Source organism: Triticum aestivum, chromosome 1A (assembly GCF_018294505.1).
Source record: "Triticum aestivum cultivar Chinese Spring chromosome 1A, IWGSC CS RefSeq v2.1, whole genome shotgun sequence".
NCBI lineage: Eukaryota > Viridiplantae > Streptophyta > Magnoliopsida > Poales > Poaceae > Triticum > Triticum aestivum.
Window position 1 is genome coordinate 307842871 of NC_057794.1, and position 72089 is coordinate 307914959.

The window sequence follows — 72089 nt, forward strand, 5'->3', positions numbered from 1 at the left end:
GCTGCAGGATGCAGCGGGGCGGCCGACAGAGGCCGCGGATCGCGCGCGACGGTGCGACATTGTTCGCGCACGGGCGGAGCCGGGCGCTGGCTCGCGCGCGCTGGGCGCCAGTGAGCACCACGGACGCAACGGGGGGGGGGTGCGGCTGCGCGGGCCGACGAGGCCATGGCATCGCTGCGAGGCAGGGCAGCACGCGGGCGAGTGACGAGTAGCCAGAGGGGGAGCGGTTGCAGCTGCGGGTGAATGGGCGCGGCGGTGCGGCCGACGGAGCAGGCAACAGTGACTTGAAGGGCAGTAGCAGTGGAACAAGGGCGCGGGCGCGGCCGTCGTGGGCGACGCGGGGAGGCGGCGCACGGCGAGGACGACTTGGTCGTGAGGAGCACGGCGCAGAGGCGCGCTGGCGCGATGAGCGCGCGCGTGGGTGGTCTAGCGTGCGGTGACCGCGAGCGAGGCGTGAGGCAGAGGAAGGGAGAGGCCCCGGGCCTCAGCAGCGTTAATGGGGAGAGGGGGCGCCGAGGCTTGCTGGCGGCCGGCGGGGAAGAGGACGAGGACGCGAGGTCCGACGATAAGGAGGTCGAGGTTGCGTCCGGCGCGGGGCGGGGCTTGGCGACGCCGGCGAAGACGGTGGGGCGGCTCCGGCGAGGTGGCGTCGCGAAGGAGGACGGAGGCGCGGTGGGGCGGCGACCGGTGACAGAGCCCAGCGGCGGTGGTCGGCGACAAGCGACGGGGCATCGCGAGGGGCACAGGGGCGAGGCGCTCGATCCGATCTGGATCGGGAGGGTGGGTGAGAGAGAGAGATCGGGGGTGGGGGTGGGGGGGAGGGGTTTGTGCGGTCGTGGGCTAGGGTTTCGGTGGGTGTGAGGGTTAAGGGAGTGAGGGGGCCGGCAGGACTAGTGGGCTAGCCGGCTGGGCTGTTTGGCCCAGATGGCCAAGTGAGTTTTCTTCTTTTCATTGTTTTATTTATGTTTGTTTTTTTCTTTTTTATTTATTTTTACTCTACTGGTTTATTTTAGTTTTCTAAATTGCATTAGTTTTGTAAAACATTCAACTACACCTAAAATAGTAACATTAATTATATCACCGCCGTAATAACTTTGGCACCTAGCTAAAATAGTTTAGTATTTTATAAAATACAACAGGAGTATAATTAATTGTTTTTGCTATTGTTTTAATCACTTTAGGGTATTTAGTTATTTTATAAAGATGTTATTTCTTCACCAATATTATCCATGATTTATTTGTCATATTAAGAACATTATAGTTTTGACTTTTGAAAACTTTGTTGTTTGCCTTTAACTTAAATTTGAATTTGAAACGTGTTGAACTAACACGGGATTAACAATAGTAATCACGGTGACGTGGCATAATTAATAGGTAATTACTGTAACTTAAATATCCGGGCGTCACATAGGCCTAGCTAGAAAAAGAAAGGAGAGAGAGATTAAAGGCTGGCAGTGGGCCTTTCCCAGCCAAAAAGTAATGCTGGCGCTCTCATCTGCTCCCCGATTCCCCGAGTTTCACTTGCGTGCGCCAGCCGTAGTTTTTGTTAAATCCGACGAAAAAAAAGACTGTGGAAGTGCGACTGGAATGCTTTTTTAACACCGGTGTTAAAAATAGGCTCTTGGGGCCGTCCCGGGGGCGCGGCTGGAGATGCCCGGGAGGTTGTTACCGCCGAACGCCGCCGCCGCAATGGGCTTTTCCTTCGCCGCCGCCGCTGCCCGACCTGCCATGGCATCCACCCTCCCTGGTTGGTCGATGCTTGACTGCTTCGTGTTCTGGAGCGAGAACTTCGCCTTCCCCAAGGACGCCGCCTCAACCCTGGCCTCCGGCACCAACTCCATGGACCAAAAGTTCCGGATCTGCTTCAAACTCGTCGACCCGCCGGAGGTGTCCCGCCTTTATCTGCAAATGGAGGAAGGCCTGTGGCAGTCCCATAGCTTCGAAATCGTCGCGGCCCACCGCGCCGCGGTGCTCCTCCAGATGAGCTACCCCATCCAGGTGCCAGGCTACGACACCATCATCCCGATGGTCGACCACTTCCTCTACCGCGCCGCCAGCTGGCTCCCCGCCGTCTCTGGAGCGGCTCCCCGCTCTTGACGGGACCATCGCCGAGATCCAGGACAGAATCAAGGCCAGGGCCAGTGACGACGCCACCACGAATCAGCTTTTGCGCAGGCTGCATTGCCTGGACCTAGGCGTCCTGTGCCGCGGAGGGGGCGAGGTCGCCGTCGCAGAGCTCGAGATCACCGGGTCCATGGCGCCGCCCAAGCTCCACGTCCTGTGCCCGTCCACCTCTAGCGGTTGGGAGGTCAAGCATCCGCCCATCATTCCCTGCGACGATGCCAGGGAATTTGATCTGGAGGAGTTCTTGCGGTGCTTTGATGCTCACGCCGTCGTCCCCTTCAGGAGCTACCTGTGCTGGGTGGATTACTCCCTTGGCATCCTGTTCTGCGATGTGTTCGACGAGAGCCCCAAGCTCCTATACCTGGAACTCCCAGCTCAATTGCCCCGATTGCATCGCGAAGTCATGGGCCGAGCATGGGCGGATGCGTACCACGCCGTCGGCGTCACAGAGGGCGAGGTCATGAAATTTGTCAAACTTGTCCATGACAAGGACAGGTTCTCTGAAACCATCGGACCTGCCACTGATGCTTTCACCATCACCTCCTGGGCACTTAGAATAACAGAAAGCGACGGCATGATGAAGTGGGAGCAGGATGCATTTCTTAGATCCAGCGAGATCGGGTTTGATGGATTCACGCATCTTCCTCGTGTTGAGTCCTCTGGATTGGTTAGGGTTAAGGATTCACGGTGGTCTCACGGTGGTCTTTACCTTTTCCTTGAATCGATGAGCCCGAGCTGGTGGCCATGGTGGTGCTATGTCGCACGGGGGTGATGGCAGAGATGGTGAGGTGGTGGCGGAGCTTCTCGTCAGCACTGCACTAACCCAAGATCGGTAGGGGATTAGGTGTGGTGTACGGCGGTGCGACGAACCTCGTGATGCGAGCCGCGACCCCCACATCTTTATATAGTGCAGGTGACAGGGACCCGTCAACCATAGTGGGTTGAGCGCCCCCGATCAGAGCGCAGATCTAAGGGCCCGGTGAGCCGTTGGGCCCACACGGTGGAGATCATCCTAACATTCTCCTTTTTGATCTCAACTTTTACTTTTGACCGTATACTTTTACTTTACTCGTTTCATAACAGATCAATACATAGAACATGTTTCATTGTCACAGCTCAATTGCCTATAGAATCAGACAGCCACAATGTACCTCTCTGTTTTGAAACAAATTCTTTAACCTTAGGCCCTTTATTGTCCGGAAATCTTAGACTATATCATAAAACCCATGTCGACTGTGTGTTCTCCGAACACACTGGGCGGCAAGCCTTTAATAAGCAGATCTGCAAACACTTGTATGTTGCTTTTATGCTTCAAGCATTCCTACATAATTTCGGACTTTCTCCTTTACAACGCATAACTCTGTGTCAGTGTGTTTGGCATCAACACTTGACTCATTGTCATAGGAGAGAAAGACTTAAAATAGTTATTGCTATTGTCAACCATCATCAACTCCGGGTACAGGTCTCCTTAACCATTTTGCCTGTCCCTCAGCCTCATATCAAGCTATAACATATCTTTTGCATCACATTGATGATAAGTGTTTCATTCATTGGAGCTTTTCCACACCAAAACTCCAAGTGCGAAAGTTAGCAACAATTATGAATTTCGCTATGCATTTCACAAGTCCTGTCTTTGTACTCACAATCTTTTGAGAGCACTTATTTCTTTCAGCTTGAGGCCGATATCTTTGACTCCATTCCAGTGATCTATATATGGACTGGACATTGCCAAAACAATTCGGATATGTGAACTGTGTCAGGGTAATGTATTGAGCTTCCAACAACTGAAGCATATGGTGCCATATCCTTTTTCAATCTTTTCTCATCAACTCTTGGAACACCATAGTTTCCAGTTCCATTACCCTTGACTATAAGAACAGGCGTAGGTTTTCTCGCATGCATACTTTAGAGACCTTTCTTAGCATGTCCATTCGACATCCCTAATACCCCCTTTTATCCTTTTCTTCGTGAATCTCGCTACTTATAACGAGAGACACTCTACCGAGAACATTCTTTTAACTTTGAGGACAAGAACTTCTTTTCTCCTGCTGCAGTAGGTTGACATCACCACTAGCAAGTAGGATGTCATCCACATGCACAGGATTAGGAAATGAATTTCCCATTCTATAACTTTGCACGAATACAATTGTCCTCTCATTTTTTTTAACCCAAAACAACATTTGATTGCTTTAGTCCATAAAGGACTTCTTCAGGTAGTATCCCTTGTGTTCTTTACTTTCATCTTATGTAACTCAGATCATAATATCTTTCATCTGATGTAACTCATATCATGATGTGCTACCAACACTCATTGTAATCTATTCAGTGCAAAACGCACAAAAACCTTTCGATTTAAGTTGTGTTTTACACCTTTACATATTTCCTTTGGAGTCACATTGTCCTTGTAGACTCTTTACAACCTACTGTTTTGGCTCCATTGGAAATTACTCATCAGTCCCAAACATCGTCGGGATGCACAATTTCATTTCATCTCACATAGTCTCTTATCATTTAGATAAGCAGACACTTCACAAAGCTCGAATGAGCGCTTTAAATGAGGTGGGATCAACCTCCATTTGAATTTCACTAACATAGACTTTATAGTAATTAGAAGTATCTGATTTTCTCATTCCTTTATAGAGCTAACAACATGTGTTGTATAGGTCATACAACATGCTCTCCCAGATTACTCCATCTTCACTAAAAATGACGTATCTTTAAACTTTATAATTTGGGTTTATTCTGTTAAAACTTTCTTCTTTATGACACTTTAAGCACCGTCTTAGTATTCCTTACTCTGCTTTCGGAACTGTAAAAGATCCAGAAATACAACTATTTCTTTTCTTTAGGGGTATTAATATGACCGTCATACTCCCCTAGATGATCACATTCTTCATCACATTATCTAAAGTATAGGGGAGTTTCATCATTCTTAATTTATCTCATATATCTTTCTCCCCCTTGAAATGTGACAAGAACTTTTCTGCCACAATTTCGAAAACCATCGATAACTCTTGTGAATTGAGGAAACTTTGATTATCTACTTCATTCATCAGATTACTTCATACGAAATGAAGTTATCTCTTCATACAAAATGAAGTTATCTTTTAACTAGTATAGGAGTACTTTTTCCTTATTTCATTTTAGAAACTCAACAGAGTTCTTTATCATTAGTACTTTTGCAAGTCACACTTGCATATCATTCTTATCTTTAGTTTCGTCTGTAACTTTTAATCTCTTTGGATTTATTGAATGCTTAATGACCATTACACATAAGGTGTACGGTTGATACTAGGAAAGCATAATAGCTACTCCATACTTTTCTCCTAGAGTGAGACACATTAAGCACATGAGTCATCATATCTTTCTCCTGTCATACATGATAAGTCCTTTGCCAGTATTTCTCCTGACATATAGGATTTTTGACATAATACTATGTCAACTTTACCCAGTTACGCAGGTATTTTCCCAGACTTTCCCCGCCATGCGGGTTTTATCATAATCCTCTTTCCCGCTATGCAGGTAATTCTCTGTAAGGAACATGAATGCCAGAATTGGCTATTTTGACTGCATATTCAATCATCAAATTTATAAATAAATTCGAATGCTCTTTGACACACATGCTTGATCCGACATTGGTCAAATTAAACACACATGTTGCTTGTTTTTATCTCAAATCATAGAGAGTACATGAAAGACATTCGTCAACCAAGACTCTCAATGATCTATCTCTTTTCTTTTGAAACCATTCTTCAGAGAGAACATACTATCTCACGTTATGACCTTTCTTGGTCATCTTTCGGGTCACAAGTACCCAACCATTCACTTTCATGAATGAAAGCACGGAAAACTTTTAGTCTGAGAAAACTTAGCCAATAATCAACAATAATGAGCATAAAAATAACCCTACGTTGGTCTGGTTAAAAAATATGCACAATAAACTTTTGCAAAACTTCCTTTTTATACTCTAAATCATCGTTTTGGTAGAATTAGAATAAAACTCATTCTTCTACATTAATTCCATATCACCGTTGGGCAAAATGAAAATAATGCATATAACTCATAAACAACGTGATGATAGTATTTCTATTAAATAACTTTGCTCAGAAATAATAATCATCCTCAACTTTATTTCAGCGGAAAACTAGCAATATACATTTCTCAGTCTTTATCAAATTCTCTGAAAAAAGGTCACTTTGATACAAAATTAATCAGAGATTTGAACTTTTAACTATAAGACTCATTGAGTTATAATATTGTCATAATCAACGTTGGTCAGAAAATAACAATACCATAATTAAAATTTAATCAAATATCTTTGTACTGTCATAGCATAAGCTATCTGAATCTGATTTCACCCATAAGTGAAAAAACTTCTCTCAAAAAACTGTTCATCCAATTAAATTTTCCCGTTGGTTCCAATTTAATTGAAGGATAATACTTTTTCTTTCTTTGTAAAAGAGTACTATTAATTATTTATGCAGCGGAAAAACATGAATAAAAAATTCATGAACTTTTTACTGTTTACAGAAACTTTTCTTTGACTAAATAAAAATTTATGAACTTTATTATTTTCTTTATAAATTCATGAACATGTCTTTTTCTGAAAATTTTCTATTTTCATTTTTTCTTCTAATTTTCAGAAACTTTTCTATTTTCTAAACAAAATTTTCGTTGGAAGAATTTGCATAGAAAACTATTTGAAGTCTGCCCAGAAAATTGAACAAATAACAAAACAGAAGGAAAAAACTGCAGCTGGAATGGCGTGCGGCTGCGGCCTGGGCCCAGCCGCCCAGCTGGCCTCGACCCAGCACGGTCCAGCCGCCCAGCCTCCACTTTCGGCCCAGCCGCCCATATGAGCCGGCGCCGCTCGTTCTTGGCCGTCGGATGAAATCCGATGGTCCAGCGCGACGATCGCCCGAACAAAACAGGCTCCAGCCATCGGGGAGAAACCCTAGCGCTCATCTCTCCCTTCGAGAGCCGCTCCCTCCTGTCGCTCCTCTCTGTCCCGACCGCGTCGGGCCACCGCGCCGCGCCCGGTCGCCGGCGACGGCGACCACTGCCGCCGCACCGGCCGCGCCGATCTGCAGCGCTCTTTCCCTTTCCCCTCCTTTCTCCTTCCCTTTCTCCTTCTCGCTCGCGACCACGGCCTCTTTCCAGGTTGCCGGGCCACCGCGCCGCTCGCAGTCGTCGGCGACGGCCACCGCGCTGCGAGCCTTTCTTTCCCTCTTCTTTTCTGTCTCTCCCTTGCCAATACTTAGCAAAGAGAGAGAGAGAGAGAGAGAGAGAGAGAGAGAGAGAGAGAGAGAGGGAGGGAGGGAGGGAGGGAGGGAGACGGCCTTCGAGGCCCCGTTGTGCTCGACGACGGCGGAGCGGTCGACGATGGCGCCGTTGCCATTCGTTTCGCCGGTCACGCGTTCCCTTACGGTGAGCGCGCCGTCGTCGAAACGTTTGACCGCGGTGCCCTTTACCCCTCTCGGGGTGGTTCTTCGTCTAGCGCCTCGGCTTGCCGATGCGCGCCCGGATCGAGAGGAACAGGCGCGGCCATATGCGGCAGCACTCTTTGCCGGCGAGCACTGGGCCCTCTCCGGTGATGTCTTTGCCCTGTCACTTTAGGGTTCTAAGGGGGGGGGGGATGATTCCTTTGATTTGCACCGAAACATGGCTGATACCATTGTTGAGTCCTCTGGATCGGTTAGGGTTAAGGATTCACGGTGGTCTTTACCTCTTCCTTGAATCGATGAGCCCGACCCGGTGGCATGGTGGTGCTGTGTCGCACGGGGGTGATGGCAAAGATGGCGAGGTGGTGGCGGAGCTTCCCGTCAGCACTGCACTAACCCAAGATCGGTAGGGGATTAGGTGGGATGTACGGCTGTGCGACGAACCTCGTGATGCGAGCCGCCGGCCCCCACTTTTTTATATAGTGCAGGTGACAGGGGCCCGTCAACCATAGTGGGTTGAGCGCCCCCGATCAGGGCGCAGATCTAAGGGCCCGGTGGGCCGTTGGGCCCACACGGTGGAGATCATCCTAACACCTCGTACCCCATTGGAATTGCCTCTCATCAGCATGTACGAGCCCAGTGTCGTTTACTTCATGGTCGGGCAGGACCAGGCGTCGTACATGTATAACAAGGTATGAATTGTTGCCGTTGACATTAGCAAGGGCAAGGTGAAGTCGTCGTCTGCAGACATCAATGGTGTAGGGTGGGGGACCTCTGTGGTGAGGAAGCTTTGTACTTTGCCAGAGAAAAACCCCAGATTTACACTAGCTTTCTTCCTGCCGAGTTTGCCGAGCACCTCAATTTGCTTGGAACCAGGTAATTGCTTCTCATGTACTCACTCTGTAAAGAGATATAAGAGCATTTAGATAGTGACGCTCTTATATTTTTTTACAGAGAGAGTATGTAGTATGTATTTCATGGTTTGTGCACAATATTCATTTAGACTGCCCCCTTTGGTGTTTGTGTCAATCAAGAGTAGGCTTGATCTTACTTCCAGTAAACAAAAATAACCTGGGATCTAGAGTTTGGAATTTGAATGCAAATTTTGAAGAGTGATGTTAGTTGGCTGTGACTAGGAGGAGTATTGTCTTCCTCTCAGCTGAAGACTTGTTCTTGTAGGCCTGGTCTTGTCCAAGGTGGTAACGATCATGCTGCCGTCGTTGCAGTACCTGGAAAGAGGAGAAAGTTAGGAACTCTTTGATTCGTAGGATTTCCCAAATGCAGGAATAGAAAAAACGTAGGATTGGAATGTCATGTCATCTTGAATCCTACATGATTGTATGAGTGTTTGATTGTGCATAAGAAAAACGTAGGATTCTTTTAAAGAGGTTTGAGTGGATGGAAAATTTATGAAATCTAGTGCAAATAAATTATATGAAAAAATTCCTACGGCTTACAATCCTATGAATCAAACAACCCACATAGGAAAAAATCTTAAGGATTAGAATCCTTCAAAATTCCTTTGAGAATCCTTTGAATCAAAGAAGCCCTTAATGTGATGAAGTTACCAGCTTGCCGAAACGTGTGAGCTCTGTCACCGCGACCCCACCAGCCAACTTGCCTTAGACTAGCCACGGTGGGAGTAACTTCAGCAGTAACATCGAATCCAACTCAACAAATTTGCTTATGTGGCAATGAGTTAATGAGCAGAGAGGTAGTTGTAGTAACTTAGCTAGTTACTGTAACATCACATGTCCCAATGCAATATAAGTCTATAACCTAATAAATGAATCTTTGCATGTTATCACAATTAAGTTACTACCCACTATGACATAGTCTAGGGATATGTGTATGTTATTAGTGTATGTTACTCTCTATTGTGGCTAGTCTTAGTCTACTAGACCAAGCCTGGTTGCGACGACGAAACAAACACCGATCCTGCTCTGCATCGGCTCCACGGAGGCAAGAATTTCAGCTAATGCGACCCGCACGCGCATGCAATCTTCTGAATAATACTCAGCTGAAGACTTAGGAATTTTTAGTATATAAGAGGCAGAAGAGACGACGAGGAGGCGGAGCGGGACAAAGTCTCGGGCCGTCGCTTTCCTGGCCTACTCACTTTGTGCGCCGACCTTCCTCGCCGGTTTCTGTCGTCGTCGGCCGCCACCACCCCCAGTAAACAAATTGTGCACGCGGTGGTGGGAGTGGTTGCATACCATGCTCCCCTACCCCACCCCTCTTCTTCTACCGCAAGGAAGTGATGCACTTTATTGATTGATTCCTGGGTGTCTTAGCCGCCGATCAACAGTTGTAGCTTGTGATAAACTATAACTGGAACTTGGTGTGTTGTGCTATTGATCAATGAAAGTGAAATCTGTGTGATCTGAAAATCAATATGAAAAGAAAAACTCAAAATGCCTAACACGGACAGACCGCGGGGGATAATCGTCCTTGGTCGCCAGGGGATGGATGGCAAGCGAACGGGGGAGGTGGCAGTTTTCAAAAAAAAAAGACAAAACACCCAAGACTTTATTCATTGAAAATAACAGTAAAATCGTTTATGAGGAGAGGTAAAGCCTCCTCCGACATGGCTGAGAGATAGATGTTTCCGGTGTTTGTGTCGGGGTCATCGAGCACACTCTTGCAGGGATCCAATCCGTTGCAGGAATTGCCTCCGTTTCGGCCACATTGCTCGCTTTTGTCGTGCGAAGCAACTCGTCGACGAGGCTATGCCGCAACCATGTGTTGCTCCACCGCCTGCATCCGTCATCCAAGCTGATGTGCCATTACAACCTGTCCTTGAGCAGCAGGCTGAGCTACTTTGCGTTGAGCTTCGCGAATGCCTTGTGCGTGTTGAGAGTGTCTTGGCAAGGGCGGAGGTTGCTCTTGGTAAACTTCAGGTTGTGTCGATTGGGTCTCTACTTCCCGAGCTTCAGGTTGGCTCTGCAGATGGAGAGGAAGTCGACCTCTATGGAGGGTTCTCTCCTCGTGCTAGACCCTGCTCTATGGTGTCGACTAACGTTGGGGGTGAAGTGATTGTTGAGGATGTGGCTCCAATTCTACAGATTATGCCTGAGTTGACAGTGCTATGTGAGGAGTCCACTCCACCTCTTTCGGTGGCGATTCCGAAGGAGATGGGCTTGCTAGGGGCGTTGGTGGTGCCCATGACACCCTCACCACCGCCCTTGGAGTCTAGCCAGACAGACTTTATGGTGTGTGCAGGTTTGGATGCCTCGGTCACGCGCTTGCCTGTGACCGTTGGGCACGTGGTGCCCCCAGGTGGAGATGTTGTTGGGACAAATTCGTTGGCACCTTGTTCCGATGCTCTCTTTGCAAGAGAGCTTTGCAGCTTGCTCTCTAGCTTGGAGGCGGCTAGCCCTGGGTCTGGTAAAGTGGTTGCATGCATCCTGACCGAAAAGTTTAACAAAGACAAGATCAAACAGGTGGAGAAGTCTCTCAAAAGCAAAAACAAGAAGAGTGATGCCTTAGGGAAGGCGTCTGCGGCTGCTTAATGGCTGCTCCTTGGTCTTATGGGCCGTCCTCATGGTTTAGCTTATCATCGTGGTTTTTGGGGGGTCATTTCTCTACATCCGAGGTGTTCTTTTTGGGGATTCCTTTGCGATGTAGATGCGTGTGGGCTTGGGTCTGTTGCTTGTTGGAAATGTCTGTAGGGTCGACAGTGCGATCTTGGGGGTTTAGACTTTGGGAGTAGTCCGCATGTGATTTGTTTGTATTGGTTTTCGCCCGGTTTTCCATTAATTAACCGGACAACTCTCTTCTTCTTAATTAATCGATGAGGCAAATCTTTTGCCTCCGTTTCGAAAAAAAAAAATTCAATTGGAGGTTCCTCAAACTAATCCAACATCGAAGAAAATCTAGCCAACCTAGCGAGCTCATGAGCAACTTTATTTGCGTCCCTATTATAATGTTCGAATCTAGCTATAGTAAAATCACAGGGGAGACGAAGGCTCCATCCTTCCTCTCCCTCCCCGTACCTCCCGGCCCCCCTCCCCGAGCGGGGCGGCCCTCCCTTCCCTCGCCGCCCAGCCCCCACCTCCCACCCCTCCTCCTGCCGCTGCCGCCGGCTGGCGTGGCCGGGCGTTGCCCGCGCGGCGCCGTGGTGAGGCCGGCGGTGGCGGCCCTCTTCCTCTCCCCCTCGCGGTTCCCCGGCTCGATCGGGCGGCGGTTTTCGGCGACGGTGCGCCTCGGCGGGTGGTGCTCTAGTGTTGATCGGGCGCAGATATGGCGGCGGCGTGACCCTTTGACGGCGGTGGCAGCTGACGGCGGGTGTTGGTCGGCGGAGCCTTGCAGGCCTAGATCTGGGCCCTTTTGGGCCCGATCTGGGTCAAGGCGGGTTGGTCTGGCCTCCGGCGGGTCTCCTCCGGCTGGGCTGGCGGGATGCGGTCGTTGGGATTGGTGGTTCTGCGCTGCGTCGGCTGCAGCGCAGCAGCAGGAGCTTAACGGGCCCGATTTGGGCCCGGCTGGGTAGGGGGTCCGGCGTGCTCCCGCGCTTGCGTCCGGTCTGCTACGGCTTGTGCCTGTGGAGGTTGTCCCCTCCCACGTGGCTGTGGTGCTCCCGGTCCATATCGACGGTGGTCTCGTTTGGTTCGGCCGGCCTCGCAGCGTCTGCGGTGGAGAGGCGACGGTGGTGTCCTGGTGACTGTGGTGGCGCAGGTTGGTGGGTGGTTAGCGTGGTGGAGCCACCGGTTGGTCCTGGGTTGTGGGTATAGGGGTAGGGCGAAATCCCTCTCGGGTCCGCCCGGCACCGATGCGGTGACGCCTGCGGGCGCCATCAACCTTCTTGAAGGGCATCGGGAGTACCTCTCGCCCGCTTCCCTCCGTGTACCGGGAGAAATCCTAGGATTCATCCGGGCAGCAGCGTTGTCGTCGTCGCAGTCGTTCTTGAAGGTGTTGCTTGGTTCACGGTGACTCGATGGCATGGGAGCGTGGTGGATGCATCCGGTGGGCGCAGCGGTTGCGGGATGCTTCAGCTTTCTTTCATCCGGTGCTGTCGGCATTTCTTTCTCTTGCTTTTCTCTTGTTTTTCTTTTGGACATGATTGTGCTGTTTGCCCCAGCGACGAACTTCTGGCTGTATCGGGTGCTTGCTATATTACTATAGCGGGGCGCAAGCCTATTTCAGTAAAATCACAAACAAGATGATAGCAATCGCCAAAAATCACCACCGCCGCCCCAAATAATGACCACTCATCTTCATCGTTTCAATGGCCTCCAGGTTGACACAGTTAATAATGAGGCAATTGAATCCTATGTTTTGCGTGAGGGTAAGACCAAATCTGAGCACTAAAGATTCGGCCGTCGGGGCATCCGCACAGTCGTCGATCTTTCCATTCCCTCCAACAATGAAGTTTTCTTTATAATCCCTGAAAACCACCACTGTCATACCCCTAAGAAGTCTTGATCAAAAGAAGCATCAACGTTAAGTTTGACAAAACCCCCAAGGAGCAGGGGTGGCAGTTTTTTTTCCTTCCGTGGTCTTTTTGCTTTTTTTCTTGAATTATTTGATAAAACCGCCATCCATCGGATGGAGATTGTGTGGTTTAGGGAGGGTTCGTGGGGAACGCCAGCCATCTAAGATTTCCCATTTATTTTCATATGATCCTACAAAAGGATCGAGTTCTACTATCGACTATAACGGAACGAAAGAATTATCTGTCTCATCTAACTCATACATCATTTTATTTTACACAGAAATTCATGTGAATTTTCTTATTTTGTTTGACTAATCAAATGGTATAGGTGTTACATGAGAATTAGCAAATCCATATTGCTTGAGAATCTTTTGTTGCTAAGGTAAAAAGAAAGAGAAACAAATGTATATGTGAGTGGAATCAAATGGTTATTTGGACTAGGGGTGGACCAAAAGCTCGTAGCTCGCGAGTTCAATGACCGCTCAGTATCTCGGCTCATTAAGCTTGTAGTACTTCTTAATGAACAAAGCCAATCACTAATTTTAACTTGTTAAACTGAACAAGCTGAACGAACGCTCAGTATCTCGGCTCATTAAGTTTGTAGTACTTCTTAATGAACAAAGCAACACTAGTTTCAACTCGTTAAACTTAACAAGCTTAACGAACGAGTTAGCTGGTTTCAGGAGCAGATCGTTAAGCTGGTAGTACTTCTTAATAATAGATATCGATCACTAGTTTCAACTCGTTAAACTTAACAAGCTTAACAAACACGCTAACTAGTTTCAGAAGTAGATTGTTAAGCTTGTTAATACAACACAACACATATTCTTATCTTAAATGGCAATATGTCGGGGCACCTCAACCCTTCTATTTGATCTAATTGACCCAACCCAACCCATAGGGAGTAGCAACTAGTGCACCTCCTCCCATGCTCACCTCCTTTTTGTAAAAAATCACAGCTGCACACTTGTTCCATATAGATAGCAAAACCTCATAGCTGAAGCAAAATAAGGTAATACCCATTAACAAATGTTCGCGAGCTTTAAACCTTTCAACGAACAAGTCAAGCAGGTTTTTGCTCGTTAAACTTAACGAGCTTAACTAGCAAGAGCAGCACATTAATTCACCCCTATTTTGACAGCGAAAATCCTAATCTTATGGGAGGGAGGGTTACCGTCTCCCACTAATCCACCCTGATTTTAATTCCATAAGAATCTGTCAGTAGGTGTAGCTTCTCTCATGGTTGTATCATCCTCCTCACCAGATATCAAAACCCATCATTTGTTGTTTGTACCCGGCAAGGCAAAATGATCTCCACCGGCAAGCATGGTTCATGGCCGTTGATATGATACATAACCTAAGCGCTTGCTAGGAATGATTTTAGGGCAGGGCATTAGAAAAACGAGCAGGTGACACACGAGCTGTGTCTCTCTCTCTTGCCGCGAAAACCTGGCCGTGACTGTACTCGGCAAAAGCGCGCGCGACTAGGGCCCCCACCCACCGTCAGATCGTCGTTCCACGTATACGTTTGCTTGGTGCAAAGCTTTCCCGTTGCGCGCGCAGATCTCCGTCCCCTCCACTATGGCCTTAACCCTTAAGCAACCAAAGCCGCCTCCCTCCCTCCCTCCCTCCCTCGCCTAATCGAAGATCGCGCGCCCGCTCCCTATATAACCAACGCAGACACGACCACGAGACGCCTCCGATCCACCTTAGCTTCCCGGCGAGAGCCACCACCGTCTCACTAGCCAGCCAGTACTACCTCTCACAGTCACAGCTGAAGCAAGGAGATCGCACCGATCGAGGCAGGGGAGGGCAGCTGCGGCGGCAGACCGGCCGGTCCGAGCGACATGCACAGAGCCTCACCGTGGAACTCCTCTTCTTCCACCTGGTCGTCGTCGTCGTCGTCTTCCGCCCGGCGCAGCAGCAAGCGCGCCCGCCTCGCCGCCGCCAGCGCCAGCAGGCTGCTGCCCTGGCCCTCGCGGCGCGGACCGGCCAGCCATGGCGTCGCCCTTTCCGCCCGGCTCTTCTTCCTCTTCCGCTTCGTCGCCCCTCTCTTACCTGATCCCTAGGCAGCCGCCGCCTTCCTCCGTCGTGGCGCAGGGCTTCTCGTGCGGCGCTCTGGTGCAGCAGGCCGGAGGATTATACGGTGCCGACGGCGTCGGGGCGCTGGAGGTGAGGCAGGGGGGCAGGCACGCGGGCCACCCGCCGCTGCCGCGCCCGCCGCCGCGGCAGTGCCCGCGCTGCAGGTCGGCCAACACCAAGTTCTGCTACTACAACAACTACAGCCGCAAGCAGCCGCGCTACTTCTGCCGGGCGTGCCGCCGGCACTGGACCGAGGGCGGCACGCTCCGCGACGTGCCCGTCGGTGGCGGCCGCAAGAACAGGCGCAACGGCGGGGGCAAGGGCGGCGCTAAGGCTCCCTCCACCGTCGTCACCACGGAGGTGTCTGCTGCGGCGGCGACGGCGGCTACCCAGGGCAGCGGTGCAGGCGGACCGGCCGGCGCCGTCGACGCGTTCATCCCGGCCGACATCCTGAGGCAGATGCTGTCCCAGTCGGCAAGCTTCACGGCCGTCGGCGGGGGCGGCGGCTACGGCATCGACCTGAGCGCGTGGCAGCAAATGAGCGGTGCCGCACCAGCACCGCAGGGCGCCAGCGATGTTGGCGCGGCCGGAGGCACGGCTCTGGCGGCAGATGCCAACTGCGGCACAGGCGCGCAGTACTGGAGCGGATGGCAGCTGCAGGATGACATGCCCGGTTTCGACGGGACTTTCTAAGCAGTACGACGTGAGCTTCGGGGTGGGGAGGTTCCATCGTTCGTCTAGCTGCGCGTGCCCACGATGTTCCGGACGGAAAAAATGACAATCTGTGCACTTTGGCTTCCGATCTGCCACTATATAAGTATGCTTGTATAACAGTGTGAGTATTGCTCTCGTACGTGCTTAATATAGTAAAATAGTATACTACTCCCTCCCTTCCTAAATATAAGTCTTTATAAAGATTTCAACAAGTAACAACATACGAAGCAAAATGAGTGAATCTACACTTTAAAATATGTCTATTTACATCTATTTACATCCGTATGCGATAGTCCATTTAAAATATCTAAAAAGACATATACTTATTTAAGGACCGAGTGAGTAGATGTGAAGACTTTGGACCGTGCGAAGTCAGCGACCGTATATTTTGCTCTGCTATATGTGCGGTAATTTGGCGTTTTCAAGCAATTTCATGCCTTTCGTTGACATCAGATTTTGGCATGCTCGAAAATATAATTAAGAATGCCTCAAATGGAAAAATGCTCAAAGTGAGAAAGTTCCGTTTCATTAAAAAGATAAACTTTGATATTTGGGCTATAGCCATCCGGTCTCATCTCCAATGCTGAAGTTGTGTTCGAAGTACTGAGATTTTGTATCCAGAACACTATTCGGCTGATTACACCTCCAAAATGGCCACGTATGAGAAAACTTTTTACACGAATTGTCTTCGTCTCGTCGAAACGGTCGATTTTGATATAATAATCGTCCCAATCCGAATTCGTATGCAAAAGTTACAGCCATCCGAATACAACCCTATCACGAGCCAAAAGTGGCGCACCCCACCAGACACCCTGTCTGATGGGTAGCACAAATAATAATCTGTTTTGTGCGAGCAATTTGGCCCTCAAGATGACCTCTGATCAAAAAACGTTCAAACATGAAAGTCGTTCATCTCGTCGAAACGATCAAGATTGCTTTTGGGCTCGTTTCCATCCAAGGTTGTTTACCACCTTAAAAATTACCCGCAAGGTCCAGCCAGTTTACACCGAACAGTTTTGGAAAGTTCAGACAAAATCAATCCGAATTTGACTAGGGTTTTGGACGTGAATCCAAGCCTTTTCCTTGCATGAGAAGTCCAGCCGCCTCTTATATACCTAAAGGGTGACGGCCGATTGAACAACACACAATGGATCAAATCATCTACCACTTTTTATCTTTTATATTTTCTCTTTAACCCTAGTTCTTCTTCTTCCTCGTTCTTCGTCTGTTCTTCTTATTGCAGGGCGACGAACATCAAGGCCCTAGGGGCGATCAGGTCGACCTAGGGCAGCCCATAGCCGCTGCGCGCCCTGACGGGGTCCCTCCCGGGCGTGTGGGGTTTCGGTTCCTCAAAAGCACCCGTCGGATTGCTTGCGTACCGTGCTTCCGGACGGGTCTCCTTCGACGTGAGCTGCGGTGCATCACCCCCGGCGTCGGGGGTACACGGTGACGTGTTCGTGTGCGAACACACTTTTTGGCGACTCCGCTGGGGACGAAGCTTTGAACGGTCTTCGGCCCGTTCTTGCTACGAAGAGATCGTCGTCTAGGGTTTGCAATTTACAAAGGTAACATGAATACCCAATTCACCTACGTAGATACAAATAATGCGTATGTTGTTGCTAAATCATTTAATGAGCATAATATATCGTCTAGCCCTAGCTTTATCAATCATGCATCTAATTATGTGCAAGAGCCCATGCAACAAAATCTCCATGCTTCTACCTCATATAATTTTAGCAACATGAAACATATGTATACGAACTCCCATGCATCGGCAGCCCCGCAAATCCATATGCCGATGAACAACATGATGAGTTCCGTTAATCAAATTGAAACACTTCACATAGGAACTTCTGATAGTATGCAACAAAGTGTTTCACCTTTTTATTCATCGGCAACTAGCTTGCAATATGTTAATCAAAACATGCTGGTGGATACGGGAATTGGCCATGCTACTACTAGTTATCCGGCCAATTACCCTCAGTCATCATATGCTACACCTCATGCTACTATTTTTTTGACACCATATGCAACTATGGGTATTCATAATTCGGCCTCGCACCTTCACGCTAATAGCCGAATAAGTGAAAATTCTATAGGATCACATGTGTCTTCACCTAGTATCGTAGTATATAATTTCCCCCTGTAAAATTACAGAATTTCGGTGACATCTTGTTACCAAAAGAGTCTAAAAGTGTCGGGGGGCAGTTCTATCTAGATTGGGTCATTAAGAAAAATCTTATGTCTTTTTGGGACGAATGCAATGTTGTTCTACATGAATTAATAAAAGAGGGAAAGCCTATTAATTCTGCTGCAATTCAAGCTAGATTATGCCAAAAGAAAAAAGCATCGGGTGTGGATAGAATTATCAAAAAAGGTGGTGATTCGGATAACAAAGTTAATTCAGCTATTGAAAAGACCGAATCAAATATTACGCATGCCGAATTTATTCTAGAAAAACAGGATGACAAGGTGTTGGGGAACTATTCGAAAGAGGAACAACATATCGTTCAAGTAACACAATCATCATGCTCTCCCAACGTGTTTGAACAGGTATGTTTAGCAAGTGATTAACTATCTTCCGATTTGGTCACAACTTTATTGTTGATGCTTCTATAAGAGAAATTCTCATAAGTAATTTTGAAAGACCAATGAAGAAGGGAAATTTACTTGTTAGCAATAAAAATGTATAGAACCTATTATTGCAGCCAAAGTTTTCCCCATTGCTTTATCAAAATTTCATATCTAATTGGGTAGCTTTGCTTGTTTCATACTTGGCTTGCACTTGGTCTCAATTGAGACATGTGTATTCTAACTATTTTTGTTTCATAAATTTAAAGCCAAGATTAAATTCTTTTGAGAAATCTGATGCTAATATAATACCTTATCCAAATACATCGGAGATAGGGTGCAAAACACAATGCATAGCCGAATGGGGGAGATTCTAAATCTGAACCATTCGTTTGCTTACCTCCAAAGCCATTCGCACACCATGATCGGCTAGAAAACAAAACATATACCTTCGATTCAAACATGTGTGATCAAATCTTTGATTTGTTGTTGAAAAATAATTACATTAGAATTCTTGATCACCATGTCGAGCCATCTATCCAAGGACGAATTTATTGTAAGTTGCATGATTCATTCAAGCATAGTATTAAGGATTGCAACATGTTTCGTCAAATAGTTAAATTGGCCATTGATAAAGGACGATTGAAATTTGTTGAGACACCAAGAGATGATGAGTCTATTCCAATTGGTCCCCATGGTAGAAGGTTTTTGCATCGGCTGATTCAAGCTGATCCATTTAAAGATAAGGTAAAAACTGCAGGTGATGCGATCAAGCTTTCAAGTAAAGAAGTTGTTGAAGAGCATAATGAACATAATCTTGAGGCCAATAATTCCATCGAAGCTACAATGAAGACGCCAAGGACTGGGGGGCAACAAGAAAATCCAAAGATCGGTGCAAGCACAACCAAAGAAAACAAAGGCCGACGTAAGCACAAAGATAAAAAGCCGAAAGTCACTTTCGCGCAACTATTGGAAAAATATCAGAAGATAAGTGAGAAGAACAGTGCTTATCGGCCAACTAATGCGAAAGCATCAAGATCACCCCTAGGCACAAATCCAAGGATCGATATTGGCAAGAAGAGAATTTGAATGCAACTTGTTCATATCCTTATTTTGGGCCACCAATGCCAATGTCATGGGTGCCTCCCTATGCTCACGTAAATCCATATCCATCATGGGACAAGTATGATACAAGGGCACATTCTCCATATTATTATAAACCATCTCGTCAATATTATGCAACTCCAAGAAGACCAACATTCAATGAGCAGTCATATGTTCAAGACCGTTTCAATAAAAAAGAGTCGGTCCGGAGCACAAGGAAGAACAAGAAGGTGGTTGAGCAAGTCTCACTACAAAAAAATACACTTCCGTGATGATACGTGTTTGTCACAGTAGGTCGTGTTTTTTTCATGCATGTACATCCATGACGATTTTATGACAGAATCAAGATAGTCATACATGTGCTGGCGTAAAAGTGTTCCATGACATTACTAAAATTATCATCATGGAAGTGTCCACTTCCATGACGATAAATTGCGCATCACAGAAGTGCTTTCGTCAAGGGTGACCGACACGTGGCATCCACCTTAACGGAACGCCGCTAAGCTACCACGCCCTGTTTTGGATCCAATAACCCGTTAACAGCCGGGACCAATGGGAAATTTCCACGTGTAAAATTCTGATTGGCCGGAGGGAACACCTGTCAGCTCGTCAGTGGGCCAGATGTCGCCCGTCCATTGGAGGAGACATGCCTATGATATGTCGACACGTGGCTGGGCCTAACAGAGGCCCATATAGGTTAAAAAGGCCGGCCTAGTCAAAGGCCGTAGTACTTACTCAGGTACTAGTGGGCCAGCCCAATAACGATCTGCTTAATAAAGGCCCATTTACGGCCTGAAGCCAGATCTGACCCGTTAATTGTTCGCCGAATATTTGGGCCCAATTACAGCCCAGTGACTTTCGGCCTGTTAGAGGCCCGATGTAGACATGGGCCCATTTAAGCCCGGTGTGACTTTTGGTCTGGGAATGGCCCGTGCTGCCCATGGGCCATATATGGTCCGACGGGACATCGGGCCCACTAACGGCCCGTGATAAAGGTGGCATCAGTTAAGCCCAATGTGACTTTGGTCCTGTTAAAGGCCTGTCGCATAATTCGGCCCATTGATGTCTGTACTAAGCTTTCGGCCTCTTAAAGGCCCATGATATCAGTGGGCCAACTAAGGCCCAAGATATGTTTCGGCCTGGTAACTGCCCGTGATATAACTGGGCCCAAAAAGGCCCGGTCTACATTTCAGCCTCCTGAAGGCCCGTCGACGACTAGTGAAAATTGAGTCCCAGCATGCATTTTGGCCTGCTAAAGGCCCATGGTTTCATCTGGGCCGTAACAGGCCAGTACAATATTCATCCTGTTAATGGCCCAACGCTACCTGGGCCAAACTAAGTGTTGGGTCCACAAAAGGCCCAACTAAAATATAGGCCGGTGTAAGTTGTGGGCCTCGCGCAAAGTGTGAAGGCCCCAATCATTCGGGCCCAAGAAAGATGCAGGCCGGCCCAATTGTGGCCCGCTAAAATAAAGAAATTACGGCATAGTAACTAAGAATAAACCTACACTATACAATAAAGGATTTATAGTATATTACATCCACTAGGCATCGAAGTTCGCCACTAGTGATCATAAAGCGCAACGAAGAAGCAGATTACAAAAACTGGGCACCATTGCAGCGTAACAAACTAATACTGAACCGAGACCACTTCCAAGACAATTCAAGAAAGGTTAGCCTTGCGCGGGAACTGCTGCGCAAGCTGCTGAGCAAGGCTGTGAGACCGGCCTAGCATGTCGGTCATAGCTTCCAGGTGTAGCTGTTTAGTGATGAGGTTCTCATTGGTGTTCTCCGCAATCTTTCTTAGAGATAGGACTTCAAGTCGAAGTTGAGTTGCAGAATGCCTTTCTGCTAGAACTTGGGACTAAAGAATTCAAACTGATTCAGACAACGAATTCTGTGAGCTTGTCTGACTGCTAGTCTCAAGTAACTTGAACACTGCATCAAGACAAGACTTTGGTGTTGTCTCGCTATCTTCAAGATGTTTTGCCTTCTTTGCTGCAATATATGTTGGGTTTGTCTCACAGCCTTCATCAGACTTGTGCATGCCATCAGGCATATCACCCTGAAACAAAGCTGAGATATGACAGGTTTTGCACATGTATAAACAAAGATGATAACTGTGCTGTCAATTCCATCCAATTTCAAATTAGAAAAAAAATAAAGAGTAAGTTCAAAATATCAATAGCATAATTGGCATTGTTCATAATGCGGGGAGCTTCACTACACTACTGGATTACCATGTCAACATAACAAGCATAGATAAAGGGCAAAGACAATCATTGTATCTATTTTGGTTAATGTGCATGGCATGTTGTTCATATCATCATCCACATCAGTAAGATAAAACAGGAGATGACAAGGTGCAAACGTGGGCTGCTTCACCACACACTGGATTATAGATCCACCAAAACAAGCATACATATAGGGAGTATTGAGTAATGTGCATGGTATAAATAAGGAATTTGGTTTTACAAGTAAAACTTAGAACTTACGGTTCTTGCGAACATGCATTTTGGTAGAAACAGCAAACTAAACAGTAGTAAACGATAGGGAGTATGAGCAAATTAAACAGCAGTTGAGGATAAAGGCTTTAGAAGGACTGACTTACATTAACAGTTAACACCGGCTTTATAATGCCCTTCTCCATGTCAAGGGAAGGATAACTCAAGAATTTCAGCACATAATCTTCTTCATAAGCATTGCGTGTACTCTACATTTTGTAGAGAGTAATTATAGATATGATAATACTGGAAGGGATAGAGGATAATGAAGATAAGATGCAGATTGATGCTACATAATCAACTACCAATCCCTGGAAGTACAAGCGTTACAGGACAAAATGTACTGACAAGAGCAATGGGCTACACTTCTGCACTAGCATTGTCTGTGTATTCTACTTTTTGGTAAGATTAAATATAGATCTGATCTTTTTTAGTAAATGGCGGGCGAGGGAGATAAGATGCAGAATGCTACACAATGAACTAATCCCTCTTCCCATAATACAAGAGTATTTTGAACACTGGTGTACTGTACAAAACGTTCTTATATTATGGAATGGAGGGAGTAGCTATTAATGTAAGTACAGTGATAGACGACGTTCAGTCCTTACAAGAGGACTGCAGAGCTAAACCTCTTCAAAAGCATTGGGTTAATTCTAAATTTATGTAAGAGTCCATACGGATCCTATAATGTCCACCAAATGGACGATAACGAGGATAACATGTGCAGTGATGCTACATAATCAAACAACTATGAAAGTAAGTATGGTCATACATGGCAAGAGGTACTCACAAGAGCAATGTAGTGTGTAATATAGTTGCGAGATTCTGTGGTCCCTTGAGAATGAATGTTCTCCTGCTAACAGTTTTCGTACAAGTGAGACGTTAAGGCAAATGCAGAAATGTAGTTCAAATTGTGATGTGATATCATAGACAGTACCTTACACTGCAGCCGAGACCAATGTGTAACAAGATTATTCCAGTCACCATCGGATAAATGTAGCGCCGGAGACTTTACAGAAATTTCGTTTAGAGGCTTGCCATCGAAGTGCGCTTGCCTCAGGTAGAAACGATACTTCATCAACGAGTGCTTGAAAAGCGCAACCAACCCTTGCTCGTCTTCACAATCCAGTTTGGTCCTCGCCTATTTAAAAGAATGAAATCTTGTGTCTTCTGTCAGCAGAAACATATGCAGTTGTAAGTGCATCTAGTGCCACCCCTAGTTGGTTTTGGAGTATTGACGACAAACCTAGTTGAGGGACTAATGTGTTTGTGAGAATTGCAGGATAACACAGGTAGAAGTCCCTCATGATTCGGTTTTACTACCAGAGGTGACCCCTAAAAATGTATGAAGACATTGAAGTCAAAGGTGGTATCTGAAGATATTCACATTGAAGACTATGACAAGAGAAGACACGATATGAAGCCTATGGAGCTCGAAGACTTAGATCTTTCGTAGGTCTTTTTCTTTTGTGTTGAGTCATAGGAACCACCGTACTGTTAAGTGGGGTCCAAGAGAACCAGTCAGAATGACTGAAGTGATGCCTAAACCAAAAACCTATGTCTTCGAGTGAAGACTATGAGAGCGAATCTTGTCCAGAGTCGGACAAGTCAACTTTGCTTGTAGCCCAAGTAAAGTTGCCGTGTGAGTTTGAAAGCTGACCGTTGGAACACGTGTCAGTTCCTTAGTGACCTAGGGTCATTTCGGACAAATCAGGTCGGGTTGCCAAGTGGCTATAAATAGCCCACCCCCTACAACCATAAACGGTTGGCTGCTCAGATTGAGAGTATGGCTTTTGTCATTTGAGAGCAACCCACCTCGAAGCCTTTGAGAGAGAATTCCTTGCGAGGATAAAAGCCCTAACCACCAGAGCCAGAGAGAATTGGGCATCACTTAAGTCTTCTTGTCTGTGTGATCTGAAGACTTATTACACTTGAGGACTGTGCATCCTCCAGCCGGTTAGGCGTCGCGTTCTGAGCTTCCAAGAGACATTGTGGATTGCCAGTGAACGAAGTCTGTGAAGGTTTGGGAGTCTATCTTGAAGACTTACCAGAGTGATTGGGCGAGGTCTATGTGACCTTAGCTCAAGGAGAATACGGTGAGGACTGGGTGTCCTGAGCTGCATGTTCAGGACTGGGTGTCCGGGACTGTGTGTCCTAAGGTTTAAATACCTAGCCGGTCCAACCAGACGTACAGTTGTCACAACAACTGGAACTGGTTCAACAAATCATTGTCTTCAACGAGTCACTGGTTTCATCTTCACTTCACGTTACTTACTGTTACTCCTTGTGAAGTCATTGTATGTTTGCTCTATCATTTGTCTTCACTGAGTGACTGCGTGTTCTGTTTGACTTCACAATATCTTCCCACCTGATCCTTACTACCTAGCTGCTATTAGTCTTTGTGCTTTCACTTCATTGAATACTTGACTATGGTTTGCCTAGTGTAGTCTACCTTCCGCTGCATGGTAATAGGTTCAATTTTATCGTTTGTCTTCAAAACTCCCATGTTCTGAAGACTTTTATAAAAATCGCCTATTCACCCCCCTCCAGTCGATATAACGCACTTTCAATTGGTATCAGAGCAAGGTGCTCCGTTGTTCTGTGTGATTCGGTTTAACCACCTGGAGTTTTAGCTATGTCGACTGCAGGGATAATTAAAGTCTCCGCTGCGTGCCCCGTCTTCGATGGAACTGAATATCCCTACTGGAAGAATAATATGCGCATGCATCTTGAAGCCATTGACGTTGACCTATGGTATGTCGTCGAGAACGGCGTTCCCAAGGCTGGAGAAGGTGCCACTGCTGCTGATGTCAAGGAATTCGTTCAACTGGACTCTACTGCCAAGAATATCATCTATGGTCATCTGACCAAAGGACAGTATGGCCGTGTGAGTGCTTTGAAGACATCCAAGCTGGTCTGGGACTGGCTCTCCAAGGTCAATGAAGGCATCTCAACCCAGAGAGATCAGAGAATCAGTGTCCTTCGCAACCTCTTCAATCGCTTCAAGCGAAATGACAATGAGAATGTCCAGCACACATTTGACCGACTCACTGACATCACAAATGAGCTTCAAGCCCTCGGCGCCACTGAGATTACCAAACACGAAGTCGTCAAGACGCTGCTGAGATCACTTGATAGTTTGTTTGACATCCTGTCCCTGATGATTCAAGAACGTCCTGATTTCAAGACACTCGATCCGTCTGACATACTTGAGAGGCTCAACACACATGAGTTTCAGCTTTCGGAGAAAAGAGATATCTATGGTCCAAACTATGGGCGAACTCGTGCCTTGAAGGCAAAAGCTGTCTCCTCATCTGAAGAAGAATCTGACAGCAGTTCTGATGATCCTGAAGACATTGGAAGGGAACTTGCTATGCTTGTCAAGAAGTTCCAAAAATTCACCAGGAAGAAAGGCTTCAGAAAGTCTTCCCGATCAAGTTCAAGGAATGATGAAGCTCCTGCTCATGACTACAAGAGGAAAACATGTCACAAGTGCAAGAAACTTGGCCACTTCATCTCTGAGTGTCCACAGTGGGACAATGAGAACAAAAAGAAGAAGAAGAGCAAGGAATATGACTCTGACAACAAGAAAAAGAAGAAGAAATACTCAAAGTCTTCTTCCAAGTCTTCCTCAAAGTCTTCATCACACAAGAAGAGCTCATCTGGCAAGGCACGTGCGTTTGTTGGCAAGGAAATGGATTCAGAGGAGGAGTCTGCTTCTGAGGAGGTGGAGGTGGAGTTTGAGGAGGAATCCGACTCAGGCGTTGCAAGTCTGGCTACAACATACGTTGCCAAGTCCATCTTCAACACTGAAGACAATGACTTCATCACCGACACCGATGCAAATGACAAGGACTACTCCGCTTCTACCTACTGCTTCGTGGCACACGGTGCCAAGGTAAACACACGCACTACTCACTATCAAACATCTAGTGACGATGACTCTGATTGTGGTTCAAAACCTAGCTACAAAACACTTGCTAAAATTTCAACTGAACAACAGAAAGCTATGGAACATATTCAAAAACTGTTAGACAGAAGCGATGATCTGTTAGGTGCTGAAATGACTCGATCTGAATCCTTAATTAAAGACATAAAAAATCTTCACGTTAAGTATTAGGAACTTGAAAGTCGTCATGAAACTCTCTCAACAACTCATGAAAAGCTTTCCTATGATTATCTTCAAAGGAAGCAGGATCTTGAGAAATTGAGAGCGGTTCATGAAGATCTTCAAATGGAAAACGAGTCACTTCGTGCCAAATAGATCAGTCCCGCTCAGGAAGGATTTGAACCACCATGTCTTAAATGCAGTGAGCGTGATAATGCTACTTCTGTTGTTGAATGTTCTACTGCTACTGCTGTTGCAATATCTTCAACTGTTGATGTGGTAGCTAACCCCTCTGCTGAGTATACCACTGCTATTGCTGATGAGAATGCTAGGTTGAAGACATTGCTTGAAATAGGGATGTACAAAAGTCTTCAAGGGCATCAGACACTATGTGATGTACTCAAAAAGCAGATTCTGAACCGAAACCCTAGGAAAGAGGGTGTTGGGTTCGTAAGGAAAATGAATGCAGATGGCTCTTACTGGAAACCTGAGCAGTACCCCAAAACCATGTGGGTTGCTGCAAAGGAACCTTCAGCAGATCCATCCAATCTAACTGGCTTCACTTGTGCTAACCCCATTATCATTGATGAATCCTTTGATGCAAACTATATACTGTTTAAGAATCAGAATGGTGAAGTGTTTGCCAGGTACATTGGTACTAACTGCAGGAATGGACCACCTATGAAGAAGATCTGGGTTCCGAAAAGGTGTCTGGAAAATCTTCCTGTGAATGTCTTCATGACACCTCACTTGAAGAAGACAAAGCTCAGACCAAAGGCTTCATACGGTCCAAAGGCTTCATACAAACAGAGGACTCACCTGAGTCGCACTAACGCAAATGTTTTGCAGGGAAACCATACTCAGGCATATGAATATGAGAGCGGTTCATCAAACCGCTATGTTCATAAGACCAAGAACTATTCTTCTTATTCTTATGAGTACTATTGTCCGCCTGCAAGACTGTTTGCTAAGGCTTCAAAGCCAAAATTCTCAGATGCTGCACGTAGACTTATTGCTTCTAAGCCACCCTTGAAGATGTGGGTGGTTAAGAAGGCTTAACTCTCTTTTGCAGGGAAAGGTCTCCAGCAGAAAACCAAAATCGTCTGACGCTATTGCTGGGGACCTTAAACATCTTGTAGGGCGCAAGATCAAATGCCCAAATGGTCTTACTATGTACTTCGTACCTGAATCGCTTGCTACTCTCCCTATTAGTCCTAACCTGGATCTAAGCTTTCATAACCCACTGGTTCGTCAAATGTTTTTGCTTCACAATGCTCTTGGTGAAGCCTATCCCCCTAACTGCACTGTAGGGTACGACACCAGCGTCTTCAGAATGGATTATTGATAGTGGGTGTACAAATCACATGACTGGCAAAAGAAGTCTTCTTATAGACTCAACCTTACGTCCATCCGACAAGAGCCACATCACATTTGCTGACACTGGTAAAAGTAAGGTATTGGGTCTAGGTAGAGTTGCAATCTCAAGGGATCAACACATGGATAAAGTCATGCTTGTTGAATCCCTTGGCTTCAACTTAATGTCTGTCTTAATGCTTTGCGATTTGAACATGATCGTAATGTTTGGAAAATATCGTTGCCTTGTACTAATGGAATCTGACAAGTCTCTAGTGTTTGAAGGGTATCGAAAAGATGATTTGTACGTGGTAGATTTCTCAGCAGGGCCACAACTTGCAGTATGTCTTCTAGCAAAGGCTTCAGAATGCTGGCTCTGGCATCGGAGGCTTGGACATGCTGGCATGAGGAACCTCCACACCCTTGCGAAGAAGAAGCATGTCATAGGCATCGAGGGCGTCAAGTTCAAGAAAGACCACTTATGTGGTGCCTGTGAAGCAAGGAAGATGACGAGGGCCAAACATCCCTCGAAGACAATCATGACCACCACTCGACCCTTCGAACTGCTTCACATGGATCTTTTCGGTCCCACTCATTACTCAACTCTAATTACTACTGCTTGGCTCTATGGCTTCGTTATTGTTGATGGTTATTCTAGATATACTTGGGTGCACATAATCCTTTACAAGACTGAAGTGCAGGATATCTTCAGACGCTTCGCCAATCGAGCTATGAACAATTTTGGCGCCAAGATAAAGCACATCAGAAGTGATAATGGCACTGAATTCAAGAACACTGGCCTTGATACATATCTTGATACCTTGGGCATCACACATGAATTCTTAGCCCCGTACACGCCACAGCAGAATGGCGTCGTCGAACGCAAGAACAGAACACTAATTGAGATGGCCAGAACGATGCCAGATGAATACAAGACCCCAAGAAAATTCTGGCCCGAAGCCATTGATACTGCATGCCATACAATCAATCGTGTTTATCTTCACAAGCTACTGAACAAGACATCTTATGAGCTCCTTACTAGCAAGAAGCCAAATGTCAGTTACTTCAGAGTATTTGGCGCAAGGTGCTGGATCAAGGACCCACATCACACCTCAAAATTTGCACCAAAAGCACATGAGGGTTTTATGCTTGGATATGGAAAGGATTCGCACTCCTACAGAGTCTTCAATCTCTTTCATTACAAAGTGGTTGAAAGATGTGCGGTTCGATGAGACCAATGGTTCACAAAGAGAGCAGCTGCCAAATGTGCTAGATGAAGTTCCATCCAGTGAATCAATCAAGCTAATGGGAACTGGAGAAATTATACCTTCTGAAGCTCAGCCTGAAGAAGAACTTATCATTTCAGCACCTGATCAACATGAAGACAATGCTCAGCCTGAAGATATTCCTTCCAACAACGACAATGAACAGCAAGAGCAAAGTCTTCGCCCTGTACATCCTCGCATTGCCAATGAAGTGCAGATTGAAAGAATAATTGATAGCATCAATGCACCTGGTCCACTCACTCGTTCAAGGGCAACTCAGCTAGCAAATTTCTGTGGGCACTTCGCATTCGTCTCAATAGCAGAACCCAAGAAAGTTGAAGAAGCCTTCATGGAACCTGAATGGATTCAAGCTATGCAAGAAGAGCTTCAACAGTTTGAGCTGAATAATGTATGGGAACTGGTTAAGCGTCCTGATCCACGGAAGCACAATATAATAGGCACCAAATGGATATACCGCAACAAGCAAGATGAGCATGGTCAAGTTGTCAGAAAGAAAGCTCGTCTCGTTGCTCAAGGATATACTCAAGTGGAAGGCATTGACTTCGATGAAATATTTGCTCCCGTGGCTAGACTTGAAGCCATACGCATACTGCTGGCCTATGCAAATCATCATAACATACTTCTATATCAAATGGATGTGAAGAGTGCCTTTCTCAATGGCAAGATTGAAGAAGAAGTGTATGTTGCACAACCACCTGGCTTTGAAAATCCAAAACATCCTGACATGGTATACAAGCTCAACAAGGCACTGTATGGCCTCAAACAAGCCCCTCGGGCCTGGTATGACACACTCAAATACTTCCTGAAGAGCAAAGGCTTCATACCTGGTTCCCTAGATCCCACTCTTTTCACGAAGACATATGATGGTGAACTGTTTGTGTGCCAAATATATGTGGATGGCATTATCTTCGGCTGCACCAATCAAAAGTACAGTGAAGAGTTTAGATATATGATGCAAGAGCAATATCAGATGTCCATGATGGGGGAGCTGAAGTTCTTCCTTGGTCTTCAAATACGACAACAACGCAATGGCATCTTCATATCTCAAGAGAAGTATCTCAAAGATTTCCTGAAGAAGTTCGGTATGCAAGACTGCAAAGGCTTCACAACACCAATGCCAGCCAAACATCATCTGGGTCCTGACGACAATGGTAAAGAGTTCGATCAAAAGGTATACCACTCCATGATTGGTTCTTTACTTTATCTATGTGCACCTAGGCCAGATATTATGCTTAGTGTTTGCATGTGTGCTCAATTTCAAGCGGCACCAAAGGAGTCGCATCACTTAGCTGTGAAGCGAATTCTTCGATATTTGGCTCACACCCCAACTCTAGGATTATGGTATCCAAAGGGCTCAGATTTTGATCTGGTTGGATTCTCGGATGCTGATTATGCTGGTGACAAAGTTGATCGCAAGTCTACATCAGGCACATGTCACTTTCTGGGACGATCACTTGTATGTTGGTCTTCAAAGAAGCAGAACTGTGTATCTCTCTCCACTGCTGAATCTGAATACATTGCTGCTGGATCTTGCTGTGCTCAGCTTCTGTGGATGAAGCAAACACTCAAGGACTATGGCATTCATCTGAAGCAAGTGCCACTTTACTGCGACAACGAAAGCGCCATCAAGATTGCCAACAACCCAGTTCAGCACTCGAAGACAAACCACATTGAAATCGTCATCACTTTCTCAGAGATCATGTTGTGAAGGAAGACATTGATATCATACACGTCAACACTGAAGAGCAATTGGCAGATATCTTCACCAAGCCCTTGGATGAGAAGAGGTTTTGCAAGTTACGGTGTGAGCTAAATATCCTGGAATCCTCAAATGTCCTGTGATCAGGCACACATCCTAACCCTTATGCATATTGATGACTTAGATGTGCAACACACAAAGTGAAGTATATCTTCAATCAATGAAGACATACATTCTAAATGTGAATACATTAATGTGGAATTTGACTTCGGAGCGCCACGATAATTGTGCGCCATATCTGAGTCTAATACTTCCTATACGGTGGGTAACGCCACCACCAAACGTTCTATTTTGAAGTGTTTCACTCATGGCGTTACCTTGCAATGTCTTCACATTTGGTTTGGCTTCGATCTCAACATATTTTCATGATTATCTTCACTATGTTGATTATATATATATATATATATATATATATATATATATATATATATGCTAGTGTACTGTCCTCTACAGCATTCACTTATAGCTATGTCTTCGTGTTGAATCTTTTGAACTAAGTGAATGTGATCGGACCCTAACCTCTCTATGCTTTCTATCTCAAACTCTATCTCTCCAAGTCATATGCATTCTATTGAAACTGTCGAATGTCTTCTCTGCGTCCTTGTCAGCAGAAGATATAGAGACAACCATTAAGTCCGTTTTCAATGCTCATTCCTCCACATGAATTCCAGAGAAGAGGAACGACCACCCGACAATCCAGGCGTGCGTGGGACGTGGAACAAACCCCAAAATTCCGCATAATGGCCACGTGTTCCTCAAATGCGAATCGCCAGGGGCACCTGTGTAATAGCACAATGCCACCCCTGTGCCTATAAATACACACTCACATCGGTCATTATCTCTTCTTCCACCCTTGCACGAACCCTAGCGCCACCGCTAGCTCTCGACGACGCCGGCGACGAAGCGCTTCTCTGCCGCAACCTCTCCGACGCCGTCTTCACGCCGACCGCGGACATCATCCTCTCCGCCGTCACCGTAGGTGTCCTCCGTCGCCAAGTTAGGGCACGGAAGATCGAACTGCTCGGCCTCATCTCCCACTTCGTCTAGCAGTTCTCAGTGTGGTAAATAAAACTCTTTTTTTTACAGCACCATTGATCCTATTGACCTGTCACTTTCTACCACAAGCAGTTTCTGTTCACACAAGCTAGATCTCTCTCATACTGCATCTCATAAACATGCCTAGTATATTCACTTGTGCTTCACAAAGTAGTTAGATTCCTCACTTGTACTGATCTGTGGATTCGTACAAATCTGGAACCAACTTCTTATCTATGAGTGAATGTCTTCGCACGATGAGGTCAATGTCTTCTAAACTGATTTATCTTCAAAATCTTCTGAGAATGCATATGACCTCTTCCCCTTCCCTCGCACCTTAATGCTATCACAGGTACATGTCCGTGGGAGAATCCTTTGGTTCTCATAGTCTGCATTCATTTGCAGAATTCTTACAGCATCACATAAATTCTCCCGAAGCCAGTTCCTGTTGGTCCAGCAAACAAAAACCTTTGAAGCCTTTGAACGTCTTGAAGCCTTTCAAGTTAAAGTTTATGGCTTCAGAGAAAGCAGCAAGGAAGGGTGGCAGAAAGCATCGTGGTGAGACCTCCAGAGATCTGCCAGATGAACTCTCAGAAATGTACAAGACAGATCCTGAAGAGGATTACAGTCAGCACAAGACCCGAATCCAATGGATTCGAAGATATTGGGCAGAACAATGGTTCAAATACAGATTTGTGACCCAGGAGTATGCTGAGAAAAACGCCATCAAGAGACCGTGGGGAGACATCCTATTCAAGAATCTTCTACCCAGGTCCAGAGATGAAGCCATTGCTCAAGGCTTCTATCCATGCATGGTCCGTGGACCACAGCCTGCTGATGCACACTCGTCGTCACTGCTATGGTGTCGTGACGACAATCTGTTCAAGCGCAACTTCCAGTTTGCTTAGAACTCAGCGAAGTAGAACAAGAAGACTTTTGGGTTAGACTTCAACCCTGGTCCCTCATCTCCAAGGGCAGATGGCACACGACATGCAGAACCCAATGTCATCGGTCCTTTCGCCAACCTTGAAGGCCTCATCACCTACATCTTGGTTCAAGGGACTGCAGTGAATGAGCCTGCAGCTGACACCGAGTCTGATGACGCGCCTGCAGTGCCGAAGCCAAAGCAGTTGAAGAAGCCAAAAGCTTCAAAGCCGGCCCCTTCACCAAAAATCTCAAGGGCGAAGCCATTAGCAACTGCACCTCCTGAAGACAGTGTGCAGTCTGAAGACTTATCACGCGTCTCAAGGCCCCAGAAGGCCAAGATGCCTCTGTCTCACACTGGCAAAGAGCTAACAACTGCTGCCATTCTGCGCAACGACGACATTGATCTGTCAAGTGATGAAGATCTTGCAGATGACGCTCTTGAGCAACTCATCAAGAGCAAAGAAGAAGCAGAAATCTTCAATGATCTGCCTCTCTTTGATGTCACCATCATCCACAACTTCATTGACGAGTGGGTTGACACGCCAAACATCAGCTTTGAAGATCTGCAGCTACCCATTGGCCTCAGTGTCGCCTTCCAAGGCGCCATTGCTTCAGAACTTGCTATTGCCTAGTGCATTGTTGAGCTGAATGAAAGTGCAACTATCCCTAGGTGGTTTTGGTAATTCATAACAACATATAGCTCATTGAGCTAATGCTATTCCAAGATGACTATTTCAGGAAAGCTCAATGATTGGCATGGCATGGATGTGAAAGTGGAACCCTCAAAATGCTAAGGACAAAGGATTGGCTCAAGCTCAAAAGCTCAAGACTCTTCATTTTATATTTTAGTGATCCAAGATCACATTGAGTCTGTAGGAAAAGCCAATACTATCAAGGAGGGATGAGGTGTTGCTTAATGAGCCTCTTGCTTCATGTGCTTAGTGATATGCTCCAAAACCCTCAACTACTTTCCCATATCCACATATGACCTAAACCCTAAGCCAAACTCGGTCCTACCGATTCTTTCTATCCGGAGCCACCGAGTTTCACTTGTCATAAGCCACTGCCAAACCCTAGCAATTCGGTTCTACCGATAGGGATCTCGGTCTCACCGAGATGGGATTGCAAACTCTCTGTTTCCCTTTCGTAACTTTTTGGTCTCACCGAAAGAGCGAATCGGTCCCACCGAGATTGCAATGTAAACTCTTTGTTTCCCTTTTGTAACTTTTCGGTCTCACCGAAAGAGCAAATCGGTCCCACCGAGTTTACCTGACCAACTCTCTGGTTAGCTTATTACCAAACTCGGTCTCACCGAGTTTGTGTAATCGGTCTCACCAAGATTACGTTATGCCCAAACCCTAACCATATCGGTCCTACCGAGTTGCATGTCAGTCCCACCAAAATCTCTAACGGTCACTAGGTTTACCTTTTCGGTCCGACCGAGTTTGTTGATTCGGTCCCACCGAGATTGGAAAACTGTGTGTAACGGTTGGATTTTGTGTGGAGGCTATATATACCCCTCCACCTCCTCTTCATTCGTGGAGAGAGCCATCAGAACACATACACAATTCCAACTCATATGTTCTGAGAGAGAACCACCTACTCATGTGTTGAGACCAAGATATTCCATTCCTACCATATGAATTTTGATCTCTAGCCTTCCCCAAGTTGCTTTCCACTCAAATCTTCTTTCCACAAAATCCAAATCCTATGAGAGAGAGTTGAGTGTTGGGGAGACTACCATTTGAAGCACAAGAGCAAGGAGTTCATCATCAACACACCATTTGTTACTTCTTGGAGAGTGGTGTCTCCTAGATTGGCTAGGTGTCACTTGGGAGCCTCCGACAAGATTGTGGAGTTGAACCAAGGAGTTTGTAAGGGCAAGGAGATCGCCTACTTCGTGAAGATCTACCGCTAGTGAGGCAAGTCCTTCGTGGGCGATGGCCATGGTGGGATAGACAAGGTTGCTTCTTCGTGGACCCTTCGTGGGTGGTTGCTTCTTCGTGGACCCTTTGTGGGTGGAGCCCTCCGCGGACTCGTGTAACCGTTACCCTTCATGGGTGGAGCCCTCCGTGGACTCGCGCAACCGTTACCCTTCATGGGTGGAGCCCTCCGTGGACTCGCGCAACCGTTACCCTTCGTGGGTTGAAGTCTCCATCAACGTGGATGTAGGATAGCACCACCTATCCGAACCACGGGAAAAACATCCGTGTCTCCAATTGCGTTTGAATTCTCCAAAACCTTCCCTTTACATTCTTGCAAGTTGCATGCTTTACTTTCCGCTGCCAATATACTCTTTGCATGCTTGCTTGAATTGTGTGATGATTGCTTGACTTGTCCTACAATAGCTAAAATCTGCCAAGAACTAAAATTCGGAAAAGGTTAAGTTTTTATTTGGTCAAGTAGTCTAATCACCCCCCTCTAGACATACTTTCGATCCTACAAGTGGTATCAGAGCTTTGGTCTCCATTTGCTTTGATCTCCATAGCTTTTGGTGGTCATAGCCTTGGTTTCACAACCTAGGAGAGTATGGCGTCTAGCGAGGGAAATTATCACCGTAGAGGTCCTTACTTTGATGGTACTAATTTTGCTAGTTGGAAGCATAAAATGAAAATGCATATTCTTGGACATAACCCCGCCGTTTGGGCTATTGTGTGTGTTGGTTTGCAAGGTGACTTCTTTGATGGGAAAGAACCAAACCGTGAAGCTACCGCGGATGAGTTGAAGATGTTGCAATACAATGCTCAAGCTTGTGATATTCTCTTCAACGGATTGTGCCCTGAAGAATTCAACAAAATCAGCCGTCTTGAGAATGCAAAGGAAATTTGGGACACTTTGATTGATATGCACGAAGGTACCGACTCCGTCAAGGAATCCAAGTTGGATGTGCTTCAAAGTCAACTTGACAAGTTCAAAATGAAGGATGGTGAAGGTGTCGCTGAAATGTACTCTAGGCTTGCTCTCATCACAAATGAGATTGCCGGCTTAGGAAGTGAAGAGATGACCGATAGATTCATCATCAAGAAGATTCTAAGAGCCTTGGATGGAAAATATGATACCGTGTGCACATTGATCCAAATGATGCCCAATTACAAAGATCTCAAGCCAACGGAGGTGATTGGAAGAATTGTTGCTCATGAGATGTCACTTAAGGATAAAGAGGAACTTCACAACAAATCAAGTGGTGCCTACAAAGCCTCATGTGAAGCCCCTACATCATCAAGTGAGAAACAAAACTTCAATGAAGAATTGAGCTTAATGGTGAAGAACTTCAACAAGTTCTACAAGAGTAGAAGCAAAGATAGAAGCTTCAAGTCAAGGTCCTACAATGACAAAAGATCTTCTAGTCGAGAGCGAAACTGCTACAGTTGTGGAAGACCCGACACTATTCCAATGAGTGTACGACTCCCTACAAGAGAAGAGAAGATTCTCCAAAAAGAAGAAGCAAAGAATCACCACCAAGAGAGAGAAGGAGTAGAGATGATCGTTATGAACGAAGATACTCACGGAGAAGCAAGGATTCGGAAAGGAAGGAAAAATCATCAAGGAGCTACACAAAATGAAGACATCAAGCTCATGTTGGTGAATGGGTATCCGGCTCCGACTCCGACAGCCACTCCGAGAGAAGTTATCACTCCGACTCCGAAGATACTCAAGATGAAGGTGTTGCCGGTCTAGCACTTGTGTCAACCAACTCCTACGACATATTTGACTCACCAAATGAAGGAATTGGAAGATGCTTCATGGCCAAAGGTCCTAAGGTAACACACCCCGAGTATGTTGATTTCAATAGTGATGAAGATGACTTGTTAGGTGATGATTTGCTTGTTGACAACTCTAGTGATGAATACTATGATGAAACGTCAATTAATCATGCTAATCAAGATAAAACGAATGACAATGATAAGGAGAAGATTGAGGCTCTAACTAAAGAACTAAACACTCTTAAGTTAGCTCATGAAACTATCTTCGAAGATCATGGAGAACTTTTAAGAGCTCATGAGAAATTACGCTTTGAAAAGCTCAATCTTGAGCAAGAGCATGAGTTCTTAAAAGCAATCAATGATGATCTCCGCAAGAAAAGTTCTTCTTACATTGCCAAGCGTTTACTCTTATCCACTTACATGCCTCAAGTCAAGTCTAGTAACAAGAACAAGAAAGATTCTTCCTCTAGCAGTAACAATGATCATGCTAAATCCAATATTGTTGCTTCTAGTAGTTCTCTTGATTCCACTAATGATTCTCTTAGCCAAGTTACACTTGAGCAAGAAAATAGCTTATTGAAGGGAATTATAGAGAAAGGAGTGTACAAAAGCCTTGCCGGGAGTAAGCAATTCGAGGAAATTGTGCGCAAGCAAGGAATGCACCGGAAGAATCAAGGTGTTGGTTTTGAACGAAAGTTCAATGCCAATGGAGTTGAGTGGGAAGAAGATCAATACCCCAAGACAAAGTTTGTTCCTCAACAAGAGAAGTATGATACTTCTTTCAAGGGGACACAAGCTCAAGATGATCTTCCACCACAAGACTACAAGCAAAAAGGCAAGGACAAGCTTCAAGAGGAAATTGATGCATTTGAAGAAGCTCCTAAGACCTTAGTCAAGTGGATTCCCAAGACTACTTCAAGTTCCACTTCATCAAGTACGACTACAACTCCAAGGATTCCCATCAAGATGGTGTGGATCCAAAAGAAGAAGAACTAGAGAGTTCTTGAGGGTGACTCCGCCAACATACTTCACTCTTATCATTTTGGCAAGAACAAGTGCAATCAACTTCCACATCTTGCACTAGTTCAAGGAGTCACAAACCCTCTTGTTGGTAAGACAAGGGACAAGGTAACCTAAAAGTTTTCATGGACATCATCTTGTGTGTGCATCACTCTATGTCTATGGATATCCTTGTTTGTTCCTTGTGGGACTAACCCATGTAGGTATTGAAAGTGCAATTCACTCAAATGGATAGCTCCAAGTGATCTACATCAACATTGAGCATCCACATCTTCAACATCTACATGAAGTCATCATCGACAAAACCCGAGGTTAGTTCATCCCTCTAAGGGGGGATATCACATCTAGGGGGAGCTTTACTCTAAGACTTGAGCTAAAGCAACTCTAAAGATGTGAACACAACAATGCTTTATGTAAAAGTGGTAACCCCACTTGAGCTTAAACGATGAGTATGACCTATGATCAAGTGTTCTCACTTGACTCCTAAGTCAATATACTCATATATAGATGACCTTGTCATCGCAAATTGCTTGATAGATGCTAGAATTGGTTGTGCATGCCTTGTCACATATTTCATTTGCCATCTTATTGTGTGAGCATGCTGGTTGCATATTTTACTCATTCGAGGACATCCACTTGTTGTTTTGATTGTTTGGTTTTATTTCCTTTTGCCAAGTGGATGGACAAGAATGCCTAAGAACCTCCTCTAGCTGTCTATGCTTTTCTCGTCTCAAACTCTATTCATGCTACATCACAAAATTTGATCAAGTCAGATTCGAACCACTCTGTGTGAGGAGCACTCGGAGTCCCTGATTTGTGATAGACTTAAACTTCCAAAACCTCTTTATGATTCTCGGTCTGACCGATACCCCACTTTCGGTCCTACCAAGATCATTAAGTTGATCTAGGTTTTCGATCTCGGTGCAACCGATTTGAACCATTCGGTCACACCGAGTTGCAACAACTGTATACAGTTTTGCATCTTGGTGCCACCGAGTTGTTCCACTTGGTCACACTGACAGGGTCGGGCTATATATAGTCACGGGCAAAAATTTGGAAATTTCTCCGAACCCCTTCGCCCGCGCGATAGCCTGCTCTGCCAACTTGGTCTCCGGATCATCTCCTCGCCGCCAGCCGCCTCCAGCCGCTAGTCTCCATTGCCGTCAACGGAAATTCAACCCCGCCGTTGCCGCCGTAGCGAGTCTCCGTCGAACTAGGGTATGGACTCGATCACAGTGCTATTCCCCGTCCAATTCCTAGCACATTGTGATCATCATGATTCTTGCCACGTTTGTTAAACTTCTATCCAGTCAATGAACTCGTAGATTAGGTTTAATTCGAAAATTTTAGGGTTAGGTTTCCGCCGAAACCATCTCGGACCACCGAGTTGAAAAACTCGGTCCCACCGATTTGGCTTATGCCATTGCACAAGTGAGACTCGGTCTGACCAAGAATTACTTATCGGTGTGACCGATTTTGGAACTCTGTGAAACCCTAGCAGTCTCGGTGCCACCGAACTGTGACTCGGTCTGACCGAGTTCACTAGTTTAGGTGCCAAAACTGCTTTGGTATCACCGAGTTTAGAAATCGATAGATCCGAGATGCTTTCAGTGGGAAACTAAAACTAAGTTTTTGAATTATTCTTTTGCAAAAATCTCTACATTTTGTGATGCTTATCCACTCTATCTCATCTATAACCTATTCACAGGGTCAGCAGTCAGAGTTTGCATCATGTCAGACCAAAGTGATAGCCAGAACTTGTCAGAGCAGCAAGTGCAGATGAGTGAGGGCACTAGTCCTTCAAGTTCCTCAGATGATGGCAGCAGGAGCACCCCTAGAAATCTGCCTAAAGCTGCCACCAGACAGAGGAAGAAGAGAACCTCAGAATCAGAGGATGAGGATTATGTGGCAGAAGAGGAAGCAACTTCAAAGAGAGTAGTGCTTGAGAAGGAACATGGCTCAGCTCCAGGCATAAAGCCAGGGATGAAAATCAAAAGGCCAGCAGGCAGGCAGCCTATGCCAAAGGCCAGAGCTTCAACCAAGTTTCCTGAGAAGTCCACTCCCATAGAGCCAGTTGCTGCTGAAGGCAAGAAAAGGAAGGAAAGGGTGAAGAAAACCGTAGCCAGAGTGCTTTGAAAGGCTTCCATCATGGAAGAAGAGGAAGAAGAAGAGGTTGCTGCACCAGCACCTAAGGCACCCAAGCTGATGGGTGATGCCATAAGATCAGGGGCAACTGCTTCCAAGGCCAAGCCAGCTCCAAAGCCAAAACCAAAGAGAAATACAAGAAGCATCCCAGCTACTGAGAAGAACAAGGCCCCAGTGCCTGACACTGCAGAAGATGATGAAGAGCAAGTTCTTAGAAAGCTCAAGCCCAAGATCCCAGACCACAATGATGCTCATCCTGTGGCTGAGGACATGAAGCTCAGGAGAGACTCAGGGCTCAGGAAGTGGAGAGAAGCAGATCCATATGCTTCAAGGAGAAGAACTGCTATTGATTATAGGTTCCACACTAAGGAACAGCAGGACTTCTATGAGACAGTTTTGTTGGACAAGAAGCCCATAGTTTGTGACATGAGATGGGTCAATTGGGAGTACATCAAGGACAATGAAGAACACTACCCTGGAGTGTATGACAGCTTCAATGCTTGTGGAGTAGCAGACTTTGTTGGGCAGAAGCTCACAAAGTGGAACGAGGAACTCATTATGCAATTCTACTCCACAGCACATTTCTACCCAGATGGAAAGATCACATGGATGTCTGAAGGTATGAGGTACCAATCTATTGTTGCTGAGTGGGCACAGCTCATCAATGCCCCAGAGGAGCATGAGGATGACTTGGATATCTATGCCAAGAAGAAGATGGACCACAACTCTATGTCCAATATGTACAAGGAGATTCTGAATGAGCACTTTGACATATTCAAGTTTGGCTCAGTGCATTATCTTCTGTTCAGGACTGCCAACCTATCAACTGGATACTTGAAGGCACACCCTATTGCCCAAGTCTGGTGATCACAAGATGATCAGAGGTCACGCGATCAATTTTGCTTTCATGTCTTTGACGTGCCTCAAAAATTCAAAGTCATGAGCCTCATAGTGGAAACAATCAAGAGGACAGGTGCCGACCAGAAGAGGAGCTGTGGGTATGCCCCACAGATTCAGGAGCTTCATCAACTCAAAGATGGGCACGGGCATATATTTATGGATAAGAACACCTGCCACATCCGTCCAGACTTCGAAGATAATCAAGTGGTATGACTGAGAATGATCCATCATTCTGCCCAAGCACAAGCCAAGAAGGAGAAGGCGAAGAAAGGAGAAAGCTGCCAGGATGCCCACTCGAGAGGAGGCATCTGAATACTACCTTGAAGACCAAACAAGAGCAGCTTGGTTACCTGATTGCGTCCACACTGAGGATTGAGAAAGGACTGACCACCCTCACTCAGAATCAGCAAGCTTAGAGAGGATCATGGAACAAAAGTTCTATGACTTGGATGTCAAAGTAACAGAGATTCAGTCTGCAGTGGAACAACTTCAGGATGACATGCAAGAGAGGAGAGGCAAGACTACAACTGATGCATTTGCCAGAGTGCCAAGAGCTCAGAGATCACATGCAGTGCCAGTTGCTGACACCAGAGCCACCACTTCTGCACCAGCTATAGCTTCAGTTCCACCAGCTCCAGCATCTACTTCAGCCTCAACTCCAACCACGTCTACAGAAGGCTTCGTCCTTGGAGTGCTCTGGACTCCACCACCACCTGAAGATCAAGCCTGAGTGTCGACTTAGCACTATGCATTTTCTAGGAACTTTTTGGTAACTTGTTGCCAAAGGGGGAGAAAATGTATAGATCATAGGCTTCGAGAGAGAGTGTTGCTTTTATTCTCTCTTGTTTTATTTGGTGGTTTTTCGAACTTTGTTTGCTTTTGAGTGCTTGAGATACTATGCCGTTATCTGTGAGGCATTGATGATCATGTGTTTGATCATAAGCTACACTTAATGCTTGGTGAATGCTATTATCTTATCTATCTTATGTGATCATTCACTTTTCTTGGTGATGAGTGCATGTATTTCATTCTTATCATTTCAAGCGCTCCACCAAGATGTATGTGACATGGAAGAGTAACCCATGACTCTAACTCTTTGTGCATTTGCAGTCCAAAGCAAATTTTAAATATGCACAAATTTAGGGGGAGCTCTTACTTGTCATATACTTCTCAAAACGACGATATATTTCATGCTTATTATCATTTGTCGAAGCTTTGATCTATATGTTGTCATCAATTACCAAAAAGGGGGAGATTGAAAGTGCAACTATCCCTAGGTGGTTTTGGTAATTCATAACAACATATAGCTCATTGAGCTAATGCTATTCCAAGATGACTATTTCAGGAAAGCTCAATGATTGGCATGGCATGGATGTGAAAGTGGAACCCTCAAAATGCTAAGGACAAAGGATTGGCTCAAGCTCAAAAGCTCAAGACACTTCATTTTATATTTTAGTGGTCCAAGATCACATTGAGTCTTTAGGAAAAGCCAATACTATCAAGGAGGGATGAGGTGTTGCTTAATGAGCCTCTTGCTTCATGTGCTTAGTGATATTCTCCAAAACCCTCAACTACTTTCCCATATCCACATATGACCTAAACCCTAAGCCAAACTCGGTCCTACCGATTCTTTCTATCCGGCGCCACCGAGTTTCACTTGTCATAAGCCACTGCCAAACCCTAGCAATTCGGTTCTACCGATAGGGATCTCGGTCTCACCGAGATGGGATTGCAAACTCTCTGTTTCCCTTTCGTAACTTTTTGGTCTCACCGAAAGAGCGAATCGGTCCCACCGAGATTGCAATGTAAACTCTTTGTTTCCCTTTTGTAACTTTTCGGTCTCACCGAAAGAGCAAATCGGTCCCACCGAGTTTACCTGACCAACTCTCTGGTTAGCTTATTACCAAACTCGGTCTCACCGAGTTTGTGTAATCGGTCTCACCAAGATTACGTTATGCCCAAACCCTAACCATATCGGTCCTACCGAGTTGCATGTCAGTCCCACCAAAAATCTCTAACGGTCACTAGGTTTACCTTTTCAGTCCGACCGAGTTTGTTGATTTGGTCCCACCGAGATTGGAAAACTGTGTGTAACGGTTGGATTTTGTGGGAGGCTATATATACCCCTCCACCTCCTCTTCATTCGTGGAGAGAGCCATCAGAACACATACACAATTCCAACTCATATGTTCTGAGAGAGAACCACCTACTCATGTGTTGAGACCAAGATATTCCATTCCTACCATATGAATTTTGATCTCTAACCTTCCCCAAGTTGCTTTCCACTCAAATCTTCTTTCCACAAAATCCAAATCCTATGAGAGAGAGTTGAGTGTTGGGGAGACTACCATTTGAAGCACAAGAGCAAGGAGTTCATCATCAACACACCATTTGTTACTTCTTGGAGAGTGGTGTCTCCTAGATTGGCTAGGTGTCACTTGGGAGCCTCCGACAAGATTGTGGAGTTGAACCAAGGAGTTTGTAAGGGCAAGGAGATCGCCTACTTCGTGAAGATCTACCGCTAGTGAGGCAAGTCCTTCGTGGGCGATGGCCATGGTGGGATAGACAAGGTTGCTTCTTCGTGGACCCTTCGTGGGTGGTTGCTTCTTCGTGGACCCTTTGTGGGTGGAGCCCTCCGTGGACTCGTGTAACCGTTACCCTTCATGGGTGGAGCCCTCCGTGGACTCACGCAACCGTTACCCTTCATGGGTGGAGCCCTCCGTGGACTCGCGCAACCGTTACCCTTCGTGGGTTGAAGTCTCCATCAACGTGGATGTAGGATAGCACCACCTATCCGAACCACGGGAAAAACATCCGTGTCTCCAATTGCGTTTGAATTCTCCAAACCCTTCCCTTTACATTCTTGCAAGTTGCATGCTTTACTTTCCGCTGCCAATATACTCTTTGCATGCTTGCTTGAACTGTGTGATGATTGCTTGACTTGTCCTACAATAGCTAAAATCTGCCAAGAACTAAAATTGGGAAAAGGTTAAGTTTTTATTTGGTCAAGTAGTCTAATCACCCCCCCTCTAGACATACTTTCGATCCTACACTAAAGCTGAAGATTGACTATGAAAAGGCTCAGTTCAAGAAGCATATGGCCAAGCTCAGCATGCAAGAAGTGAAGAACTTCAAGACAATGATGCACAAGCTCAAGGAAGCCTTTGTGAAGAAGCGTGCAGAAGCTCAGGGTTCGTGTGAGCGCATGAAGACTCTGGCTGACAGATGTGTGCAAGCCTATAATGAAGCTGAGAAGCCTGGCATCGACCCCAGGATGTCCGCAAAGAAGAAGAAGAAGCCTGCTACAGCTGAATCTGATGCACCAAGGCAAGAAGCAGTTCCGATTGTCTTCCCAACAAGAATGACAGGCTCGAAGCCAAAGAGCCGGTCAACAGCTTTAGAGCTCAAGAAGACAAGAACTGCTGAGGCTGAAGCCAGGAAGAGGAAACACTCTGAAGACTCTCCTACTGCCCCCACCAAGAAAAAGAGAAAGACCAAGAAAGCTCGGGCTGCTCCCATAGAGCCCTTGATAGTTGAACCCATTTCTATGGTTCATCCTGACGCAGAACGTCAACTGATAGTTCATGAGCCTGCTTCCACAGAGGCTCCTGAAGCTGAAGACATTCCAGCAGCTGATCCCATCGCTGCTGAAGACATTGGTCATCATGAAAATGTAGAAGATGACGCAGTCCTTCCTTAGTTAGAAAATAGCGAACTCATCAGCATTGGTCGTCCACTGACGCCAATTGCACAGGATGCTTCATGGGCGGATTGCCCACAAGAGGAAGAAGACTATGAGGCCCAGCCCACTCCAACTCCACAGGCGTCGTCTGGTTCCGCAGGCTTCGCAAAGGTCCAAGGCCTCAAGTCTCTGCTAAAGACATTACGGCTGCATCAGCCGCAGAAGAAGAAGTACCACAAGATCCCACTCCCCTGCTCCACCAAGAAGCAGTTCTCCAGGAGAACATGCCTGTGACCGACCCTCCAGCTAGTCAAGTGGAGGATGAAAATCTTGAGGCTGCCACAACCAACAACGAAGCTAATGTGGAGCCCTCCCCAGCAAAAGGTTCAGAAGACAACGAAGCCACTGATCCCGCCACTTCTGTTCCTGAGTCTGCTGCCGGTCCCCAATTCAACTATCATGTTGAGCACAGGCCTCAGGTCCAGAAGCCAATCCCAAGACTGCCAAGGTTTCCAGGTCCTGCATCAGCACCTGGCTCCTTCAACATCAATGGCTTCAGGGCAGACAACACGTTCTTCAATAGCTCCAGGAACCCCTACTCAAGGGAAAGGATATCATCTGATCGGTTCTGGAGCTATCCTCAGCGAAGCTATTACTCTTGTATTCTTTACAACCAAGGTCACATCTTCCCACACAAGCGCCTTGACGTTGAAGCTATAGCTGGTCTGCCCTGTCTAGAAGAAGCGTTGGATTGCTTCAAGCAAGTGGGTCTGCTGCAGTTTGTTACTGATGAAGAGCATTGGAATGAAGAGCTGCTGCTACAATTCTATGCCACACTTCACATCAAAGGGCACAGCAGAGATCCGAAGACTTGGGTCCTGGAGTGGATGCCTGGCAACGTTCATCATGAAGCCAATGTATTTGACATCATTGAGCTCACTGGCTTGCCCACTCCTGGCAATCTCTTCGAGCAAGGCTGTCAGCTGCATGCTAAAACTATTGAGAGCATCTTTCAGCGGCTAGAACCTGATATGAGTCAAATGCTCAGCATGATGAAGCCATTGCCCCAAGATGCTGCGTATCCCACAGAGTTCTTCGTTGAAGACCTAGAGTACCTGCCCAGAACCATCTATCACATCATCAGGCGAACTCTCTGGCCTATCAATGGGCACTCTCCAAATGCCAAGCTTCAGGGTGCAATGAAGACTTTGGTCTTCTATATACTTCATGGCAAATGCTTCAATGCACAGGACTTCTTCATACGCCAACTTGCTGCATCAGGCATTGATCTGTTTGGTTTGAAGTTCTACGCCCCTTGGGTCATGTGGCTGATCAAGCTACACTCCGCCATCTCTTATCAGCCCTCAGCCCGCAACCATCAGATCTTCTTGCCTGACGTGGACATGTCTACTGAAGCCATATATTCTGAGCCTGCCAAGCAACCTCTAAGTCTTCAGAATGCAGAACATCAGAGTTTTACACAGAACGTTGAAGGCGTTGAAGCAGTTTCTCGGGTGTATCCTTTGGCTGGCACTACACGTGCACCACACCCTGCTTCCACTGAAGCCACTGACAGTGCCACTGCTCCAAGACCCAAGAAGCGCACTCGTGTTCTCAACGACCGAGAGATTCTTGTGGCTCTACATCAGAAACAGGATAGGCATCATGACTGGCTGAAGCGTCAGATGAAAAGCCTCTGGGTGGATGTTAATTGCACTCGAAATCTTGCCACCAAGAATGCTTTCGTTGCCCATGAAACCTGTCGCCGCACATGGAAAGGGCTCACGATGATGTGTTCTGAAGCTGATCTTCAAGAGGATGGCTTCTCTGAGAGATTCAAGTTTGACTCCACACCTCCTCGAAGGGCTGTGCTCCATCCCTTGAAGACTCTGAGTTCTCTTCCTCTGCTGCCACAGTCACTGCCAGAATTATTGAGGAAGAAGACGATGCTACTTCACCGCCACCTCCTTCAGCACCTCCAAGCTCTTCTGCACCGCCAAACAACACCAACAACCCTGCTACTTCACCTACTCCTCATGGGAACGAGTAGAGGCTCTATGTTTTCAAACCTTTTTGGTTATTACTGACAAAAGGGGGAGAAGCATATGAGATTGATAGTCTTCAAGCGGGTCCATATGGCCGGGTGCTTTATATTTTGCTTCGTGCTTACAACTCTCGTTTTTGCTACATTTGGTTCTTATGAGTTGTAACACTTAAACCAGATGGTCGTCTGCTACTTATTTGCCACCTTGTTTTGCGAAGATAAATTCCGCATGTGCGACGATAAATTCCGCACTTAGCTCATTCTGCAGACGTCCATTTTCCATTATGCATGTCATTATCTTCATATACTTTCACATGCATAGTGGATTGTCATCATACGTTGAAGTGGATCTCCACAATTACCACCTGCCTTGTGCATTTGCATTCCAAAAGCAAATTAACTTATATGCACATCTTCAGGGGGAGCCCTTGCAACTTATGAAGACAATTTCTTATCCTCTACAATTTCACAGATTATATTCCCCGTTGAAAACTTCAACTAGTTTGTCATCAATCACCAAAAAGGGGGAGATTGTAAGTGCATCTAGTGCCACCCCTAGTTGGTTTTGGAGTATTGACGACAAACCTAGTTGAGGGACTAATGTGTTTGTGAGAATTGCAGGATAACACAGGTAGAACTCCCTCATGATTCGGTTTTACTACCAGAGATGACCCCTAAAAATGTATGAAGACATTGAAGTCAAAGGTGGTATATGAAGATATTCACATTGAAGACGATGATAAGAGAAGACACGATATGAAGCCTATGGAGCTCGAAGACTTAGATCTTTCGTAGGTCTTTTTCTTTTGTGTTGAGTCATAGGAACCACCGTACTGTTAAGTGGGGTCCAAGAGAACCAGTCAGAATGACTGAAGTGATGCCTAAACCAAAAAGCTATGTCTTCGAGTGAAGACTATGAGAGCGAATCTTGTCCAGAGTCGGACAAGTCAGCTTTGCTTGTAGCCCAAGTAAAGTTGTCGTGTGAGTTTGAAATCTGACTGTTGGAACACGTGTCAGTTCCTTAGTGACCCAGGGTCATTTCGGACAAATCAGGTCGGGTTGCCAAGTGGCTATAAATAGCCCACCCCTACAACCATAAACGGTTGGCTGCTCAGATTGAGAGTATGGCTTTTGTCGTTTGAGAGCAACCCACCTCGAAGCCTTTGAGAGAGAATTCCTTGCAAGGATAAAAGCCCTAACCACCAGAGCCAGAGAGAATTGGGCATCACTTAAGTCTTCTTGTCTGTGTGATCTGAAGACTTATTACACTTGAGGACCGTGCATCCTCCAACCGGTTAGGCGTCGCATTCTGAGCTTCCAAGAGACATTATGGATTGCCAGTGAACGAAGTCTATGAAGGTTTGGGAGTCTACCTTGAAGACTTACCAGAGTGATTGGGCGAGGTCTATGTGACCTTAGCTCAAGGAGAATACGGTGAGGACTGGGTGTCCTGAGCTGCGTGTTCAGGACTGGGTGTCCTAAGGTTTAAATACCTAGCCGCTCCAACCAGACGTACAGTTGTCACAACAATTGGAACTGGTTCAACAAATCATTGTCTTCAACAAGTCACTGGTTTCATCTTCACTTCACGTTACTTACTGTTACTCCTTGTGAAGTCATTGTATGTTTGCTCTATCATTTGTCTTCACTGAGTGACTGCATGTTCTGTTTGACTTCACAATATCTTCCTACCTGATCCTTACTACCTAGCTGCTATTTGTCTTTGTGCTTTCACTTCATTGAATACTTGACTATGGTTGGCCTAGTGTAGTCTACCTTCCGCTGCATGGTAATAGGTTCAATTTTATCGTTTGTCTTCAAAACTCCCATGTTCTGAAGACTTTCATAAAAATCGCCTATTCACCCCCTCTAGTCGATATAACACACTTTCAGCAGTAATGACCATGAATAACATTAGTGCATTACTTACGCGTAAGTTGGGGTGGAAGACTGGAAATTGTCTGTGTCTGCGATATAATCTTTCCATGAAGGAAAGATGCCCACAAAGTTCCTGACAACAAAGCTTCGTCTTCTAAACTAGGAAGAAATGGAACAGGGGTCCTATTTGCTGCAATTGGGGCTCTCTCTGGTTCGAAAAGGGATTTGGCAGCTGGATTTGGTGTACTCTTTGCTGGAATGGGGGTTTTGCGTCGTAGAGCTGGTGCTATGTCAACTGGCATAATCATACTGTTTGCTGCGGCTGGGGTCTGCCGAGTTGGGGCATCAGAAATGACAAGTGTAGTAGGGCTAGAGTCTGCTAGAGTTGGGGTGTTTTGTGGGTCGGGTGATATTGCAACTACACCTAATGGGCTATTTGATTTATCAGGTGCCACTACCTTTTCCAAATACTTTGCTTGTGCTCCTCCATGATCAGCAATCGCCCTCTTCCTTTTGAACGTCTGATACACAAGAACAACATTTGAATGGATAAATATGGTATGATGACAGATGGAATATGTACTGAAAATGGATAGGCAGGGTGTATTCACATACACGATGTGTAAACTAAGCTAATGGCAGTTCAACAAAGTAGAAGCAATGCAAAGCATCAGTTGCAAGATATGTGCGACCAATATAAACTTGGAAAGTTAGAGCAAGCACCTTGATGGGTGAATAAGATAGGGCATCTTCTTCTGACTCCTCCACTAAGGAGCTACATTGACTTAGGTCTCCCTCTAGCTCAGAATAACTGTTAGGATCATATTCTGAGCATGAATTTGTAGGTGGAGAGCGTTTGCATTGCATTGCATCCAGAGTTGATTTCAGTCCCTTAATGCCAAGTTTGACAGCCATGGCATTGTTCTGCTTTATTCTTTTCATGCGCGCAAGCTCATAATCATTATGATGCTATTCAGAATCCGAGATTCATGAAAACATAAAAAGTAGTCAGATTATCTATGGAATGCATTGCGGATTCAACTCTAAAGAGTGTCTCCCTATAAACCCCTGCATATGCAAAGTTCAACCCCCAACCGTGCTGACCAGACCACACACAGAAATACAAACCCCTTATGTCTCTATAACAGGCAGACACACATTTCAAAACTGAAGTAGGAACATTAGAATCATATGAAATTCGTATTTGAACAAATAAACTAAGGAATTATGAGTGGCATAATGTTTATCTTCAAGGGTGGAGTGTTGGTAGTGCGACACAAAGCAAGTAGGCAGATTGTATTCCATGTAAAAGATCGAAGCCTATGTAAAAGCTGGAAATGACACTTTCTTTCTATACAATGCAGTGTTCGTTGCCCACACATGATGGAAGAGATCACATAGAGAAATACTATTCACTAGTGTCTACGATTCCAGTATTTAGAAACAGGGTGGTCCACCCTAAAAGAGTATTGACAACAAATATGACAAGGCAAGCATAGATGTAGTGAATCAATCATTTACTTGTGAGCTTACTAGGACAAGTATGCAGAACTGTAACTGCAGTAAGAGACCGTCCAAAATCCTCCTAGAGTCATGCCGTCCGAGGACGGCAAGTCACCGGCGAGGCAGGCGGCCGGGGGTGAGTAGAGATCGGAAGTGCGCAGCAGAACAAAGGGGAATCGGGGCCTGGGACGACCCAAAATCCCAGGGTGGGCCGGCCCACCATGGGCACCCTGTAGAGATACACACCCGAGCAGTGAACATGCATTTTTGAAACTAATTTAGGAACATTTAGCTAACCAATTAAATGACTCTGTTTTAATAATATCAGATTCGTATTTGAACAATTAAGCTTGTTTAGCTTGATGGGTGGAGCAGTGTTATTATGACACGAAGCACATATTCTGATCTTATAGTGATCATAAAAGGTGAAAACTCTAATCATTTTTTTTAGCAAAAGAGGGTTTCCCCTCCGATTTCTATTAAAGAGACCACCACGGAACCAACACGATCAATTAAACCGTATTATGACTGTGCCATGGCAGATTTGAAGCTGCAAACCGGAGAAATGATATTTAGCAGCCATTGTTTGCTTTGAATTAAGAACTAAATTCTAAGAGCTGAAAAGAAAGTAGAGTAACCAAGTTAAGATCTATTTTCTGGTTGAGATGAAAAGGTTGAGGAGATATGAAGTACCACCTCTCTTGCGGCGCCGTGTAGGCATCGGGGGTACGATGGCTGTTGGTGGCGTTGAAGCATATCTGCGATGGTAGATGGGTGCAATGGGGGATAAGTCCCGTTGCGGTGGAAGAGAAGGTCGTGTGAGCGGCCCCGGCAAACAGGACGACAGCGCCGATGAAGCGAGAGGATGTGATGCAAGGCTCTTGGTCTGTCGCCGTGGATGAGAAACGTCCATCTCTAGCAGTGGACGACGCGGTCTTTGTAGGTGCTCCGGCATGGTGGAGGACAGTGGCAATGGATGTGGTGGAGGACAGCGGCGATGGATGGGGTGGAGGACGGCGGCGATGGATGGGGTGGCGCACGGAGGCTGGTGTGGGGATGGTGTTCTAGTGCGGACGGTGTATGAATGGAAAAATGGAGGGAGAGGTACGGGGAACCATGTTTTTGGGACGCGCCTGTCTGAAATATGGGAAAGTTACGAACTTAGCCCCCGTTTAAAATTTGGACGTCTCGTTGGTTGGGGATACGAGGTAATCTTGCATCTCACCAATATTTGCCCAGAGCGATTTCGGGCGAGGGGAGGGTGGTTGGCGCCCATGGTTGGCGCCCACGGTGTATGAACGGGGCTGACAGGTAGGGCGGTTGTGTCACGTCTGAGTGAAGTTACAAACCTACCCCTATTGAAAATATTTGCCTACATCGATTTAGGCCGAGTCAAGTTTGTTTTGCCGCCCACCGTGTATGAATGGGGAAATGGAGGAGAAACAAAGGTCTTTCGGATGAGCTTGAATCAAATGTGTTTTGCCGCCCATGTTTGGAGCCCACCGTGTCGGAATGGGCTCAGAGGCGGTCGTGTCACGTCTAATTGAAGTTACTAACCTACCCCTATTTAGAGCAGTAGAAATCGGGCCGATGGATTATCCGTGTAATGGGTAGACAGTAATTTCCATCTCCCAAACACTTGGCTTCGGGCAGCCGACGTGGGAGTGGACATTTTGCCGCTTCTTTCAAATTTTGGGACAATAAGCATCCACGTTTACCCTGGAAACTAAATTCGAATCCATTTTGTATTTCTATACGAATCTTTATAAATCATTCTATGTGTTTTTATATATCTTCAAAATGACGAAAAAGATGTATTCCACTGTCATATATGGATATGGTTTACAAATGCCAATACTCAAATTCAGAAGCTAGAATCCAGTTTAAGGTGAATTCGAATATTTGGAACACTTCATGTCCAACTCAAATGTCACACGCAGCATAATGTGTACTCCCATTTAGATATGTACACAAGCAATGTATCAAGATTCAAATACCGAGTCAATCAACCAAGAATGTACATAACTAACAGACATGTAAACACTTATAGAGTATATGGATCAATAATATCAACTAACATACATAAGCCATGCCACTATACTTTTTTTGCTACAATAGCATCCTTTTTTTAGCCGAGCTACTACAACATCTTGGCCCTTTCCGATGCGTGCCACTTATGGTCCATTTATACTACTATTATTGCTGAATGCACATTCAGTCTGATTGGCATATTTGTAGGTCCGGCACAACAATCAAAATGAAATGTCTCCGAGTCTTATCAATTAATACAGACTTGTGCTCAAATAAAATTACAAACCAAAAAACAGAAAACAAAAAACAATTATTACATGATCTCTAAAACAAATGGTTTGATTGATTACATGAACAAACAACACAAAGGTTATTCAACGATGGAAAGAACATTTCACCTATGATTTACTGATACGTCTCCAATGTATCTATAATTTTTGATTGTTCCATGCTATATTATACCCCGGTTTTGGACATTATTGGGCTTTATTATACACTTTTATATTATTTTTACGACTAACCTATTAACCGGAGGCCCAACCCAGAATTTCTGTTTTTTTCCTATTTTAGGGTTTCGCAGAAAAAGAATATCAAACGGAGTCCAAACGGAATGAAACCTTCGGGAACGTGATTTTTTGAACGAACATGATCCAGAGGACTTGGACCCTACGTCAAGCAATCAACGAGGAAGGCACGAGGTAGGGGGGCGCGCCTACCCCCCAGGCACGCCCTCCACCTTCATGGGGCCCATGTTGCTCCACCGAAGCACTCCTTCCTCCTATATATACCTACGTACCCCAAACTACCAGATACAGAGCCAAAACCCTAATTCCACCGCCATAACTTTCTGTATCCATGAGATCCCATCTTGGGGCCTTTTCCGGAGCTCCACCGGAGGGGGTATCGGTCATGGAGGGCTTCTACGTCAACACCATAGCCTCTCCGATGAAGTGTGAGTAGTTTACTTCAGACCTACGGGTCCATAGTTATTAGCTAGATGGCTTCTTCTCTCTTTTTGGATCTCAATACAAAGTTCTCCCCCTCTCTTGTGGAGATCTATTTGATGTAATCTTCTTTTGCGGTGTGTTTGTTGAGATCGATGAATTGTGGGTTTATGATCAAGTTTATCTATGAACAATATTTGAATATTCTCTGAATTCTTTTATGTATGATTGGTTATCTTTGCAAGTCTCTTCGAATTATCAGTTTGGTTTGGCCTACTAGATTGATCTTTCTTGCAATGGGAGAAGTGCTTAGCTTTGGGTTCAATCTTGCGGTGTCCTTTCCCAGTGACAGTAGGGGCAAGAAGGCACGTATTGTATTGTTGCCATCGAGGATAACAAGATGGGGTTTATATCATATTGCATGAGTTTATCCCTCTACATCATACCATCTTGCTTAAAGCGTTACTCTGTTCTCTTGAACTTAATACTCTAGATGCATGCCGGATAGCGGTCGATGAGTGGAGTAATAGTAGTAGATGCAGGCAGGAGTCAGTCTACTTGTCTCGGACGTGATGCCTATATACATGATCATACCTAGATATTCTCATAACTATGCTCAATTCTGTCAATTGCTCAACAGTAATTTGTTCACCCACCGTAATACTTATGCTCTCGAGAGAAGCCTCTTGTGAAACCTATGCCCCCGGGTCTATTTTCCATCATATTAATCTTTCAATACTTAGTTATTTCCTTTGCCATTTATTTTACTTGCATCTTTATTTCTCTTTATCATAAAAATACTAAAAATATTATCTTTTCATATCTATCAGATCTCACTCTCATAGGTGACCGTGAAGGGATTGACAACCCCTTTATCGCGTTGGTTGCGAGGAGTTTATTTGTTTGTGTAGGTGCGAGGGGCTCGTGCGTGGCCTCCTACTAGATTGATACCTTGGTTCTAAAAAACTGAGGGAAATACTTACACTTCTCTACTGCATCACCCTTTCCTCTTCAAGGAAAAACCAACGCAGTGCTCAAGAGGTAGCAAGAAGGATTTCTGGCGCCGTTGCCAGGGAGTTGATAACCCACAAGTATAGGGGATTGCAACAGTTTTCGAGGGTAGAGTATTCAACCCAAATTTATTGATTCAACACAAGAGGAGCCAAAGAATATTCTCAAGTATTAGCAGCTGAGTTGTCAATTCAACCACACCTGGAAACTTAATATCTGCAGCAAAGTATTTAGTAGCAAAGTAATATGATAGTAGTGGTAACGGTAGCAAAAGTAACGGTAGAAAAAGTAATGTTTTTGGTATTTTGTAGTGATGATAACAATAGCAACGGAAAAGTAAATAAGCGAAGAACAATATATGGAAAGCTCGTAGGCAATGGATCGGTGATAGAGAATTATGCCGGATGCGGTTCATCATGTAACAGTCATAACCTAGGGTGACACAGAACTAGCTCCAATTCATCAATGTAATGTAGGCATGTATTCCGAATATAGTCATATGTGCTTATGGAAAAGAACTTGCATGACATCTTTTGTCCTACCCTCCCGTGGCAGCGGGGTCCTAGCGGAAACTAAGGGATATTAAGAACTCCTTTTAATAGAGTACCAGACCAAAGCATTAACACATAGTGAATACATGAACTCCTCAAACTACGGTCATCACCGGGAGTGGTCCCGATTATTGTCACTTCGGGGTTGCCGGATCATAACACATAGTAGGTGACTATAGACTTGCAAGATAGGATCAAGAACTCTTATATATTGATGAAAACATAATAGGTTCAGATCTGAAATCATGGCACTCGGGCCCTAGTGACAAGCATTAAGCATTGCAAAGTCATAGCAACATCAATCTCAGAACATAGTGGATACTAGGGATCAAACGCTAACAAAACTAACTCGATTACATGATAAATCTCATCCAACCCATCACTGTCCAGCAAGCCTACGATGGAATTACTCACGCACGGCGGTGAGCATCATGAAATTGGTGATGGAGGATGGTTGATGATGACGATGGCGATGGATTCTCCTCTCCGGAGCCCCGAACGGACTCCAGATCAGCCCTCCCGAGAGGTTTTAGGGCTTGGTTGTGACGCCCGGGTAATCAAGCTACAGTAAACCTCTGTTAATGATGCCACATCACCACGATTACTATTGCTAAACTCACATTGGTTCAAAACTGATTCAAATTCCAATTCAAAATCAAGTCAAACAATAAAGGTTTTCAAATATTAAAACTAAAATGTTCGCGAAGTGCCAAATAATTCATAAGTACTATTGGTGGGTAAACCAAGTCTTTATAATAAATTTAAATGAACTAAACTAAATAAACCAGTAGCAAAAACAATTAGATAAATGCCTTTTATTAATTATAAAATATTAAACCATTTTATTTGAGGTTAAACTTTTTGTGTCAGTGGTATAATTAGTAAAACTAAATTAGGTACTACTAAAATATTTTACAAAACTAAAATAGATTGAAGAATGAAATAAAACAGAAAAGAATTATAAAAACAGAAAGCAAAAGAAAAACAAAGAAAAGCCCACTGGCCCAACTGGGCTTTAGCCCAGTCGACCGGCCCACCGACGCCGGCCCACCCCACTCCCCTTATCCCCCTCACCGAAACCCTAGCCCGATCCCACTCCCCACTTCCCCCCACGATCCCCATCTCTCTCTCGTCTCCCTCCAGCGCCGTCATAGGAGAGGGCGCTCGATCCCCGTCGCTCTCCCCATTCGCCCCGACCCCCCTTCTCTCGGTCCCTCACCAGATCTGGAGCGTGCCCGCGCCCGAGGACCACCACCTCCGCTCGCAACTCCTCTCTTTGTCCTCGCACCGTCGTCCTCGCCCAGGACCTGTCGCCTCGCGCCTCCACTCCTCCGACGCCCGTCCCCGCTGTCCCGGACCGCTCCCCTGCACCTCGGCTGCCCCGCACCGTCCTCTGCTCGTCGGAGAGCCATGGCGCCGCCGGCGACCCTGCCGCCACCTCCCCGAGCCCGCTGCCATGCCCCTCCCGCTCCTATGTGAGCCACTGCCTCCCTCTTCCTCCCTCTTCTCCTCTATGCGCGCGCGCCGCCGTCATCGTGCTCGCCCGCTGCATCCCGTGGCCGCCGTCGCGCCGCACTTGCGCGCCGCGCCACCCGCGACTTGCGCCTCGCCCCCCAGCGTGCGTCGTCGCCCTGGGCGCGTCCTGCCCCGCGTCGCTGCACCCACGGGCTCCCCTGCCCGCACTCCACGGCCGCCATGCGCTCGCGCGCTCACTACCGCCGGCCCTTGCTCGCCCGCTGCCGGTGTTCGCCCCGCGGTGCCCCATCGGCCTGCGCCCGGGCTCGCCTAGTTGGCGCCCGCGTGCCCGCACGCTCACGGGGCTTCGCCCCAGCTACCGTGCCCGTTAGCCCGCTGGACCCCTATGGGCCAATGACAAGGGGGCCCGCCCCAGAATGATTAATAAAAAAAGAAAAAGAAGTTAAAAATAAATAAAAATAAATAAATAATTAGTAAATAAAAATGTTAACTAATTAATTAACTAACTAACTAAATTAATTAAGTTAATTAATCCTGTTTAACTAAACTAATTAAATGGGTTAACCTAATCTAGTAATCAAGCTAATTAACACTAATTAGTTAGTCTGAGCCTATGACGAATGGGACCCACACGTCAAATTGACCTAGTCCACCTTTGACCCTGCTGACTTCATGATGACATCACGCTGACATCATAATAGCTTTTTCTAACTAAATTAATAAGATAATTCCAATAGTGATTAAATCTTTATAAATTAATATAAAACAAACTGTAGCTCGGATGGAAAAACTTTGTACATGAAAGTTGCTCAGAACGACGAGACGAATCCGGATACGCAACCCGTTTGTCCGCCACGCATCGCTAGCATAGCAAACACGCAACTTTCCCCCTCCAGTTCATTTGTCCGAAAATGCAAAACACCGGGAATACTTTCCCGGATGTTTTCCCCCTTCACCGGTACCACCTCGTACCGCGTTAGGGCACACCTAGCATCATGCTTTGTCATGTCATGCATCGTCATGCATTTGTTTGCATTATATTTATTGTTTCTTCCCCCTCTTCTCTCGCTAGACACCGACACCGACGCCCCTGCTACCTAGTACGACTACGGTGTTGACGACCCTTCTCTCTTGCCAGAGCAACCAGGCAAGCCCCCCCCCTTTGATCACCAGATATCGCCTACTCTCCTCTATACTGCTTGCATTAGAGTAGTGTAGCATGTTCCTGCTTTTCGTTAATCCTATTCGGATGCATAGGCTGTCATTGTTGCTACAACTATTGATACCTTACCTGCAATCCTAAATGCTTAGTATAGGATGCTAGATTATCATCAGTGGCCCTACACTCTTGTCCGTCTGCCATGCTATACTACTGGGCCGTGATCACGGGCATATGCTATATACTTTATACTGTTACATTACTTATGATACTGTTTGGAGTTGGGGGCTAAAGGGGCAGGTGGCTCCATCCAGGTAGTGGTGGGCCTGGGTTCCCGACGGCCCCCGACTGTTACTTTGTGGTGGAGCGACAGGGCAGGTTGAGACCATCTAGGAGAGAGGTGGGCCTGGCCTTGGTCGACGTTGGTGGATACTTAACACGTTTAACGAGATCTTGGTATTTGATCTAAGTCTAGCTACTGGCCTATACACACTAACCATCTACGCGGGGACAGTTATGGGCACTCGACGTCGTGGTATCAGCCAAAGCCTTCGTGACGTCAGCGACTAAGCGGCGCGCGCCGGATTGGACCGTAAGCCTGCTCTTGTATTAAGGGGGCTAGTTCTGCTTCCAGCCGCCCTCGCAACGTGCGGGTGTGCAATGGGCGATGGGCCCAGACCCCTGCGCCATAGGATTTAGACCAGTGTGGTGACCTCTCTGTTGTGCCTAGGTAGGGATGCGACGTGTTGATCTTCCAAGGCCAGGCATGACCTAGGAAAGTGTGTCCGGCCAAATGGGATCGAGCGTGTTGGGTTATGTGGTGCACCCCTGTAGGGAAGTTAATCTATTCGAATAGCCGTGATCTTCAGTAACAGGACGACTTGGAGTTGTACCTTGACCTTATGATAACTAGAACCGTATACTTAATAAAACACACCCTTCCAAGTGCCAGATACAACCAGTGATCGCTTTCTCACAGGGCGACGAGGGGAGGATCATCAGTTAGGATTATGCTACACGATGCTACTTGGTGAACTTACCATCTACTCTCTTCTCCTGCTGCAAGATGGAGGTTACTATAAGCGTAGTCTTCGATAGGACTAGCTATCCCCCTCTTATTCCGGCATTCTGCAGTTCAGTCCACATATGATACCCTTATTCCATTTGATACCAATGCATACATATGTAGTGTATCTCCTTGCTTGCGAGTACTTTGGATGAGTACTCACGGTTGCTTTATTCCCTCTTTTCCCCTTCCTATACCCATTTGCTGCGACCAGACGTTGGAGTCCAGGAGCCAGGCGACACCATCGACGACGACTACTACTACTCGGGAGGTGCCTACTACTACGTGCATCCCGCCGACGACGACCAGGAGTAGTTTAGGAGGATCCCAGGCAAGAGGCCTGCGCCTCTTTCGATCTGTATCTTAGTTTGTGCTAGTCTTCTTAAGGCAAACTTGTTTAACTTATGTCTGTACTCAGATATTGTTGCTTCCGCTGACTCGTCTATGATCGAGCTCTTGTATTCGAGCCCTCAAGGCCCCTGGCTTGTAATATGATGCTTGTATGACTTATTTTTATTTGTAGAGTTGTGTTGTGATATCTTCCCGTGAGTCCCTGATCTTGATCGTACATGTTTGCGTGTATGATTAGTGTACGGTCAAATCGGGGGCGTCACAAGTTGGTATCAGAGCCGACTGCCTGTAGGAATCCCCCTTCCACACTCCTTGGTCGGAGTCGAGTCTAGACATTGCAAAACTTTTTACTAACATGGTTGTGTACCTTACGGGCCCACGTCGCCATTTGGGTGGTATTAGGATCTTTTACTCCTCGATCCTTACTCTGGGACTCTGAACTCTCTTCTATTCGGGTTAAATGAATTTTGCTAAATCTAACATTAGGATCTCGTTATCACTTTCTCCCAGAGAGCCCTTCATTACAGATGATCGACTGCTTCAATAGAAGAGTCTGATAATACTCTCTGATGTTCTCCCAAAACTTTGTGCCATTGCTTTTGCAATTCCCTACCACCGAAAAATCCCTATGGATAAATACTTACACCTGTCGTTCTTACTTTTATTCCCAGTTGGTCTTGTTATTACAAGATACCCCAAAATACTCGTCGTTGTTTCGATAATCCTTTAAGCTTACTGCCTTGCTGTTCTTTGTCACCTGAATACCCCTATGGATAATTCTCGCACTTATCGAGTATCCGCTCATCCCCCAGTTGTTCACGTGTTTCACAATGGTCTTCGAAATACTCTTCGATCCTCCAAAAATCCTTAGTAACTTATCGCTCTACAATACTTGTCTGCTTGCATTATGGATGCTTTCCATATGTCTGGCAATATTCGTCAGTATCCTTACACACCGACATTTTGATCCTATTGATTCAACATGAGTGCGAATGCACGCAATCATCAGTTGATCCTTTCAAATTATCTTTCTGGCTCAGACGTCATTTTTGAACATGAGCTTGTTCTCGACCAATCTGTTTGCCGTCAATTGTACCCTTAGGTCTATTGAACTTATCCACCCTTGATTAGAGCGTCTGCTTCTGATCCTTCTATTTGGAAATCATAATTCCTTTGATATCTAAGCATTGAATCATTCAGGTGTTCTATAATCTAATGCCCTTGCATCCTTTCTTCAACTGATTGTGTGCCGATGCTCACATCAGCTCCGCTATGGACCGTCAGATCCTTTATTGGATTATTATTCGACAGTGTCCTCCTTATTCAATAACCTCGTGAGCCTTTCCTCTGATACATAATGCTTTTGGTAAATTGTATCCTCTGTTTTCTCAACCATGCTCTGTTTTCGAGCTGGTGGTATTTATGATTGAAGTTTTTGGTATATGTTCCTAAGATGCCCTGATGGGTTGAACCTACACCTTCCCTAATCCGTGTGAACCCGAAAGATTTCACGGGTCATACTTATCTGGTACTACACCAGGTAAAACTTTCAATAACTAATGCCATTTCGAAAAGAAACGAGAAGTGAATGATAGGTTATGCATTGAAGAAGTGGGAGTCGACCTTGAGCCTTTGCGTTCATGCCCATGGACCCGTTGTGGAACTTTTCATCAAAGCTTCTTGTAAATGATAATAATCCCCTTGTTATAAGTTCGTCCTATATCTATGTTTGGTCCTTTGCAATCATGGTTCCGACCATATTTTCTCCTTAATACCATTTCTCGGACAAGTTGAAGTACTTGTCCTGTGCAGATCATTGCACCTGTCCAACCTTTACTTTGATCTACTGTCGAGTATTACACTATGATATCTTGATAATGTCATGGAACTGCATAACTTCTTATGGGTTCTTCATTAACTGTTATTTCTCACCGATTCCAATTTTTTTCTGGGTTCTGGGTTGTCGTCAACTGAGAACACCGATATGTGAACCGATTTTGCATTCCGGTTTGATAACCCTATTAATTTCGTTGCTTATGAGTTTAATAATGCTTCAAGTCATTCCTAGCCTGATCGGCTATACCATTATTGGGCTAATTTTTAACTGTGCTACCTGGTCCTTCTTCACGGAGAACAAATTTCGATAATGAGCTAATCTTACATCTATCTTCATTGTCATATCATTTCTCCTTGAATAGCAAACTTGATTTCGAGTTTGTTTCATACCCATGGTTCTGATAACTTTCGCTTCACCCTTCCTTTTGCTTGATGTCATCGATGATCGATTATATCCTCATGAAACCCCTCGACAAGTGTGTCGTGATCACCATCAACATTTTGACCCCTTCCAGGATATCAATTGAATTCATGATGAGAAGTGCCATCCTCGTCCCATGGTAATTTGAGTTACCATCGACAACATCTTTACCTTCCTTTCATCACTAACTTGTTCATGTTATGGATGCAACTTGCTATCCAGCTCGTATTATATTCTACCTTGAAGTATTACTCCCTTTTTGTCAAGGATGTTGTGAGAATTTCACCACCTCTTGAGAATTCTTGTATCAGTGATACTTCACCATCACCATTCTTTTCTTGGTCCCCGTGTTGTTCCTAACAGGAATACCGACAGATGGACTAGTAATTTTAAAAACTTTTAGCAGCCTTATTGCTTTGAAGTTAATGGTCAACATTTCATTCTTAGACCATTGGTTATCGAATCGCCATTCTGACATTGTTTATGCTACCTAAGTCCGTATTTCGGGTGCACCATCAACCAATGTTTAATCGTGTATGTTTTCCTCGAGCATACATCATTATATCATTTGATCTGACAAAAATTTATCTCCTTGTTCACATAATTGTGGAAATCCATCTTTTGGAAATCTCGATGAATTGTCGCTGAGTTCATCAACCACCTCCTCATTCTCTCCTTGATTTAATAATGAACTCATGATTTGGAACTTGCTTCCATAGTTCATTTACCGAGAATCTTACGATGTCTTCTCATCAATTTGTGTCACACCTTTTTCTTCTCAGGCATCCTGAGTCTGAGGTATCCTGACACCGATCAGATCTGAATCTCGGTCAGATATGATGGTTGGGACGTGTTTCCAAGAGTTATAACACTGGTCTTTATATGACCCGGTAAGGTAATGTCATGAAATTTCTCTCCTCTTATCTAAAGGGTTTTCTACTTTATATCCTGTCTTGGATATCATCCTCTACTTGGCTTTGGAAAGGATATACCCCTGATATACGTGTTTAAGAACATTTTCCTTTCCATTGCCTGTTTAACCTGGTAATCACCTTTCCTTTCCTTTGGTTTGCTTAACCCTTCTTGTGATCTATATTATATAAGCAATAGCAATCTTCTGCTTATGTAAAACACCTTGGTGCACAACCATGTCAGTAAGACCCTGTTTCTACTGTTGATGACATTTCGGTAGCCACCAACAGACGGGAACTTTGCCTATTGGTCCGCCTCGTTCAACGAGTGGGAAAATGGTTCTCTTCATCCCTCGCCCTTGGTATCAACGTTGTTGCCGGCATAATCAACATGCTACCCTCTGACATGCCTTACTTACATGATCGTGCAAGGCGCCACCGCCCTTCCTACTTTTAACCGACATGGTGGGCCCATAACCCACAGTTCTACAGGATCGAAACTTGACTCTCCTATACACCCTGTTGCCAAAGTTATTCCTAGAGCTTGACTTCATTTGTAGTTCACGGGCCACCTGCCTATTGATCTATTCTGGTATCAGACGCAATACTTATTCCCATTGCTCTGAATCCCTTTCACACTTTGTTTCAGGCACCGAATGATTGCCTACCCGCTCAAAACTTCTCATGATACCTTCTTACTTTTCTCTCGATATTTTCGTAAGTTTCAATTCGAGAGTTACTTCCGCCACCTTCCTTGATGTTATCGACCAGATAGTCTACCTTGTAGAGGTCAGTTCTCCCGGAATGTCCACCCTTTATTCTTTCATAAGTACGATGGAGTCCTGTAGAAAGGACACCGACTTCATCATGATGACCTGAAGCAGAGAAACGAAGATATCAACGTAATGGATCGACCTCTTCGAGAAGAGCAACCAAGACCGAGAAGATCCGTTAGCATTTCACAACCACACATTTCCCCCTTACAACACCTCTTAAAATCTCGGGATGAGATTTCTTGTAGTGGAGGAGAATTGTGATGCCCGGGTAATCAAGCTACAGTAAACCTCTGTTAATGATGCCACATCACCACGATTACTATTGCTAAACTCATGTTGGTTCGAAACCGATTCAAATTCCAATTCAAAATCAAGTCAAACAATAAAGGTTTTCAAATATTAAAACTAAAATGTTCGCGAAGTGCCAAATAATTCATAAGTACTATTGGTGGGTAAACCAAGTCTTTATATTAAATTTAAATGAACTAAACTAAATAAAACAGTAGCAAAAATAATTAGATAAATGCCTTTTATTAATTATAAAATATTAAACCATTTTATTTGAGGTTAAACTTTTTGTGTCAGTGGTATAATTAGTAAAACTAAATTAGGTACTACTAAAATATTTTACAAAACTAAAATAGATTGAAGAATGAAATAAAACAGAAAAGAAATATAAAAACAGAAAGCAAAAGACAAACAAAGAAAAGCCCCCTGGCCCAACTGGGCTTTAGCCCAGTCGACCGGCCCACCGACGCCGGCCCACCCCACTCCCCTTATCCCCCTCACCGAAACCCTAGCCCGATCCTACTCCCCACTTCCCCCCCATGATCCCCATCTCTCTCTCTCGTCTCCCTCCAGCGCCGTCACAGGAGAGGGCGCTCGATCCCCGTCGCTCTCCCCATTCGCCCCGACCCCCCTTCTCTCAGTCCCTCACCAGATCTGGAGCATGCCCGCGCCCGAGGACCGCCACCTCCGCTCGCAACTCCTCTCTTTGTCCTTGCGCCGTCGTCCTCGCCCAGGACCTGTCGCCTCGCGCCTCCACTCCTCGACGCCCGTCCCCGCTGTCCCGGACCGTTCCCCTGCACCTCGGCTGCCCCGCACCGTCCTTTGCTCGTCGGAGAGCCATGGCGCCGCCGGCGACCCTGCCGCCACCTCCCCGAGCCCGCTGCCATGCCCCTCCCGCTCCTATGTGAGCCACTGCCTCCCTCTTCCTCCCTCTCCTCCTCTATGCGCGCGCGCCGCCGTCATCGTGCTCGCCCGCTGCATCCCGTGGCCACCGTCGCGCCGCACTTGCGCGCCGCGCCACCTGCGACTTGCGCCTCGCCCCCCAGCGCGCGTCGTCGCCCTGGGCGCCTCCTGCCCGGCGTCGCTGCACCCATGGGCTCCCCTGCCCGCACTCTGCGGCCGCCATGCGCTCGCGCGCTCACTACCGCCGGCCCTTGCTCGCCCGCTGCCGGTGTTCGCCCTGCGGTGCCCCATCAGTCTGCGCCCGGGCTCGCCTAGTTGGCACCCGCGCGCCCGCAAGCTCACGGGGCTTCGCCCCAGCTACCGTGCCCGTTAGCCCGCTAGACCCCTATGGGCCAATGACAAGGGGGCCCGCCCTAGAACGATTTATAAAAAAGAAAAAGAAGTTAAAAATAAATAAAAATAAATAAATAATAAGTAAATAAAAATGTTAACTAATTAATTAACTAACTAAATTAATTAAGTTAATTGATCCTGTTTAACTAAACTAATTAAATGGGTTAACCTAATCTAGTAATCAAGCTAATAAACACTGATTAGTTAGTCTGAGCCTATGATGAATGGGACCCACACGTCATATTGACCTAGTCCACCTTTGACCCTGTTGACTTCATGATGACATCACGCTGACATCATAACAGCTTTTTCTAACTAAATTAATAAGATAATTCCAATAGTGATTAAATCTTCATAAATTAATATAAAATAAACCATACCTCGGATGGAAAAACTTTGTACATGAAAGTTGCTCAGAACAACGAGACAAATTCGGATACGCAGCCCGTTCGTCCGCCACACATCCCTTGCATAGCAAATACGCAACTTTCCCCCTCCGGTTCATCTATCCGAAAACGCAAAACACCGGGAATACTTTCCCGGATGTTTTCCCCCTTCACCGGTACCACCTCGTACCGCGTTAGGGCACACCTAGCATCACGCTTTGTCATGTCATGCATCATCATGCATTTGTTTGTATTATATTTATTGTTTCTTCCCCCTCTTCTCTCGCTAGACACCGACACCGACGCCGCTACTACCCAGTACGACTACGGTGTTGACGACCCTTCTCTCTTGCCAGAGCAACCAGGCAAGCCCCCCTTTGATCACTAGATATCGCCTACTCTCCTCTATACTGCTTGCATTAGAGTAGTGTAGCATGTTCCTTCTTTCCGTTAATCCTATCCAGATGCATAGCCTGTCATTGTTGCTACAACTGTTGATACCTTACCTGCAATCCTAAATGCTTAGTATAGGATGCTAGATTATCATCAGTGGCCCTACACTCTTGTCCGTCTGCCATGCTATACTACTGGGCCGTGATCACGGGCATATGCTATATAATTTATACTGTTACATTACTTATGATACTATTTGGAGTTGGGGGCTGAAGGGGCAGGTGGCTCCATCCAGGTAGTGGTGGGCCTGGGTTCCCGACGGCCCCCGACTGTTACTTTGTGGCAGAGCGACAGGGCAGGTTGAGACCATCTAGGAGAGAGGTGGGCCTGGCCCTGGTCGGTGTTCGTGGATACTTAACACGTTTAACGAGATCTTGGTATTTGATCTAAGTCTGGCTACTGGCCTATACGCACTAACCATCTACACGGGGACAGTTATGGGCACTCGACGTCGTGGTATCAGCCGAAGCCTTTGTAACGTCAGCGACTGAGCGGCACGCGCCGTATTGGACCATAAGCCTGCTCTTGTATTAAGGGGGCTAGTTCTGCTTCCGGCCGCCCTCGCAACATGCAGGTGTGCAATGGGCGATGGGCCCAGACCCCTGCGCGATAGGATGTAGACCAGCGTGCTGACCTCTTTGTTGTGCCTAGGTAGGGCTGCGACGTGTTGATCTTCCGAGGCCGGGCATGACCCAGGAAAGTGTGTCCGACCAAATGGGATCGAGCGTGTTGGGTTATGTGGTGCACCCCTGCAGGGAAGTTAATCTATTCGAATAGCCGTGATCTTCGGTAACAGGACGACTTGGAGTTGTACCTTGACCTTATGACAACTAGAACCGGATACTTAATAAAACACACCCTTCCAAGTGCCAGATACAACCGATGATCGCTTTCTCACAGGGCGACGAGGGGAGGATCATCGGTTAGGATTATGCTACACGATGCAACTTGGTGAACTTACCATCTACTCTCTTCTCCTGCTGCAAGATGGAGGTTACCAGAAGCGTAGTCTTTGATAGGACTAGCTATCCCCCTCTTATTCCGGCATTCTGCAGTTCAGTCCACATATGATCCCCTTATTCCATTTGATACCAATGCATACATATGTAGTGTAGCTCCTTGCTTGCGAGTACTTTGGATGAGTACTCACGGTTGCTTTGTTCCCCCTTTTCCCCCTTCCTATACCCATTTGCTGCGACCAGACGTTGGAGTCCAGGAACCAGACGACACCGTCGACTACTACTACTACTACTACTCGGGAGGTGCCTACTACTACGTGCAGCCCGCTGACGACGACCAGGAGTAGTTTAGGAGGATCCCAGGCAGGAGGCCTGCGCCTCTTTCGATCTGTATCTCAGTTTGTGCTAGCCTTCTTAAGGCAAACTTGTTTAACTTATGTCTGTACTCAGATATTGTTGCTTCCGCTGACTCGTCTATGATCGAGCTCTTGTATTCGAGCCCTCGAGGCCCCTGGCTTGTAATATGATGCTTGTATGACTTATTTTTATTTGTAGAGTTGTGTTGTGATATCTTCCCATGAGTCCCTGATCTTGATCGTACACGTTTGCGTGTATGATTAGTGTACGGTCAAATCGGGGGCGTCACATTGGCGGCGGCTCCGCATCGTAAAACACGATGAATTCTTCTCCTATATTTTTTCTCCGTGAAAGTGAATATATAGAGTTGGAGTTGAGGTCGGAGGAGCTCTAGTGGGCCCACGAGGTAGGGGGGCGCGCCCAGGGTGGGCAGGCGCGGCCCCTACCCTCGTGGCTAGGGTGTGGGCCCCTTGGTCTTGATCTTTTGCCAGTATTTTTTATTATTTTCAAAAATACGCTCCTTGGAGTTTCAGGTCATTCCGAGAACTTTTGTTTCTGCACATAAATAACACCATGGCAATTCTGCTGAAAACAACGTCAGTCCGGGGTAGTTCCATTCAAATCATGCAAATTAGAGTCCAAAACAAGGGCAAAAGTGTTTGGAAAAGTAGATACGATGGAGACGAATCAACTCCCCCAAGCTTAGACCTTTGCTTGTCCTCAAGCAATTCAGTTGACAAACTGAAAGTGATAAAGAAAAACTTTTACAAACTCTGTTTGCTCTTGTTGTTGTAAATATGAAAAGCCAGCATTCAAGTTTTCAGCAAAGATTATGAACTAACCATATTCACAATAACTCTCGGGTCTCATGTTTACTCATATCAATGGCATAATCAACTAGCGAGCAACAATAATAAATCTCGGATGACAACACTTTCTCAAAACAATCATAATATGATATTACAAGATGGTATCTCGCTAGCCCTTTCTGAGACCGCAGAACATAAATGCAGAGCACCTTTAAAGATCAAGGACTGACTAGACATTGTAATTCATGGTAAAAGAGATCCAGTCAAGTCATACTCAGTATAAACTAACAGTAATGAATGCAAATGACAGCGGTGCTCTCCAACTGGTGCTTTTTTAATAAGAGGATGATGACTCAACATAAAAGTAAATAGATAGGCCCTTCGCAGAGGGAAGCAGGGATTTGCAAAGGTGTCGGAGCTCGGTTTTGAAATAAAGATGAATAATATTTTGAGCGGTATACTTTCATTGTCAACATAACAACCAAGAGATGGCGATATCTTCCATGCTACACACATTATAGGCGGTTCCCAAACGGAATGGTAAAGTTTATACTCCCCCTCCACCAACAAGCATCAATCCATGGCTTGCTCGAAACAACGAGTGCCTCTAACTAACAAGAGTCTCAGGGGGAGTTTTGTTTGCAATTATTTTGATTTAATTTGCATAAAGCATAGGACTGTGCATCCCGGTGACCAGACATTTTCTCGTGAGTGAGGAGCGGAGTCCACTCCTCTTGAGAATAACCTGCCTAACAGGGAAGATACGGACAACCCTAGTTGATACATGAGCTATTCGAGCATACAAAACAGAATGTTTATTTGAAGGTTTAGAGTTTGGCACATACAAATTTACTTGGAACGACAGGTAGATACCGTATATAGGTAGGTATGGTGGACTCATATGAAATAACTTTGGGGTTTATGGGATTGGATGCATAAGCAGTATTCCCGCTTAGTACATGTGAAGGCTAGCAAAAGACTGGGAAACGACCAGCTAGAGAACGACAACAGTCAAGAACATGCATTAAAATTAATCAACACCGAATGCAAGCTATAACATCCCAAATTTTCAAATTGGAATGTTATACATTAGAGCATCATTGCATATCATGTTTTATTGCATTTTGGTTGATCCTAGAAATTTCACGCAACTCAAGGACCTACGGAGAGAGTTGGGGATTTCGTTATTTTCATATTCTGGTTTTTCTCGAATTAGGAAAAGAGGATCATTTCATTTTAATGATTTTTCTCTCAAATATTTCTTTTATTAATAATAAAAGAGAGAGGATAAATGACTTCCTCAAAATAAAGAAATATCAGAGATTTAATATTAAAATCAAATAAGATTTTTATTCGGAGTTTTGTCGCTATTTTATTTGAATTAGGAAAAAGGTGCATTTTTTAAATTGCATTTTAGGCCCAAATAAATGTTCACCTTGTCCGGCTTATTTTTAGAGGACGGGGAAGATTTATTTCGGGATTTTTGGAGTCCATTTAGTATTTCTTTTCTTTCTTTTTCTGCCTGTCAAAATTATTTTAAAAAAAGTCAACCGACTTAGGGCCGTATTCGGCCAGGACTTCTCAAGCCAGGCCTCTTATAAGCCGCCGCCCCGAGGCCCGTTAGACCCAGCCCCGCCCCCAACCCTAGCCGCCGCCGCCCGCGCCGCCTCGCCACCGCTCGCACCGCCGCCCCGCCGGAGCCGCCACCGTCGACCCGCCGCCCCTCGCCATCTCGCGGGAGGTAGCGCCACCGCCGCCGGTTTTCTTCGAAAAACTGTGCGTTTTTTTAGATCCGCGGTTTTTATTATTTATTTAGATCAGTTTATTTTTTCCGGTTTAGTTATTTAGAGGATGTTTGTCCGTACGTTCGTTTTAACGAATGGTTTTCGCTCGTTAGTTACAGATAACGAACGTTCGTTCGTTAGGCTGTTCGTCAGTTTTTCTTTTTATCGGATTTTCCGCGATTATTTTTCGATCGCGATTTCTAATCTGATTTTCGTTCTAGTATAACTTTTCGCTTGTTTATCGGAATCAGGCGATTCAAGCGCCTAGAGTTTCGTCTCGAAACCCTCTTTCCGTTTAATCAACTTAAACAAGTTTTTGCTACTATAAAATTTGACCTAGGTCCAGATTAGTAAACGAAGCTTGTTTCTCTCGCCGTTTGAGTTTTGTTGCATCGTTTGATTTGATTCTTTTTGCCAACCGGAGTTCTTAAGTTGAACTTTCTGGTTCTCTTATTTGAGTTTTACCCATGCTTTTGTTTTATTGCTTATTGTATGCTTGTTTGATTGTGATAGAGTACCCGGAGTGCGAAGCGTGCTACATCGAGTCTCTAGGTTTCGCGGATCATCAGCAAGGCAAGTAACACTTTGATCATACCTCTTACTGCCCAGTTTTCATTGCATTAGATCAACCCTCAAACATTGCATGGTTAGGATCTGAATTAAATTGTGGGGTTTGGGAAGTAGTTGAGGTAGTACCTATTCACCTGTTTATTACCAAACCCTGGGAGTTACTTCTACATTGCTTATATTGCTATGCTATACTAGTAGACGTGGATTGGGTTTGAGTGTTTTCATGACCGATGTGAGCATTGATAAATAATGGTTAACTTAAGGTGGCAACTTTAATACACATCTGGGTGGATTGAGGCACCTGGCGAACCCAGTGATTGCCTGTATTTTTGGAAATCCCGGGGTACCGTGTGATTCTCCTATGGACCGCCACCCAGGCTCAAAGGGATCATAAGATTATTCATAGTGGAAACTTCCGTGTGCAGCCACATGCCATTATGGGCTCTGGCATAGTTGATTAAGTTGTGTGAACTCTTACAGTGGTACACTAGCAGATGTAGGTGATGTAGGTGTACCGGTCTACCCATCTTAAGGTGCTAACACTTATGAAAGACTGTGTCTCGGTCATCCGTTTCTCAAACATCATGCAGTGCGAGAAATCCAACGGAGGAGATCGAGTCTTGTGGGGAAAAGTGCACAAACCTCTGCAGAGTGTACAAACTAATCATGGTTAGCCGTGTCCCTGGTTATGGACATCTTGAGTATCTAGTTCTTGGATTATCATGTGGATCTCATCACTCTTAATATAATTTGATTGGGTTTAATGATGATTACTTTTAGTTGGGATTGAGTTGGGTGAACCTTCTCAATATTTAACAAATACCATGATAGTTAAATAAAATTTATTCCTTTGCAGTAGGGAAAAATTGGCTTTACGCAAAAACATATCAACCATACAGCCTCCACCAGCCATATATGCATATAGTGATAGCTTTACATTGTTCATTATTCTCTAGTGTTACCTTCCCAGCATATTCTATGTGCTGACCTGTTCTCGGGCCGCAACGTATCATGTTGCAGACTTTTCAGACGACGAGTAAGGAGCCTTAGGTCGTTGTCTTTCACTCAGTGATGCCGTTGGAGTTGATGGACTCACTTTATCTTCCAAGCCTTCCGCTGTTATCGTATTAGATGGCCTTAAGCCATATTTATTGTAATAAGTTCTCTTTTGAGACATTCAATGTAATAAGTGTGTGATTGCCACTCTGTTATAAATCCTTCAAGTACTGTGTGTGTCAACATTACCGATCCAGGGATGACACTTATACACACAGGTCAGACCGTTTGAGGTCTGGTCACTACAAAGATGGTATCAGAGCACACGCTGACTATAGGACACGACCACTAAGCTAAAGCCCTAGATCACTATTCTCTTCTCATTTCTAACTCCTCCCCTTTTTCCACTCTTTAGGATGGTGGACGCAAGGAACAAGTTTGCGCAACCGGATGAAGACGCCCCCTTTGGAAGACATTTGAAGGAAGTCACTAGGTACCTAAACATTGGAATACCAAGCTTCACCGGGACCTATAATGCCACTTTACCAGAAGAGGAGCGCTGGATGATTCAAGTTCAAGTTCCAGGAAGGACATTCACACCAGTCACTGAGCCCATAGAGTTTTCTTTCGATGCACCAACCTGGAGTCTAGGAAAGAGTATGGCAGCTCACATAACCATGGGACGCATTGGAGAAGTTTACCACAAGGATATCAAGGATACTATCTACCAGATTTATGGGCGCCGAGATGAGCAATGGGAGATGATTAGAACCAGGAAGGATAGATCCATTGCAGCTTTCATCCAGGAGTTAAACCAGCATATTCGCCGTGAGGAGAACCAGATGTGCGTAGGCATGATAGATCTGAAGAAGGCAATGACCAGGATCACAGAGCTTGAAGAGGAACTCAAGGCTACTCGTGAAGATTATGAGGAGGAAATCGTCGTACTAGTGGAGAGGAATGACGATCTGGAAAGGAAGCTAGGAGTATTCATGGGAGACCCCGCGCCAGGAGGAGAAGACAAAGAACCCAAGGAGATTCGTCCGGAGGACTACATCATCATCGACGACACCGATTCGGACCCCGACGATAGCAATGATGACTATGTTGATGAAGCTGGAGCAAATGTCATGGAGTCTTCGACCAATCAATATTTCTAGTTGACCACCAAAACAGTAGTAGTAGTCTACCATGTAAATAGTGTAATCCAAGCACTTTGTAACGATAGTTCTAGACCGATTGTATGCCTTGCTTGATTGATTGAGTGATATGATTGTGTTTGTCTCATGTGCATATGGGTAGTGTTTTCTCACTAGACCTCATTCTATTCTATTCTCTTCTCTCTAAACCCTCAGATGCCTCCGAGACGTGACCCTGGATTTACCTTTTCACCGGAGCTCACTCAGTTGATCCAGCAGCAGAATACCCTGATGCAGCTGTTAGTTCAGAACCAAGGCAACAACAACAACAACAACAACAACCCACCACCACCACCAGTTGACAACTTAGCCCGTTTTCTGAGCTTGCAGCCGCCGGTGTTTTCCAGTAGCACCGAGCCGATAGTTCTAGATGATTGGCTCCGCAGGATTGGAAGGGAGTTAACCACTATAGGATGCATAGATGCTGAGAAGGTGCGTTTTTCCGCACACCAATTGGATGGACCAGTAGCCTCATGGTGGGAAAATTACACCGTCACTTATCCTATAGCCAGTGTCACATGGGATCAGTTCCAGCAAGCTTTCCGTACTACCCATGTATCAGCAGAAGCTATGGCCATGAAGAAGCGTGAGTTTCGCAACTTACGCCAAGGAGGACGCACTGTTGGCCAGTATGTAGATGAGTTTAGTAAGTTAGCACGTTATGCTCCAGATGATGTTGCTACGGATGCAGCTAAGAAGGAGAAGTTTCTGGAGGGACTGAATGATGAGCTAAGCATGCAGTTGATGGTAGCAAATTTCAATAACTACCAGGAGTTGGTGGATAGAGCTCTCATGCTTGAAGGGAAGCAACAACAGATTGACAACCGCAAGAGGAAGTATGGACAGGGGAAGTATAATTCTGGAGCCCAGCAGAGACCCCGTTTCACCCCGAACTCGGGAGGACTTGTCCATAACCATGGAGGCCACACTCATAATGGAGGAAGTTCGCACAATCATAGTGGCCCCAAGAATGGCAATGGTAATGGAGGAAGTAGCGGACAGAACCGTTCCAACCCGGCAACACCCGCCAAGAAGGATCTAAGCCGCGTTACTTGCTACAAGTGTCAGAAGACCGGACATTACGCCAATGAATGTCCTGAAGCCAAAACTGGAAATGGCAATGGAAGCTCTGGGAAGAAGCCCAA

At 45.6% G+C, this 72089-nt stretch overlaps 1 protein-coding gene across 1 annotated transcript; it reads left to right on the forward strand.

Moving 5' to 3' along the window:
• The first annotated feature begins 14676 nt into the window (after positions 1 to 14676).
• LOC123121686 (dof zinc finger protein 2) lies at positions 14677 to 15927 on the forward strand. The gene has a single exon (XM_044541739.1). The coding sequence runs from the start codon at positions 14995 to 14997 to the stop codon at positions 15769 to 15771; it is 777 nt and encodes a 258-aa protein (XP_044397674.1). The 5' UTR covers positions 14677 to 14994; the 3' UTR covers positions 15772 to 15927.
• Positions 15928 to 72089: the final 56162 nt, after the last annotated feature.

Bases quoted from the DNA above. Each gene is read 5' to 3' on its own strand.
- LOC123121686 (XM_044541739.1), top strand. From the start codon at position 14,995: ATGGCGTCGCCCTTTCCGCCCGGCTCTTCTTCCTCTTCCGCTTCGTCG.